The 72,089-nt window shown below is 51.1% G+C and overlaps 1 long non-coding RNA gene across 1 annotated transcript; it reads left to right on the top strand.

Moving 5' to 3' along the window:
• The first annotated feature begins 64,461 nt into the window (after positions 1–64,461).
• Positions 64,462–67,711, top strand: LOC127326330 (uncharacterized). Its single transcript, XR_011750780.1, has 4 exons — positions 64,462–64,527; positions 66,339–66,373; positions 66,461–67,230; positions 67,305–67,711. It is a non-coding gene; the product is annotated as an uncharacterized lncRNA (long non-coding RNA).
• Positions 67,712–72,089: the final 4,378 nt, after the last annotated feature.

Below are 72,089 nucleotides of genomic sequence, written 5' to 3'. Positions count from 1 at the left end.
GTCGCGATGGACGTCGTTTTCTTCGGGTCTGTTGGGTGGATCTGTACTTCCTTGGAATCCTTTGCAGTGTTAAAGGTTGACTCCTTGCTAGGTCTCCCCACGTCTGGTAGCACGTCGTAGTCTGTCGTGAGTTTTGACTCCATATACTCTGCTTGCATCCCGAAGGTTTCTGAGAGTCGATGAAAATCCTTATCACATTTATCGGCAAGCGCAAAGCTTCCTTTGATTGTAATTGGCTCCTTAGGTCCAGGCATCCTCCACAATAGATATGTGTAATGTGGTACCGCCATGAATCTAGCATATGCTGGGCGCCCCAACAAAGCGTGGTACTGTGATGGGAAATCCACGACTTCGAACTCCAGCCTTTCGATTCTGTAATTCTCTCGGGTGCCAAACTGAACGTCGAGATTTATCTTCCCCAGTGGGTAACTTGGCTTATCTGGTGTGATGCCGTGAAAACGCGTATCCGTTGGTTTAAGGTTTGCCAAGGATATGTTCATCTTCCTTAATGTGTCTGCGTACATAAGATTTAAACTGCTTCCTCCGTCGATGAAAACTCGGGACACATCAAATCCTGCGATCACTGCTGGCAGAATAAGTGCTGATTGCCCTGGTCGCGGAACTTGCTGCGGGTGATCCGCAATTGTGAAACCGATATCTTGTCCCGACCAATTGAGATACTCAACTGTTGGTGGAGGCATCTTCTCTGCCATGAACACCTGTCGCGAAATTACTTTCTGAACTCTATTAGACGGTCTGCCCTTCTGGATCATCGAGACTGCTCCATGGGAGTTAGGATCGATATATGGTGGTGGTGCTGGTGCTGCCGCTATTCTAAGCTGATGTCGATTTTCGTCCGTGATTGCGGGGGGAGGTGGTATGTGTATCTCACTTCTGGGTCCCTGAGGATTTCGACTTGTTGCCTGAGCATGGGCTTGCGCAGCAACCCTCATCATTGCTTGAAAATTTCGATAGTCTTTCTGCAGATGTCCCGACTGCCTTACACCATTGTTGTCGACAAAGTAGTGCATCTGACACGGACCGTTCATCATATCCTCAGGGGACACAAAGGGCCTCTGGGACCTAGGTCCATTGTTTGCTTTGTTGTTTCGCGAATCATCTCTATTATCCCCTTGTTGCTCGTTGCTGTGTTGGTACTTATCTCTGTTGTTTCCTCCTGCGCCTGCCCAAAACCCTACCGAAATTTGGCCGGGTGGATCATAACTCGAAAATCGAGAAAATCGTCGCCTTCCCTGAAAATTTCGACTGCGGTCCTCCTCTGGTGACCTGTGTCGTTTATTGTGTACAGCATCTTCGCCATCTGCCCATTTGTTTGCTATCTCCATTAATGCCGATACTGTTTTTGGGTTAGTCCTTCCCAAGTCCTCCACGAAATCTCCTCGCCGGACCCCTGCAACAAACGCATCTATGGCTCTCTCGTCAGATATGTTTTCTGCCGAGTTTTTGATGATGTTCCACCTTTGGATGTACTTCCTCATTGACTCGTCATGTTTTTGTCTGCATGATCTTAATTCCTCGAGTGTCGCCGGCTTTTTGCAAGTCGACCGGAAATTTTTGATGAATATATCCTCAAAGTCAGTCCAGCTGTCGATAGAACCTACAGGAAGTTTCTTTATCCAAGATCTTGCGGCTCCACTCAAGTGCACCTGAATGCTTTGCATCGCCGTTGCCCTTGTTCCGCCAATTAACTTGACTGTCTCGAGGTAATCTACCAGCCAATCCTCAGGATCTTGCAATCCGTCGAATTTTTTGAAATTATCGGGTAGCTTGAACCCTGAAGGAACCCGAGTTTTTCGGACCCTTCTTGTAAAACATGGTAGACCGCACATATCCTCTTCAGCTATGTCTGGAGAGTGTCGACGTTCCCTTCTATGTTGTCGTGCCCTGTCGACTCTTGCTTGAGTTTCTGCGTCTCTTGCTTCTCCTGTCCTTTCGGGAACTGTCGCAGCGATAGTAGGCCGTGGACTGTTTTGCCTTGCTGGTCCTTCGGGAGGTGTTGATGCGAACGCTGTTCCCATGGCTCCAACGCCTGCCATGGCCATGTTGTACAATGCTTCCCTTGGATCTCCAGGAGGTGGCCTGGATGCGAGGATAAAGGCTTGTGTCGCCATATACCCTGCTTCTGGAGTTTTAGGGATGATATTCCCTCTCGTGTCTATCGACATAAAGGACATGTCGAGGTTTTGAACCAGGTGTTCTCTTTCTGCCTCTGGTATGTCTTGCAACCTTGATCTTGCTCTATTTCGAGCTTCTCTGTGACTATCTCCCGAAGTTCCTGAATGTCGACTAAGCTCTACCCTTCGCCTGCTTGATACGGAAGCTGCCTCCCTTCTTCTGTTCAGAGCAGCTGTCTGTTTTTCCAATTCTCTTCCAGCTCGAGCGAGTCTATATTGGTATGCCTGTAATTCTTCGACTGTGGCAGTTGTCGCCATTGGTTCTGAACCGTCCATAGCTTTTGCGGCTCTGTCCCATGCTGCTTGTGGTAGCTGCACCCTTGCGCGTGGTGTAGACCCGATGTACTTGTTGCCTAGGCCTCGCCTTAAGTCAGAGGGATCGATGTATGGATTTCCCAGATCATCGAAAGCCTCCGATGTTTCCTCCTGATCGCGACTTGCTTCTCCGATGGCGTAGATTTGATGATATTTGAAATTTTGCGCCTCGCTGGATTTGGTGACACCATCACAGGGATTGGTGAAGACCTTTCCAATCATGACAGATTTGTCGATGAAATCGAAGCTGTCGACGCTCTCAGAATCGCTGCTTATATAGGAGTCCGCAGACGACTCGAGAGATATGTTGCTGAAGATCTTGGCGAGTTTTTCGCTTGTCTTGGTGCTGATGAAGCGCGGAGAAGAGGTTCCTTCATCGCCTGACTCGACCGGTGATGCCGAGCTTGAAGATTCGATATGTTCGACGGAAAACCTCGAGGAGGTCGGAATTTCGAGACGATAAGTTCCTTCCTTCCCGACGCGAAAGTGGAACCTTCCGAACGTCATCTCCATAGGTTCCTCCAGATACGTATATGCATCCAAACGGGAGGGCGGGTGAGGTATAAAATCGACGAGACCAGTTTCGATCTGTTTACCTTTATCCATGATGTTGCTTGCTGTCGATGAAGTCGACGATCTTGAGAGTGCCATCGAGATCAGCTCCTTGTCGCCTCTAAATCCCACAGACGGCGCCAATTGACAAGGTATTAACTTGTCAATGCCTACAAGTAGTAGGCTAGGGTTTCGTTGGATGTAGAGGGCAAGTAGAACTCGAAGGTTTCAGCCGAAAAGTACTCGACGAAATAGAAACTAGGGTTTGTTTAACAATGATTCGATCCCTTTCTTCGTCCCTCGACTCCCCCTTATATACAAGTTGGAGCCGAGGGATTCATAATACACACGTTTACAGAGTCCGAGAGGGTTTCTAACCCGTCCCGTAAGATTACAATCAACACTTTCTATTACAACTCTATCTTTCCATAATAATCATCTTGGGCTTCCGGATCTTCTTATTCTTCGAGTCCCTGGGCCTTGAATAAATCCCGGTACCATCTTCGGCAGGCCCATTGGGTATGCCTATGTCACTTGGAGAGGGATTCAATTGGTGGAGCTCTAGATCTAGATCTCCTCTCTCCTTTCCCCCAAAAATATGCAAGAAATAGTGGAGGGACCAAGAGGAGGAACAAGCTCTTCAAGGTCAACAATGGAGGAGAGAGAATGGAAGGGAAGAGCTAGTTGGGTCGGAGGTGGAAGAGAGGTATAAATAGGGGGCCCGAAAATATGACTGTTGTGGCTGAAAAACGGTCAGATTCGCGCCCGAGCGGTACTACCGCTTGTCAAAGCGGTACTACCGCTCGCGCGCAAACTGAGCAGAAACAGACAGAAAATGCCCCAAACCGGTAGTACCGCTCTGCAGAGCGGTACTACCGCTTATGCCAAAAAAGCAGATCTGGATCTGAGAGAGCGGTAATGCGGCCCGGTACCGGCCTGGTACCGTAACTATGTTACGGTACTATCGGTCCGGTACCGGTCAGGTACCGGTTTGAGTCCAGGGAGCCTGGAAGCCGAAAGCGGTACTTGGACCGGTACTTCAAGCGGTAGTACCGGTCCGGCCCAAAAAACATTTTCTTTTTCTTTTTCAAATATGACGATACAGAAAATGCGATATCTTGAGCTAGGAAGATCCAAATGAGGTGAAACCAATTTTGTTGGAACGAGGGCGACCAGGAGATACCCAAATGGTATATCGGGAAAATCATCACCCTCGCACATGCAACATGCGATGCATCCGAAATCCGTTTCCAATGAGCTAGAGCTTGTCATGAGAATGAATCACAAGCTCTAACCCATCTCATGGATAAGAACCAAGAACAACCAAGAAATAGGATGCAATGCATGCAAGGTTTGAGCTCTCTCCGATGATGCGACCCCTATCCTATCGAGCACAAACCTTGTCCTTGCGCTGCTCCACTCAAGTCAGCAAGCTCCGTCTTCACCCTCTTCATCATTGTACATGCCACCATCTTCATCCATCTTGTACGCCGTCTTCATCCATCTTGTACGCACGCCACCGTCTTCGTCCATCTTCTACGTCGTCTTCATCCCTCTTCATCTTCAACCCCATCTTCGTCTCTCTTCGACACCGTCTTCATCGTACTCGATCTTCTCCATCTTGCAACCTTGAAACCGACACATGACTATGGACACTACCTAAGATAGATTCTCAACACAACCGTTAGTCCATAGGGATTGTCATCAATTACCAAAACCACACATGGGGGCTCCATGTTCTTTCAATCTCCCCCATTTTGGTAATTGTTGACAATCTCTTTGAGAGGGTTTAAATATGGAATTTAGCGAACAACCCAAGTTGAATATTTGGAACAAACTCCCCCATAATATATGCATGTGTGAATGAACTTGAATTTCATTACATATATCGGCAATTAAAGCCTAGCGGAGTATCCTCTAAATATTCAACCATGCAAAGCAACAAATGCAAGCATGAGAGGCAAATGCTTAAGAACCAAACAAAAGCAATTCCCTCAAACCCTCCAAACTTCTCCCCCATTGGCATCGATTGCCAAAATGGACGAAAGGTTTGGAAGGCCAATATAGTTAGAATTCCTCCATAAGGTGTGCATTTTCTCATAATGTGAGTGAAATCAAATGCACGTATTCAATGACAAATACTGGGAGGGAATCAAACTATATTGAGGAACAAAGATTGCAAGAGGATATGAAGGTGCGAAAGCTCGACAAATGAAGCAAGCAATCCAATGAACCAAAAAGAAACACAAGCTTAATAAGAGGCAAGTAAAAAACAAAGCTTGTGCCAAAAAAAAGTATGAGTTCGCGAAGATACAAATAGGGTAACACAAGCACTCATAACCAAGATCTTTGTGAAGCCATCAAAGAGTCAAATAAGAATAAAGGAATGGACTCCAACAAAGAGGGATATCAAAATACATGTACCATCTCTCATGTATATAAGTCTCTCTAAGTGGAAAACATCACGAAGATATTTATCCACAAAGAAACATGCACACACAAGATTGGTACAAGAGAAATAGAGCAAGATATCAAAAACAAGCATGCTCAAGGACTTATCTCATTTTAGGAAATAAAACCAAATATAAAGTAATGAGATAACCAACTCCCAAAGAAAGCAAGGTTCCAAATAAAACCAAACTCTCAACGCTTTTCATGATGGCACAAAAGTACCAAAAAGAAAAGGTTTGTCTTCCAAAGTCAAATTCTTGAAACAAGAGAGTGTTCTAACAAGCATAGGAGAGCTCCCCCAAGATTAGTGCACTATTTAGAATTTTGCATTTGAATACAAAATGCACAAATGCGGGATCATCACGCAACCATTGTTTATCAAAACACTAAAAAGTTTCAAGTGAAATAAGGAGATCCAAAAGAAGCAAGGAAGACAAAATCAAAGAGAATAGCAATAAGTGCATTTTAGGCAAAAAGGGATTTGTTTGAGCAAACATGTCACATAGGAACAAGATAATCTAAAATATCACCTCTATGTGACATAACCTCAAGTGTTCACATTTTCTAGGCTTGTAAGATGCACAAAGCATAATACTCCCCCATAATGTGATAAAGACATTTTTCGTGCAAGAGGCAAATAAGAACCAAGTGAGATAATTAATGGACATTATGGAATTTTAATTCATCATGTCGCACATTTTAGGATTGTGAACTGCACAAAGCATATCACTCGCCCAAAATGGGATAGTCCGTTAATTCTCTCACATGATCCAACAACTAAGATATCAACAAGATGCAATAGGCTCGACAAAGAACAATTGTACATGATGTGTCACCCAACATATATATGCATGCAAGCAAGATAAGCAAGTAGGAGGCACAACATACACAACCACATGCAAGGTACAAAACCAACACATGTAAAAGGGGGCAAGTAACTTTCAATGTAAAGGAGTTGAGGACTCGTTACCGCAAGGAGGTGCATGGGTAAAGGATGAAAGGGATACTAGTTGACCTGAGGAAATAAGAATGATGAAGATCCCCTAAGTCTTCATGAACTAGTCAAGCCTCCATGCCCTCCATATGTACCTATTGATCAAATTTTGGCTTGATGGTCCCCAACCAAGTTGGGTCCTAAGAACTTAGTCACAATAGGCTTGGCAACCCAAATGGTTCTTTTTGAGAAACAACATTGAGTGCCCAAATATTTGGCAAGCACATTTCCAACCTTATCCTTGCAAAGAGAATAAGCACCACCGATCAAGATAGGGTTGGATGAGTTACCAATAGTGCAAAAGGAGGAGATGTGGCCATTTTCATGGCATATGTAGCATGTTCTTCTCTTCTCCTTCTTCTCACTTGATTTCTCCACAACAGGAGCCTTGGCTTGATCCTTCTTGGGTAGCGGCCTTTCTTCAAGTCGAGGTAGAACTTGAGCTTGGCCTTGAGGTAGACCATGAGCTCCATCTTGAGGCCGCTTCCCTTGTTTCTTCTCGCCAAGTGGCTTCTTCTTCAAGGGGCACGATATAACATGGTGCCCTTCAATCTTGCACTTGAAGCACACAATCTTGGCGGGGTCCTTCACATGCCCTTGGTCCTTCTTCTGCTTGTGCATGGTGGACTTCTTCTTGTCGTTGGAGTTGAATCCAAGTCCACACTTGTCATTGGGGGATCGCTTCCCTTCATGACCCTTTACCAAGTCCTTCTTCAAAGAAGTGACTTGGGCCTCGAGCTCTTCGATTTCCCCTACATGGTTAGTAACAACACAAGTACTAGAGGAAGTGGAAGCTTCATTGTTAGAGCAATAAGGCAAGGTATGTAATTCACCACAAGATATAGCAATAGCATGGGTGGGTGAATTAGTAGCACTAGCACATGGAATTGTAGAGCAACAAGGCATAGAAGGAAGTTCACCACAAGATGAGTCAATAGCATGAGTGGGTGAACTAAAAGCACTAGCACATGGCAAAATAGCATATTGAGAAGTAGTACTAATATTCACATGAGGCTCACACGATTTTACCTTTGACATGATAGCCTCATGAGCTAACTTTATCAAATCATGAGAGACTAGAAGGTCATCAAGGGAGCTAGAAAGCTTTCCATGACTTTCTTCTAATTTCTCATAATTGCTTGTTAGCAAAGCAACTTGAGCCCTTAGCTCAACATTCTCCTTCAAGATGGATGCTTCACAAGAGGTAGAGTTAGTAGCACAAGCATTATCAATTATAGCACAAGGAGAAGGCAACCTAGCAAGCTCTATTAGGTTGAGAGCCTTAAATTGCTCATCATTTTTAATTTGAAAATCATGTGCCACCTCTGAAGCTCTATCACGAGATTCCTTTACTTTAGATAGCTCTAGAGTAAAGGTCTCCTCAAGAGATTCATTGGTGGTTTGTTGTTCTTCAAGAGCTTCACTAAGAGTTGCAATCTCGTCTGCATACTCTCGCTCATGCTCTTCCATTTTCTCAATTAGTTTTGTGCTCTCAATGGCAAAAGCCAAGATTTTCATGAAGTTAGAGCAAGCAAATTTCTTATCATGGAGAGCATGGAAAACTAACTCACCCATCATGTTTAAGGAAGCAACATTAAGTTCTTCCATATCAAAATCCTCATCATCACTAGATAGATAGGGTTCCAAGGAAGGAGATACCTTAGAAGCCTTAGCCATAAGGCAAGTGTAGGAACCATGAGATGATGAAGAGGATGAAGTAATTGAAGCTCCATCCAAGATCTTGTCTTGGCCCATAGTATCCTTGGTTCCCTCTACATTGTTAGTCACACAAATACTAGAGGAAAGCAAAGTACGATCATTATGGCAACAAGACAAGGCAAGCATATCATCATGGTATGAAGATATGCAAGGACTACCAAGACTAGCATGTAAAGAATTTATAGTGCTAAAAGTGTTCAAGTCCAAAGATGAAACATTGCAATGGGATATGAATGAAGAATCATCAAGAGAAGGCTCACTATCAACAATGCAATGTTCATCACCACTCACCATATCAATACCTTGTTTCTTACCACACATTGGTGAAGTGGAATTAGTACGATCATCCTCAATGGTCTTGGACCCACCATATGTATCTCGAAGCTTTGTCCAAAACTCATGAGCACTCCGGAAGGGCGCGATGGAGGAGATCTCTACATGACTCACAACATGGCAAAGAACTTTAGTGGCTTGAGCATCTAGATAAGAGTTTTTCTTCTCCTCAAAAGATGGATTTTGTGGATCCTTAGGAGGAGAAAAACCCATATCAAGAATTTGCTCCACATGTGGGTGCATGCCCCTAAAATAATCAAGCATGTAGGATTTCCAAGCATCATAGTTAGTGCCATCAAATGTAAAAGAGGAAATGTGCACTAATCCTCTAGCCGACGTCATTACTCTCTAGGCGGTGAAGCCCAACAAGATAAGAGAGCCCTAGCTCTGATGCCAATTGAAATAGTGGAGGGACCAAGAGGAGGAACAAGCTCTTCAAGGTCAACAATGGAGGAGAGAGAATGGAAGGGAAGAGCTAGTTGGGTCGGAGGTGGAAGAGAGGTATAAATAGGGGGCCCAAAAATATGACTGTTGGGGCTGAAAAACGGTCAGATTCGCGCCTGAACGGTACTACCGCTTGTCAAAGCTGTACTACCACTCGCGCGCAAACTGAGCAGAAACACACAGAAAATGCCCCAAACCGGTAGTGCCGCTCTGCAGAGCGGTACTACCGCTTATGCCAAAAAAGCAGATCTGGATCTGAGAGAGCAGTAGTACCGGCCCGGTACCGGCCTGGTACCGTAACTATGTTACGTTACTACCGGTCCGGTACCGTTCAGGTACCGGTTTGAGTCCAGGGAGCCTGGAAGCCGAAAGCGGTACTTGGACCGGTACTTCAAGCGGTAGTACCGGTCCGGCCCAAAAAGCATTTTCTTTTTCTTTTTCAAATATGACGATACGGAAAATGCGATATCTTGAGCTAGGAAGATCCAAATGAGGTGAAACCAGTTTTGTTGGAAAGAGGGCGACCAGGAGATACCCAACAAAAAGTGGAAATATGAAAACTAGTGGGGGATGATTTTCTCATGGTCATAGAGGTGTAACCTCTCAATATGGTATATCGGGAAAATCATCACCCTCGCACATGCAACATGCGATGCATCCGAAATCCGTTTCCAATGAGCTAGAGCTTGTCATGAGAATGAATCACAAGTTCTAACCCATCTCATGGATAAGAACCAAGAACAACCAAGAAACACGATGCAATGCATGCAAGGTTTGAGCTCTCTCCGATGATGCAACCCCCTATCCTATCGAGCACAAACCTTGTCCTTGCGCGTTCCACTCGAGTCGGCAAGCTCCGTCTTCACCCTCTTCATCATTGTACATGCCACCATCTTCATCCATCTTCTACGCCGTCTTCATCCATCTTGTACGCACGCCACCGTCTTCGTCCATCTTCTACGCCGTCTTCATCCCTCTTCATCTTCAACCCCGTCTTCGTCTCTCTTCGACACCGTCTTCATCGTACTCGATCTTCTCCATCTTGCAACCTTGAAACCGACACATGGCTATGGAAACTACCTAAGATAGATTCTCAACACAACCATTAGTCCATAGGGATTGTCATCAATTACCAAAACCACACATGGGGGCTCCATGTTCTTTCAATCTCCCCCATTTTGGTAATTGTTGACAATCTCTTTGAGAGGGTTTAAATATGGAATTTAGCGAACAACCCAAGTTGAATATTTGCAACAAACTCCCCCATAATATATGCATGTGTGAATGAACTTGAATTTCATTACATATATCGGCAATTAAAGCCTAGCGGAGTATCCTCTAAATATTCAACCATGCAAAGCAACAAATGCAAGCATGAGAGGCAAATGCTTAAGAACCAAACAAAAGAAATTCCCTCAAACCCTCCAAACTTCTCCCCCATTGGCATCGATTTCCAAAATGGACGAATGGTTTGGAAGGCCAATATAGTTAGAATTCCTCCATAAGGTTTGCATTTCTCATAATGTGAGTGAAATCAAATGCACGTATTCAATGACGAATACCGGGAGGGAATCCAACTATATTGAGGAACAAAGATTGCAAGAGGATATGAAGGTGAGAAAGCTTCGACAAATGAAGCAAGCAATCCAATGAACCAAAAAGAAACACAAGCTTAATAAGAGGCAAGTAAAAAAACGAAGCTTGTGCCAAAAACAAGTATGAGTGCGTGAAGATACAAATAGGGTAACACAAGCACTCATAAACAAGATCTTTGTGAAGCCATCAAAGAGTCAAATAAGAATAAAGGAATGGACTCCAACAAAGAGGGATATCAAAAGACATGTACCATCTCTCATGTATATAAGTCTCTCTAAGTGGACAACATCACGAAGATATTTATCCACAAAGAAACATGCACACACAAGATAGGTACAAGAGAAATAGAGCAAGATATCCAAAACAAGCATGCTCAAGGACTTATCTAATTTTAGGAAATAAAACCAAATATAAAGTAATGAGATAACCAACTCCCAAAGAAAGCAAGGTTCCAAATAAACCAAACTCTCAACGCTTTTCATGATGGCACAAAAGTACCGAAAAGAAAAGGTTTGTCTTCCAAAGTCAAATTCTTGAAACAAGAGAGTGTTCTAACAAGCAAGGAGAGCTCCCCCAAGATTAGTGCACTATTTAGAATTTTGCATTTGAATACAAAATGCACAAATGCGGGATCATCACTCAACCATTGTTTATCAAAACACTAAAAAGTTTCAAGTGAAATAAGGAGATCCAAAAGAAGCAAGGAAGACAAAATCAAAGAGAATAGCAATAAGTGCATTTTAGGCAAAAAGGGATTTGTTTGAGCAAACATGTCACATAGGAACAAGATAATCTAAAATATCAACTCTATGTGACATAACCTCAAGTCTTCACATTTTCTAGGCTTGTAAGATGCAGAAAGCATAATACTCCCCCATAATGTGATAAAGACATTTTTCGTGCAAGAGGCAAATAAGAACCAAGTGAGATAATTAATGGACATTATGGAATTTTAATTCATCATGTCGCACATTTTAGGATTGTGAACTGCACAAAGCATATCACTCCCCCAAAATGGGATAGTCCATTAATTCTCTCACACGATCCAACAACTAAGATATCAACAAGATGCAATAGGCTTGACAAAGAACAATTGTACATGATGTGCCACCCAACATATATATGCATGCAAGCAAGATAAGCAAGTAGGAGGCACAACATACACAACCACATGCAAGGTACAAAACCAACACATGTAAAAGGGGGCGAGTAACTTTCAATGTAAAGGAGTTGAGGACTCGTTACCGCAAGGAGGTGCATGGGTAAAGGATGAAAGGGATACTACTTGACTTGAGGAAATAAGAATGATGAAGATCCCCTAAGTCTTCATGAACTAGTCAAGCCTCCATGCCCTCCATATGTACCTATTGATCAAATTTTGGCTTGATGGTCCCCAACCAAGTTGGGTCCTAAGAAGTTAGTCACAATAGGCTTGGCAACCCAAATGGTTCTTTTTGAGAAACCACATTGAGTGCCCAAATATTTGGCAAGGACATTTCCAACCTTATCCTTGCAAAGAGAATAAGCACCACCGATCAAGATAGGGTTGGATGAGTTACCAATAGTGCAAAGGGAGGAGATGTGGCCCTTCTCATGGCATATGTAGCATGTTCTTCTCTTCTCCTTCTTATCACTTGATTTCTCCACAACGTGAGCCTTGGCTTGATCCTTCTTGGGTAGCGGCCTTTCTTCAAGTCGAGGTAGAACTTGAGCTTGGCCTTGAGGTAGACCATGAGCTCCATCTTGAGGCCGCTTCCCTTGTTTCTTCTCGCCAAGTGGCTTCTTCTTCAAGGGGCACGATCTAACATGATGCCCTTCAATCTTGCACTTGAAGCACACAATCTTGGCGGGGTCCATCACATGCCCTTGGTCCTTCTTCCGCTTGTGCATCGTGGACTTCTTCTTGTCGTTGGAGTTGAATCCAAGTCCACACTTGTCATTGGGGGATCGCTTCCCTTCATGACCCTTTACCAAGTCCTTCTTCAAAGAAGTGACTTGGGCCTCGAGCTCTTCAATTTCCCCTACATGGTTAGTAACAACACAAGTACTAGAGGAAGTGGAAGCTTTATTGTTAGAGCAACAAGGCAAGGTATGTAATTCACCACAAGATATAGCAATAGCATGGGTGGGTGAATTAGTAGCACTAGCACATGGAATTGTAGAGCAACAAGGCATAGAAGGTAGTTCACCACAAGATGAGTCAATAGCATGAGTGGGTGAACTAAAAGCACTAGCACATGGCAAAATAGCATATTGAGAAGTAGTACTAATATTCACATGAGGCTCACACGATTTTACCTTTGACATGATAGCCTCATGAGCTAACTTTAGCAAATCATGAGAGACTAGAAGATCATCATGGGAAATAGAAAGCTTTCCATGACTTTCTTCCAATTTCTCATAATTGCTTGTTAGTAAAGCAAGTTGAGCCCTTAGCTCAACATTCTCCTTCAAGATGGATGCTTCACAAGAGGTAGAGTTAGTAGCACAAGCATTATCAATTATAGCACAAGGAGAAGGCAACTTAGCAAGCTCTATTAGGTTGAGAGCCTTAAATTGCTCATCATTTTTAATTTGAAAATCATGTGCCACCTCTAAAGCTCTATCACGAGATTCCTTTACTTTAGATAGCTCTAGAGTAAAGGTCTCCTCAAGAGATTCATTGGTGGTTTGTTGTTCTTCAAGAGATTCACTAAGAGTTGCAATCTCGTCCGCATACTCTCGCTCATGCTCTTCCATTTTCTTAATTAGTTTTGTTGTCTCAATGGCAAAAGCCAAGATTTTCATGAAGTTAGAGCAAGCAAATTTCTTATCATGGATAGCATGGAAAACTAACTCACCCATCATGTTTAAGGAAGAAACATTAAGTTCTTCCATATCAACATCCTCATCATCACTAGATAGATAGGGTTCCAAGGAAGGAGATACCTTAGAAGCCTTAGCAGTAAGGCAAGTGTAGGAACCATGAGATGATGAAGAGGATGAAGTAATTGAAGCTCCATCCAAGATCTTGTCTTGGCCCATAGTATCCTTGGTTCCCTCTACATTGTTAGTCACACAAATACTAGAGGAAAGCAAAGTATGATCATTATGGCAACAAGACAAGGCAAGCATATCATAATGGTATGAAGATATGCAAGGACTACCAAGACTAGCATGTAAAGAATTTATAGTGCTACAAGTGTTCAAGTCCAAAGATGAAACATTGCAATGGGATATGAATGAAGAATCATCAAGAGAAGGCTCACTATCAACAATGCAATGTTCATCACCACTCACCATATCATTACCTTGTGTCTTACCACACATTGGTGAAGTGGAAGGAGTAAGATCATCCTCAATGGTCTTGGACCCACCATATGTATCGCAAAGCTTTGTCCAAAACTCATGAGCACTCCGGAAGGGCGCGATGGAGGAGATCACTACATGACTCACAAAATGGCAAAGCACTTTAGTGGCTTGAGCATCTAGATAAGAGTTTTTCTTCTCCTCAAAAGATGGATTTTGTGGATCCTTAGGAGGAGAAAAACCCATATCAAGAATTTGTCTCCACATGTGGGTGCATGCCCCTAAAATAATCAAGCATGTAAGATTTCCAAGCATCATAGTTAGTGCCATCAAATGTAAAAGAGGAAATGTGCACTAATCCTCTAGCCGACGTCATTACTCTCTAGGCGGTGAAGCCCAACAAGATAATAGAGCCCTAGCTCTGATGCCAATTGAATGTACTAGGACGTCGCCTAGAAGGGGGGTGAATAGGCGGTGTATAAAAACTTCTACTTGAGAACTAAACTAGGCGGAATAAAACTACTAAGTGTTTACTAGTTTAGCTCAAGGTCTATCAACTAGGGGTTTGCCTAAGAGCACCAACAACCTATGCTAGCATGATGAGCAACAAGGTGATAACAAGCTAGGTATAGCACATCAGGCAAGATAGATATAACAAGGTAAAGCACATAGATAAAGGAGCTCGGGTTGAGAAGTAACCGGTGCACGAGGAGATGACGATGTTTCCCGAAGTTCACACCCAAGGGTGCTACGTCTCCGTTGGAGCGGTGTGGAGGCACGAGGCACTCCAATGAGCCACTAGGGCGACCGTATTCTCCTCGAGCCTTTCCACCAAAGGAAAGCCTCGATCCACTAAGGGACCCTTAAGGGTGGTCACCGAACCCGTACAAGCTTGGGCAAACTCCCAAGTATCAAGCTTGAGGCAACTCCACAACACGGAGGCTCTCAAGTAGAAGGCCACGAGAGGTTACAACACGCCACAATGGCAACAAGGCCACCAAGACACCAACGCGCCACAACCGGCTAAAAAACCACAAAGGCTAACACACTCCACAAAGGCAACCACACCACTAAGGCTCCCACGCCACAAAGGCTACAAGGCGACAAAGGCTACCACGCCACAAAGGCTACAAGGCCACAAAGGCTACAACACCACAAAGGTAACAAGGCCACGAAGGCAACAACACCACTAAGGTCAAACACGCCCTCTACGAGACTGAAACCCCGGAGAGAACCCAAACCGATGCACCTAATGCAATGTCTAAGAACGCCACTAAGATGCCCAAGTTCTTCTCTCCCAAATTCCAACAAAGCTACAAAAGCTATTGGGGGAATAAGGGACGAACAAAAAAATATAAGGAGAAACACCAAATAACTCCAAGATCTAGATCTAGCAAGATCCCCTCACTTGGAGAGGGATTCAATTGGTGGAGCTCTAGATCTAGATCTCCTCTCTCCTTTCCCCCAAAAATATGCAAGAAATAGTGGAGGGACCAAGAGGAGGAACAAGCTCTTCAAGGTCAACAATGGAGGAGAGAGAATGGAAGGGAAGAGCTAGTTGGGTCGGAGGTGGAAGAGAGGTATAAATAGGGGGCCCAAAAATATGACTGTTGGGGCTAAAAAATGGTCAGATTCGCGCCCGAGCGGTACTACCGCTTGTCAAAGCGGTACTACCGCTCGCGCGCAAACTGAGCAGAAACAGACAGAAAATGCCCCGAACAGGTAGTACGGCTCTGCAGAGCGGTACTACCGCTTATGCCAAAAAAGCAGATCTGGATCTAAGAGAGCGGTAGTACCGGCCCGGTACCGGCCTGGTACCGTAACTATGTTACGGTACTACCGGTCCGGTACCGGTCAGGTACCGGTTTGAGTCCAGGGAGGCTAGAAGCCGAAAGCGGTACTTGGACCGGTACTTCAAGCGGTAGTACCGGTCCGGCCCAAAAAACATTTTTTTTTTCTTTTTCAAATATGACGATACGGAAAATGCGATATCTTGAGCAAAGAAAATCCAAATGAGGTGAAACCAATTTTTGTTGGAAATATGAAAACTAGTGGGGGATGATTTTCTCATGGTCATAGAGGTGTAACCTCTCAATATGGTATATCGGGAAAATCATCACCCTCGCACATGCAACATGCGATGCATCCGAAATCCGTTTCCAATGAGCTAGAGCTTGTCATGAGAATGAATCACAAGCTCTAACCCATCTCATGGATAAGAACCAAGAACAACCAAGAAACACGATGCAATGCATGCAAGGTTTGAGCTCTCTCCGATGATGCGACCCCCTATCCTATCGAGCACAAACCTTGTCCTTGCGCATTCCACTCGAGTCGGCAAGCTCCGTCTTCACCCTCTTCATCATTGTACATGCCACCATCTTCATCCATCTTCTACGCCGTCTTCATCCATCTCGTACGCACGCCACCGTCTTCGTCCATCTTCTACGCCGTCTTCATCCCTCTTCATATTCAACCCCGTCTTCGTCTCTCTTCGACACCGTCTTCATCGTACTCGATCTTCTCCATCTTGCAACCTTGAAACTGACACATGGCTATGGACAGTACCTAAGATAGATTCTCAACACAACCGTTAGTCCATAGGGATTGTCATCAATTACCAAAACCACACATGGGGGCTCCATATTCTTTCAATCTACCCAATTTTGGTAATTGATGACAATCTCTTTGAGAGGGTTTAAATATGGAATTTAGCGAACAGCCGAAGTTGAATATTTGGAACAAACTCCCCATAATATATGCATGTGTGAATGAACTTGAATTTCATTACATATATCGGCAATTAAAGCCTAGCGGAGTATCCTCTAAATATTCAACCATGCAAAGCAACAAATGCAAGCATGAGAGGCAAATGCTTAAGAACCAAACAAAAGAAATTCCATCAAACCCTCCAAACTTCTCCCCCATTGGCATCGATTGCCAAAATGGATGAAAGGTTTGGAAGGCCAATATAGTTAGAATTCCTCCATAAGGTGTGCATTTCTCATAATGTGAGTGAAATCAAATGCACGTATTCAATGATGAATACCGGGAGGGAATCCAACTATATTGAGGAACAAAGATTGCAAGAGGATATGAAGGTGAGAAAGCTTCGACAAATGAAGCAAGCAATCCAATGAACCAAAGAGAAACACAAGCTTAATAAGAGGCAAGTAAAAAATGAAGCTTGTGACAAAAACAAGTATGAGTGCGTGACGATACAAATAGGGTAACACAAGCACTCATAACCAAGATCTTTGTGAAGCCATCAAAGAGTCAAATAAGAATAAAGGAATGGACTCCAACAAAGAGGGATATCAAAAGACATGTACCATCTCTCATGTATATAAGTCTCTCTAAGTGGACAACATCACGAAGATATTTATCCACAAAGAAACATGCACACATAAGATAGGTACGAAATAGAGCAAGATATCCAAAACAAGCATGCTCAAGGACTTATCTCATTTTAGGAAATAAAACCAAATATAAAGTAATGAGATAACCAACTCCCATAGAAATCAAGGTTCCAAATAAACCAAACTCTCAACGCTTTTCATGATGGCACAAAAGTACCGAAAAGAAAATTTTTGTCTTCCAAAGTCAAATTCCTGAAACAAGAGAGTGTTCTAACAAGCATAGGAGAGCTCCCCAAGATTAATGCATTTTTTAGAATTTTGTATTTGAATACAAAATGCACAAATGCGGGATCATCACTCAACCATTGTTTATCAAAACACTAAAAAGTTTCAAGTGAAATAAGGAGATCCAAAAGAAGCAAGGAAGACAAAATCAAAGAGAATATCAAAAAGTGCATTTTAGGCAAAAAGGGATTTGTTTGAGCAAACATGTCACATAGGAACAAGATAATCTAAAATATCAACTCTATGTGACATAACCTCAAGTGTTCACATTTTCTAGGCTTGTACGATGCACAAAGCATAATACTCCCCATAATGTGATAAAGACATTTTTCGTGCAAGAGGCAAATAAGAACCAAGTGAGATAATTAATGGACATTATAGAATTTTAATTCATTATGTCGCACATTTTAGGATTGTGAACTGCACAAAGCATATCACTCCCCCAAAATGGGATAGTCCATTAATTCTCTCACACGATCCAACAACTAAGATATCAACAAGATGCAATAGGCTCGACAAAGAACAATTGTACATGATGTGCCACCCAACACATATATGCATGCAAGCAAGATAAGCAAGTAGGAGGCACAACATACACAACCACATGCAAGGTACAAAACCAACACATGTAAAAGGGGCGAGTAACTTTCAATGTAAAGGAGTTGAGGACTCGTTACCGCAAGGAGGTGCATGGGTAAAGGATGAAAGGGATACTACTTGACTTGAGGAAATAAGAATGATGAAGATCCCCTAAGTCTTCATGAACTAGTCAAGCCTCCATGCCCCTCCATATGTACCTATTGATCAAATTTTGTCTTGATGGTCCCCAACCAAGTTGGGTCCTAAGAATTTAGTCACAATAGGCTTGGCAACCCAAATGGTTCTTTTTGAGAAACCACATTGAGTGCCCAAATATTTGGCAAGCACATCTCCAACCTTATCCTTGCAAAGAGAATAAGCACCACCGATCAAGATAGGGTTGGATGAGTTACCAATAGTTCAAAAGGAGGAGATGTCGCCCTTCTCATGGCATATGTAGCATGTTCTTCTCTTCTCCTTCTTCTCACTTGATTTCTCCACAACGGGAGCCTTGGCTTGATCCTTCTTGGGTAGCGGCATTTCTTCAAGTCGAGGTAGAACTTGAGCTTGGCCTTGAGGTAGACCACGAGCTCCATCTTGAGGCTGCTTCCCTTGTTTCTTCTCGCCAAGTGGCTTCTTCTTCAAGGGGCACGATCTAACATGATGCCCTTCAATCTTGCACTTGAAGCTCACAATCTTGGCGGGGTCCTTCACATGCCCTTGGTCCTTCTTCCGCTTGCGCATGTGTCGTGGTATCGTCACGGCATATGCCATAGGATGGCTCAAGTTAGGTGGTCCCTGCTTGGTCTACGGCGGTATCCGGATGCGGGTATGAGCACGAGCGACAAGGCGACGTACCCAGGTTCGGGGCCCTCGGAAGGAGGTAACACCCCTACTCCTGCTCTAGAGTGTATAACTGATATCACAGTACAATGGTGCTCCTGGAGCTGTATCCGGCTGCAAGGGAGGACCAGAGGTAGACAAAGGTCTCTCTCCCGAGCAGCTCTAAGTGTGGAAATGAGTAAGGATCGAGTCTCTGAGTGTCATCCCCTTGCACAGGAGGGGTAGCGCAGCTTATATAGACGCTGGCATTTTACATAGAAGTCCCTGTGACGTAAAGCCCGGGCCCGCCAGCTCCGGCTGTAGCTCGCTCCTTCCCGAGGTAGATGTCATCAGCGTTGAGGGCTGCCTGCCTCCCACGCCGATGTCAACGGTAGGTGAGGCGTGGGCTGCGACGTGCGGAGAGACGCTCCCGCCGGCCGGCGTCAGCCACAGCGCCGCTTGATGTGACCGGCGACGATGGCCTGTCCCGACGTGGGCACTGTTGCTCCACAGTGCCCCGGACTTTACGGAAGCTGAGATCAGCGTAGACTTTCCGAACCCGGATCACCTACCCTGAGTCTTCTCCTGCAAGGCTCACCAGCCGGAAGCCGGCCAGGGGAAAGCGGACCAGCCGGACATGGCTCGTAGAAGCCGGCCCAGCCCTGGTGCATCCGGCCAAGGCCAGACCAGCGTAGACATGGAACCAGCCGGCTCCCAGGGCAGCCGGCCACGGCTCCAGCCGGCTGCTCCTCAGCCAGCCTTTGCCGCGGCCAGCCGGCCCGAACCAAGCTGTTCCGGTCTTTTGCCATACCCGGCGTCTTCCCCCGACATTATCCCCTGAAGCTGGCAAGGTCCTGCCAAGAGAAGGACATGGGCAGGTTTTCCTTGTCCGTTAGTCATCGATTTCTTTTGATTTTGTTGCAGAGCGCTCGAGGGGCCGGCTGGGAATTTTCATCCATCCGGCTGCGCCTTTCCGGCTTGCTCGTCCGACTGCTCTCGAGCCGGACGCCGCGTTGTTTTTTGCGTATCTGATTTTTATAACTGTTGCGGAAGTTTCCGACTTGCTGATGGAACGGCAGCCGACTCCGGATGGGAGCGTCCGGCTGCCTTGGCGCGCAGGAGACTTCGCCGTCTTGGGCCTTGGGCCACGACGTGACTCCTCTGATGGAATCTTTGTCTCTTCGTCTTCGTCTGGTCACGTCACTGTCTCCTCCGGATTCTCTGCGGTAGTGGCCGACGTGGCAGGGGACGTTACCGATAACCGTTGGCTGAGCGGGGATCGTGGGCGTAAAGGATCCGAAACCGCCACCCACGACCCCCACTACGCCCACTTGTCCCACGCCTATAAATGCGCGGGGAGGCATCAAGGGGTTTCTTCCCCACTTCATCTTCTTCCTCAGCGCTTGCCGTTCTCTCTCTCCCATTCTCCGCTCCTACGCACGCAGAGCACTTCCGCCGGCGAAACTTCGAGCAGAGGCTCGCAATCGGACGCGAGGGACTCCGTCAAGCACGCCGCCGCCGCCGCGCAGCCGTTCGGCGCCACGGGGGCCCGGATCTCGACACCGTTGCCTTCCTTGCCTCCATCTCATCTTCGGCCATCGACGCCATGGCGCTGCCCTGCGGATCATGGCAGGGCTCAATCATCAAGGCGGAGGACGTCGAGCGCCTCCGCCGGACGCTCCGCATTCCGGTGGGCGTGGTGACGCGCATCCCGGGAGAGGAGATGGTGCCCGAGCGGGAGCCCGGCGAACGCGTCGTCTTCGTCTCTCACTTTGAGCGCGGGTTTGGACTTCCGGCCTCGGCCTTCTTCCGCGCTTTTCTGGATTTCTTCGGGCTTCAGCCGCACCACCTTTCGGCAAATGCCTTTGTTACCCTTTCTTGTTATGTTGCCTACTGTGAGGCCTACGCCGGCCTCTGGCGGACGTAGAATTCTGGAGCCGGCTTTTTTACATCAAGGCCCAAGTGGCCGACGGCCAGCTGCGCATCTACGGGGCGGCCTCTCTGTACAGCCGGCCGCAAACGCCCTTCCCGAAGATCCCAATGGTGGATTCGGTGAAGAAGTGGCAGAAAACGTTCTTCTACGTGAGGAACGAAAACGCCGGCTTCGACTGGATCAACCTGCCGAAGTTCACTCTGGAGCCGCCGGCGAAGCTCGACTGGGGAATGCTGCTACAAGCCGGCGGACCCCGAGGCGGAGGTGAACCTGCTGTGGGCACACCTCCGGACCTGCGTCACGCAGGACCGGCTGTGCGCCCCGACTTGCTCTGCTGCTTCATCAGCCGGCGAGTGTTGCCGCTGCATGCGCGGTGCCACAAGATGTGCCACATGAGTGGCCGATTCGACCCCACCCGGACCTCCAAGCTGGAGCTCGCCGCGGCCGCCGTGGCCAAGCGGGTCAACTGGATCTCGCAGGCCAAGATGACTGCCGACTGGCAGTGGGGGATGGAGCCCTTCTCCCGCGATGACTTGCCGCCACAGGTAAGTTCTGAAACGCTACCGGCTCCGGCTTCATGGCTGCTTTTGACGACTTGCGCCCTTATTGAGTTTTTTGTTGTCTTTCGTTTTGCAGAAGTTTGCGCGGCAGGCGGTCGAGGACGAGGACCTGTCAGCGCGGATCTGGACGCCTGACCATGCCGACCCGGCTGACCGCGCAGCCGGGGACGATGAGAGCCCCGAGCAGGCTGCCGCGCCGGCAACTGGAGGGCACGGAAACGCGCCGCCTTCTCCCCAGGCGGACGAGGAGGTGGAGTCGGGCCCCGCGCGACCACTTCGGGCGGTGCCCGTCAGCGTGAGGCTGCCAGCCGCCTCCGCCTCAGCGCCCAAGACGTCGCTGAAGTGGTCCACCGCCCAGCTCGAGGCGGCTTTGAAGAAGAAGCGGCGGATGGCGGGCAAGCCGATTCCAGAGGTAGCCGGGTAAGGATTTGTCTTCTCTTTAATCTTGTTTGATTTATTTTCTTTCCCTCTTTTCTTGTCATTTTCCTTTCTTGGTTGACCTAGGGCCCCCATCAAATTCTCCAAGGGAACTGGGGCCGGCCCACTTTCTGGCGTGGCCTCGCCGTCGCCTGCGCCAAGGACGAGGGAGCCGACTCCGCAGCCTCGCGCGCGGACGCTGACGCCAGTCATCCCGCCGCCTTCTGCGGGGGCGGGGACTTCTTCTGCGCCTCCGCCAAGTGCTGCCGGCTCCGGCGCACAAGGCGATCTGGCTCGCCACAGTGGCCAGCCAACCATCGGCGACGCTTTTCAGCGCCGCCGGCCTTCTGCGCCGCCAGCCGGAGCGGGTGGGCATGCGCCCGAGGTGGTGGAGGTTGACTCCTCCTCACCGGCTGCGACTCCGCCGGCTGCGACTCGGCCGCCAGCGCCGGGAGCTGCTGCCCCCTCCGGCCAGGCGGGCCGGGTGACGCTGCCTCCGGCTTCGGAGCCGGCTAGGAAGGAGCCGGCGCCAGCTGCTGATCCGGATGCCCTGGCCCTGATCAAGGCCAAGGGACCAGCGCCGGATCTCCCACGGGCTTCTTCGGTGAGTCTGCATGTTTCGCCGGCCGCCGTGCTGGTGAACGTTATTTCCGCCCCCGACTCCAGCCTGGGCTCTGCGGAGGCCATGGAGAACGAGTGGCGTGACGCCGATGCCCACGAGGTGACCAGCCGCGAGGGGAGGAGCGGGGTGGCTTCGATGGAGCTGTTCTTCTCCAGCTTCAACGCCTTCATCAAGGCCAGCGCCATTGAAGCCGGCAACCGCCTGTCGCGGGTGGAGGCGGTGACCAAGGTAAGCTTTTGTTTTTCGCGACACGTTGTTATCATCCTGATAGCCCTCCGAGGGACGGGCCGGCTTGCTCGGAGCCGGTCCGGGTTTCGCCTGATGTTAATTCTTTTTGTTTTTGCAGTCGACGACCGACAAGTTGGCCGACTTGTACAACCGGCTGGTGGCCAGCTACCACAAGGCCAAGCTTGAGCGGGCCGACATGGCTCGCCTGCTGGAGGTTGCCCAGGGTGAGTCTTCATTCATGCATGCATATGCTCTTGCTGTCTTGCTTTTGCTGATGGCTTGTTTCTTGCCGCCTTGCAGCTGCTGCCGCCCGCGTTCCCCAGCTGGAGGCGGATCTGCGTGTCGCACGTGCGCGATCGCCGAGAGCGAGAAGGCGGGCAACGCTAGAAGGCGAGCTGACGCGCCTGCGCCGGCTGGAGGCCAGCCACCTTGAGGAGGTCGCCGCTGTCAAGCGGGTTGAGCAGGAGAAGGTTGATAACCTCAACCAGCAGCTGGGGGAGGTGGACGACCAGTGCCGCTGGATCCGCGAGGAGGTGGACAAGCAATCCTCCGCGCTAACGGCTACGGTCAAGCGTTGGGTGGAGGAGATCAGCACCCTCGACCGCTGCTTGGCAGGTAAGTTGTCTTCTATCATCTTGCCGGCTTCTGGCTGTTGGCTTCCGGCAAGAATCCTGTTGGTGGCCGGCAGCCGGAAAAAACGTCGATATTCTCCATCTTCGGGCTGGTGGCAGGCGGCGTTCGTGCGCCTGCTTCCGCCGGTCTTTTTTGACTTCGAAAACTTGCCTTTTTCCTATCCTTTCCCCAGCTTGCGGCTGATACCGCTGGCAGGGACCTGCCGGCTGCTATCAGCCGGATTTTCAGGTTTTTTAACATCTCTTGCAACTTTTGCGGCTACTTTTCCGGAAGCGCAGGAGGCCGCCTGGAAGGCAGCCGGCGAGGCGCGGGAAGCGCGCCGGCAGGCAACCGGCAAGTAGAGCTCGGAGTACTCCATGGAGGATCATCTGGCCTCCATGGCCGCCCGCATCGAGCCAATCACCATGCTGGGCTACGAGCTTCGGAAGGCGGCGGAGGAGATCTACCGGGTGCTCTGGCCTATGGAGACGTTGCCGGCTGAGAATCCCAACCTGGTGCGGTGGTTGGAGAGTGCTCCGGACCGGCTGTGCGACTGGAAGGCGTCGGCCGCGCGCGCTGGTGCCAACATGGCTTTGTCCTTCGTCTTGTCCTGATACGAGGAGGTCGACTTGGACCGCCTGGCGAGCCGGCGAGCCGGCGTTGAAAACCAGCTTGACGCGGAGACGAAGACCAAGCGGCTTGCCCGGGCCTGCGCCATTGCCGACTTCGTCAACTACAACGAGTTCATCAAGGACCCCAATCCGTCTGACGACGAGTATCTTGAAGATGATACGGACTTGGAAGAGGTGATCGAGGCGGATCCGGCTCCCGGCTCCAGCGTTCCGCCGGCTGGTCCTCCTCCAGCCGGTCCTTGAATTACCTGTTCTTTTGTTTTTACCTTTGCCAAAAGACAATTTAGTTAAATCCCCGGTATGCCGGGTGCAACTGTAATGACTATTAATATTTTGATATGAAGTCGTGCTTTTAATGCGTTTCTTAATCATTTGTGCTCCGACACTTTTTCCTCTGCCTTCTCGCTTTTTCTCATCCGCCCCACCCTTCGGCTGTGCCCTTGCCTGCCATACAGCTGGGTTGCGGTCTGTAGCCGGATCAAGAGTGGGCCGCTGAGTGGAGCCGATAATAGTTCAGTCGATTAGGCCGAGTTGAATGCGTCGTTGCTTATATGAAAAGTGTTTGAACGAGAGTCGACTCGCTTTTACTCTTTCTCTTAGCTGTTTTTCGCGTGCCGGCTACTTAAGCTTCTACCCCCACCAGCCGGACAGCCGGGTTGCGGTCTGTAGCTGGTTCGGAGGCGGCTATCTTGAAGCCGGATCACGGTAATAAGCCAACCGCGTGAGAGGGTTCAAGCTAGTCGGCGAAAGTAGTAAAGTACACGAAAAAATCGTTGGTACCAGGCGCACTTGGCGCAAGCTTTTTCATTATCATAACTTGACAAAGGGATACAAGGGATACAAGGGATACATACGCTCCATTCCTCAGGTGTAAAATGGGCGGAGTAGGTTGACATTCCAGGGACGTTTAGTCTCCTCATCAGCCCTATCCGGCTTGTTCTTTTTGGCCTCTTGGGCATCTATTAGATAGTAGGAATCGTTTCCCACCGCCTTACTTTTCGGGGGGAAGACCCCGGGTATGGCAAAAGACTGGAACAGTTGGCTTGGGGCCGGCAGGCCCGCGGCAGAAGCCGGCTGAGGAGCAGCCGGCTGGAGTCGTGGCCGGCTGGCCCAGGAGCCGGCTGGCCCAGGAGCCGGCTGGTTCCAAGTCTACGCTGGTGTGGCCTTGGCCGGATCAGCGCCAGGGCTGGGCCGGCTTCTACGAGCCATGTCCGCGTGGAGTTTTTCCCCTTGGCCGGCTTCCGGCTGGTGAGCCTTGCAGGAGTAGGCTCAGGGTAGGTGATCCGGGTTCAAAAGTCCACGCTGATCTCAGCTTACCTAAAGTCCGGGAGCCGTAGAGCGGCAGTGCCCACGTCGGGACAAGCCGTCATGGGCAATCACATCGAGCGGCACTGTGGCTGACGTCGGCCGGCAGCAGCGCCGCTCCTCACGTCGCAGCTACGATCTGCCTCCGTTGACATCGGCGTGGCCGGCAGCCAGTCTCAACGCTGACGCAGTTTACCTCGGGAAGGAGCGAGCTACAGCAAGCCGGCGGGCCCGGCCTCTACATCACAAGGACTTACATGTAAAATGGCAGCGTCTATATAAGCTGCATCAGCCCTCCTGCGCGAGGGGACGATCTTCTGGACTCGATTCCTTAGTCATATTCATACCTAGAGCTGCTCAGGAGAGACTAGAGAGACCTTCGTCTACCTTAGCCTCCCTCGCAGCCAGATACAGCTCCAGGAGCACCATTGTATTTTGTTATCACTTATACACTCTAGAGCAGGAGTAGGGGTGTTACCTCCTTCCGAGGGCCCCGAACCTGGGTACGTCGATGTGTCGCTCGTGCTCATACCCGCATCCGGATACCGCCGTAGACCTAGCAAGGGCCACCTAACTTGAGCCATCCTATGGCATATGCCGTGACGATACAACGACATTTGGCGCCCACCGTGGGGCCTTCAGCGTCTGCGGCCGGTGTCTCCTTCCGGATGGGCCTCATCACCTCCACCGGCGAGCGAGTCGCTTCAGGCTTGATCTGGAGATTCGGCTCCCTCGACTGCGTCAGCGACAACGCTGGCTGCTTCACCGACAGGCCTTTCCCTGCCGGTGGCAGCATCATCACCTTCGGCGCGCACGACGTCTACGTCGCCACCGTTGCGCCTCCGCGCTACCCGCAGCAAGTGCTGTGCTGCACAAGCCCTCCCCCAGGAGCCGGCAGCGGCATCCTCTCCGCCAGCCCCTGCGTCGTGCAGGACGTCATGGCCACCGATGACGACAACGTCACCAAAAGCACCCGCATCCGCGGCCCCGTGCTCGAGCGCAACGCTGGCGGCGGCACCTCCGGCTCCGCCCCAAAGCCGCCGCCACCACCGTCCCTACTGGACGAAGCTAGGGCGAAGCTCAGCACCCCTCTCACCGCCGGTGCGGATCCCTCCACCGTAGAGGCCGACTTGGAGGCCCACCGCCAGCTCCTTCTCAGGCAGGCGGACAAAGTGGCAGCCGCCAGGCGCCAGTTGGACATCACCAGGCGTGAGTACGACCGTGCTCACGGCTTCATGCCAGGCGGCAACGATCCCAGCCGAGCCGGCCAGATACGCCGCAGGGGAGGCGCCTTGGGCGCCGAGATCAACAGGGACGGCGCCGAGTCGCCGACTCCATCCATGGAGCTGCCCGTCTACAACACCCCCGAGAAAAACCTGCGCGCTGCTGAGGCGGCCGCAGAAGAGCTAAACCGCCTGGAGGGCGAAGAGCTGCGCCGCCAAACAAGGCGGGTAACGGAGCTGCTGCATGCCGCCTCCGAGCAGCAGAAAAATCCGAGGTATGCTCCCAGTGCCTCTCGTCCGCATGGTGCAGGCGGCCGCACCGCAGGCGACCCCAGGGACACCGCGGAGTCATCCTCCCCTGCGCCAAGCTGGCGCGGGAAGTCTCAAGCTACAAGCCGACACAGGAGCTCCGACTCCGGGCGCAGCCGGAGCCGGCAACCCCCAAGCCGGGACCAGGAGCACGACTCCGAGCAGCCGGTTCCAAGGCGACCGGCAGGACCAGACGGCAGCACCCGGCACCAGCCGGCCCACTCCCGGCTGGGCCCCCGCGTCGATCTGGCTGATGCCCGAGATCGCATCGACCGACTTACGCTTTTCCGCATTGCGAAAGAGGAGATTCCAGCAGGCCCCAGCTGCTTTGGCCCGCGGATCCTAGCCGAGCCAATCATGGAAGGCTTCGCGCTCCCCAGGGACACGCCCAAGTACGACGGCACTGCCAAGCCGGAGGACTGGCTGCTCGACTACACCACCGCAGTCGGCATCTCCCGCGGCAACAAGCGCTGGGCCGTGCGCTACTCCCCCCTCATGCTAGTCGGCTCCGCCCGCACCTGGCTCAACAACCTCCCAGCTGGCAGCATCAACAGCTGGCTGGACTTCGAAGAGGCCTTCGTCAGCAAATTCACCGGCACCTACCGCCGGCCGGGTCGCCCTCAACAGCTGGAGATGTGCAAGCAGGGCCCGGACGAGACAGATCGCTCATACCTAACGCGCTGGTGCGAGATGCGCAACTCCTGCGAAGGCGTGCACGAGATCCAGGCCATCAGCTTCTTCATGGCCGGCTGTCGGCCCAACACCATGTTGTGGCACAAGCTGCGCCGCAGCGACCCCAAATCCATGGCGGCCCTGATGGCCATCGCCGACAAGTACGCGCTGGCCGAGGAAACCGGCCAAGCCAACAATCCGCCTGCCGCGCCAAGGCGGGACCACCACAAGCCGGCCGAGGACAAGCCGGCTGAAGGCGCCGCACAAGGCAGCCGCCGCGACAACTACCGCAGCAAGAGGCACAGCGACCAGCGGGACCGCCAGTACGGCTCCGCTCATGTGGCGGCGGTCACAGATAGTGCGGCGGCTGGAGGAAGCCGTCGCCAGAAGCAAGACCGGCCCTGGAGGCCGAAGTTCACCTTCGAGCAGATGCTCGACACCCCCTGCAAGTACCACAGCGGGAAGAACCCCGCGAACCACTCCACCCGCGACTGCCACTTCACCAAGCGGCTGCTTAGCGGTGAGCCCCTGCCGGCTCCGCCTCCTCCGCCCCCAGCCGGCGGGCCGGGTGGCCAAGCCGGCGCCGCAAACGAGAACCCCGAGCACCAAGAGGCCAACGCGGTCCAGCACGGGCGTTACCTGGCCGAGGAAGCGGCCTATATCGTCTTCACCACCGAGCCCGAGGACAAAACGAGCCAGCAGCGCCGTTCCCTCGAAGTCAACGCGGTCATGCCGCCGGTTCCCCAGTACCTCAACTGGTCCAGCCAGGCGATCACCTTCGACCAAAGGGATCAGCCGGCTGTCCCGCCAAGGCCCGGGGGCTACGCCTTGGTCCTCGACCCCACCATCGGCACAAGCCAGAGAAGCGTGCGATTTTCGCGCGTACTCATCGATGGTGGCAGCAGCATCAACATCCTCTACCGGGACACGGCAAACAAGCTGGGCATCCAAGAGAGCCGGCTGAGCCCCTCCTCCACCGTTTTCCACGGCATCGTGCCTGGGCACTCCTGCCAGCCGATCAGCCGGATCCGGCTAGACGTCATGTTCAGCAAGCCGGACCACTTCCGCACGGAGGTCATCGAGTTCGAGTTAGTGGACTTAGTCAGTCCCTATCACGCGCTCCTGGGCAGGCCTGCCCTTGCCAAGTTCATGGCGGTGCCCCACTACGGGTAACTAAAGATGAAGCTGCCTGGCCCCAAGGGGGTCATCACCATCGCTAGAGACTATCGCCGCTCCATGGAGTGCGCCACCCAGAGCTCTAGGATGGCCCAAACCCTGGTCATCGCGGCCGAGAAGCAGCAGATCAACGATGCTGTGGCCATGGCCAAAGCCGCGCAAGCCGGCATGCCGGCTGTGGGCAACCCGGCTGGGACGACTCACTTCCAGCCGGCCGACGACACCAAGAAGATCCTGCTGGACCCGGCGCAGCCGGACTGGTTCGTCACCATCGGTGCCGGCTTGGACAGCAAATAGGAAAGCGAGCTCACCAGCATCCTCCGTGAGAATCGGGACATCTTCGCATGGTCTCCAAGGGACATGCCGGGTGTGCCGAGGGAGTTGGCTGAGCACCACCTCCACGTCAGGCCAGAGGCCAAGCCGGTGAAGCAACCCCTGGGCCGCTTCGCCGAAGAGAGAAGGAAAGCCATCGTTGAAGAAATCGCCCGGCTCCTCGCAGCCGGCTTCATCATGGAAGTGCTGCACCCGGACTGGCTGGCCAACCCGGTCCTGGTTCTGAAGAAGAACGGCTCCTGGCGCATGTGTATCGACTACACCAGCCTGAACAAGGCATGCCCGAAGGACCCCTTCCCCCTGCCGCGCATAGATCAAGTCATAGATTCGACTGCCGGCTGTGAACTGTTGTCTTTTTTAGACACCTATTCAGGCTACCACCAGATTCCTTTGAATCCGGCTGATCAAATAAAGACTTCGTTCATTACCCCGTACGGGGCTTACTGCTACACGACTATGCCATTCGGCTTGAAAAATGCAGGCGCCACCTACCAAAGGTGCATGCAAAAAATGCTTACGGGAGCAAATCGGCAGAAATGTTCACGCTTACGTGGATGATGTCGTTGTGAAGACCAAGGAGAAGCATACCCTCCTTGACGATCTAAAAGAGACCTTCACCAATCTGCGAAGATTCCGGATGAAGCTCAACCCGGCCAAGTGCACCTTCGGTGTGCCATCCGGCCAACTCCTTGGCTACCTCGTCTCCCAGCGTGGGATTGAAGCCAACCCGGAGAAGATCAGCGCCCTTGAAAAGATGGAGCTGCCGCAGTGCCTCAAGGATGTCCAGAAGTTCACTGGTTGCCTGGCCTCCTTGAGACGCTTCGTCAGCCGGCTGGGAGAGAAGGCACTGCCCCTGTACCAGTTGCTCAAGAAGTCGGACACGTTCGTCTGGACACCGCAGGCGGACGAAGCCTTCAAAAAGCTGAAGGTCATGTTGTCAACCGCGCCCATCCTGGCATCGCCGGCTTCAAAGGAGCCGATGCTTATATACATCGCAGCCTCCAACCGGGTGGTCAGCGTTGTCATGGTGGTCGAGCGCAAGGAAGAAGGCAGGGAGCAGCTGGTCCAACGCCCGGTCTACTACCTCAGCGAAGTGCTCTCCCAGTCGAAGCAGAACTACCCCCACTACCAGAAGGTCACCTACGGTGTATACCTGGCGGCAAAGAAGCTGAGGCATTACTTCCAGGAGCATCCCATCCGGGTAGTGGCAACCGCCCCCCTCGCGGAGATCATCGGCTGCAAATACGCCAACGGCCGGGTTGCCAAATGGGCCCTGGAGCTGGCGGCCCACTCCATCATCTACGAGGCAAGAACAGCCATCAAGTCACAGATCCTAGCCGACTTCTTCGTCGACTGGGCGGAGATGCAGTACCTACCGCCTGTGCCTGACTCCACACATTGGAGGATGCACTTCGACGGCTCCAAGATGCGCTCCGGCTTGGGAGCCGGCATCGTCATCACCTCTCCTAAAGGGGACCGGCTGGACTACGTGCTGCAGATCCACTTCGCCGCATCCAACAACGTGGCGGAGTACGAGGTGCTTATTCACGGGCTCAAGCTGGCCAAGGAGATTGGCATCCGTCGCATCCTCTGCTTCGGCGACTCCGACTTGGTCATCCAGCAAGCTTCAGGCGAATGGGACGCGAAGGGTGCCAACATGGCGTCATACCGCTTCCATGTCCAGCAGCTGTCAGGCTTCTTCGACGGCTGCGAATTCCACCATGTGCCAAGGGCAAACAATGAGGCGGCTGATGCGCTATCCAAGATAGGCTCAACCAGGCAGGCAATTCCGCCGGGGGTCGCCCTAGAACATCTACGGAAGCCGTCCATCACACCGTCACCGGAATCGGATTCTATATTCGTACCGGCTGACCCGGGGGCTCCACAGCCGAACCCGCCGGCTACACTGCCGAAGCCGGGGACTTTTCAGTCGAACCCGGGGGCTTCTCAGCCCAAGTCGGGGGCTTCTCAGCCGAACCCGCCGGCTCCACAGCCGAACCCAGCGACCATGCAGTCGAACCCGGGGGCTTCTCAGGCAAGTTCGGGGACTTTTCAGTCGAACCCGCCGGCTCCACAGCCGAAGCCGGGGGCTTTTCAGCTAAACCCGGGGGCTTCTCAGCCCAAGTCGGGGGCTTTCCAGCCGAACCCACCGGCTACGCAGCCGAACCCGGCGACCACGCAGTCGAACCCGAAAGCTCCTACGTCGGAGGCAATGGTGGTCAGCGTATTCCAAATACAAAGAATACCATCATGGGCACAAGAGTTCCTCTCCTACCTAAGAGACGGCATATTGCCCCCCGACAGGGTTCAAGCCAGGAAGATTGAGAGAAGGGTAAAGGCCTATACCATCATCAACCACCAGCTGTACAAACGCAGCGTAAGTGGGGTGCTCCAGCGGTGCGTAGAGCCAGCTGAAGGGATTGAGCTCCTACGGTAAATCCACCAAGGAGAATGCGGACATCACGCCTCCTCGAGAGCCATAGTGGGCAAAGCATTCCGGCACGGCTTCTACTGGCCGACTGCGCTGAAGGATGCGGAAAAAATGGTGAAGACCTGCAACGGCTGCCAGCGCTTCGGCAAGAAAAGGCATTCGCCGGTGTCCGCCTTGAAGACCATCCCCATCACTTGGCCATTCGCCGTGTGGGGCCTCGACATGGTTGGCCCATTCAGAACAGCCCGAGGCGGCATGACACATCTCTTGGTGATGATCGACAAATTCACTAAGTGGATCAAAGCCAAGCCGATCAAGAAGCTGGACGGCTCCACAGCCGTCACATTCCTCAAGGACATCATCGTCAGATACGGCTACCCCCATAGCATCATCACCGACAACGGCTCTAACTTCGCTCAAGGCGTCTTCGCTCGCTTCTGTGAGGAAAAAGGGATCCAGATGGATCTGGCCGCCGTGGCGCACCCGGAGTCAAATGGGCAAGTAGAGAGGGCCAACGGCTTGATCCTAGCCGGCATCCGGCCCCGGCTGGTGGAGCCGCTCGTGCGAGCAGCCGGCTGCTGGATTGATGAGCTACCCTCTGTGCTCTGGAGCCTGCGCACCACGCCAAACCGCTCAGTCGGCTTCACGCCCTTCTTCCTCGTCTACGGGGCTGAAGCCGTCCTGCCGACTGATGTCGAGCACGACGCACCAAGAATCAAGCTGTACACCGAAGAGGAAGCCAAAGAAGCCCGCGAAGACTGAGTCGACTTGGTCGAAGAAGCCCGGCTCCTGGCCGTATCCAGATCAACCATCTATCAGCAAAGTCTCCGCCGCTATCACACCCGGAAGGTGCAGCCCTTGGCATTCCGAGAAGGAGACCTGGTGCTCCGACTGGTCCAACGGACAGCCGGACAGCATAAACTTTCATCCCCTTGGGAAGGTCCCTTCATTGTGAGCAAAGCTGTAGGAAACGACTCCTACTATCTAATAGATGCCCAAGAGGCCAAAAAGAACAAGCCGGATAGGTCTGACGAGGAGACTAAACGTCCCTGGAATGTCAACCTACTCCGCCCATTTTACACCTAAGGAATGGAGCGTATGTATCTCTGTATCCCTTTATCAAGTTATATAATAAAAAAGCTTGCGCCGAGTGCGCCTGGTACCAAAAAAAATTTCGCGTACTTTATTGCTTTCGCCGATTGGCTTGAACCCTCTCACGAAGTCGGCCCAGTACTGTGATCCGGCTTCAAGACAGCCGCCTCAGAACCAGCTACAGACCGCAACCCGGCTGTCCGGCTGGCGGGGGTAGAAGCTTAAGTAGCCGGCACGCGAAAGGCGGCTAAGAGAAAGAGTAAAAGCGAGTCGTCTCTCGTTCAAACAAATTTTCATACAAGCAACAACGCGTTCAACTCGGCCTGATCGACTGAAGTACTATCGGCTTCACTCAGCGGCCCGCTCTTGATCCGGCTACAGACCGCAACCCGGCTGTATGGCAGGCAAGGGCACAGCGGAAGGGTGGAGCGGATGGGAAAAAACGAGAAGGAAGAGAGAAAACGCGTTGGAGCAAAAATGATTAACAAACATGCTAAAGCCATGACTTCATATTAAAATAATAATATTCATTACAAGTCGCACCCGGCATACCGGGGATTTAACGGAGTTGTCTTTTGGCAAAAGAAAGATACAAAAAGCAGGAAATTCAAGGGCCGGCTGGAGGAGGACCAGTCGGCGGGACGCTAGAGCCAGGAGCCGGATCCGCCTCGATCTCCTCCTCCGAGTCGGAGTCATCAACGTACTCGTCATCAGACGGGTTGGGGTCGACGGCATACTCCTCGTAGTTGACGAAGTCGGCGATCGCGCAGGCTCGGGCGAGCCGCTTGGTCTTCGTCTCGCGGCCAGCTTGTCCTCCGCGCCGGCTCGCCGAGTCGCCAGGCGGTCCAAGTCCACCTCCTCGTACCAAGAGAGGACGAAGGACAGAGCCAGGTCGGCCCCAGCATGCGCAGCCGACGCCTTCCAGTCGCAGAGCCGGTCCGGCGCATTTTCCAGCCAACGCACTAGGTTGGCGATCTCAGTCGGCAGCGTCTCCGTCGGCCAAAGTAGCCGGTAGAGTTCTTCCGCCGCCTTCCTGAGCTCGTAGCCCAACATGGTGATCGGCTCGATGCGAGCGGCCATGGCGGCCAGATGGTCATCCATGGAAAAGTACACCGAGCTCTCCTCGCCGGTCGCCTGCCGGCACGCTTCCCGCGCCTCGCCGGCTGCCTTCAAGGCGGCCTCTTGTGCCTCCGGGAAAGTAGCTGCAAAAGTTGTAAAAATAATCAAAATCCTGAAAATCCGGCTAACAGCAGCCGGCAGGTCCCTGCCAACGGTGTCAGCCGCAAGCCGGGGGAGAAACGGAGAAAGGAAAAAATTTCGAAGTAAAAAAGCTGGCGGCAGCCGGCGCATGAACGCCGCCTGACCAAAGAAGAATGCACCAAAGTTTTCCAGCCACCGGCCACCGACAGGATTCCTGCCGGAAGCCGACAGCCGGAAGCCGGCAAGATGATAAGAGAAAGATCCTTACCCGCCAAGCCGCGGTCCAAGGCACTGATCTCCTCCACCCAACGCTTGGCCGTAGCCGTCAGCGCGGAGGACTGCGTGTCCACCTCCTCACGAAGCCGGCGGCATTGGTCGTCCACCTCCCACAGGCACTGGTTGAGGTTGTCGACTTTCTCCTGCTCGACCCGCTTGACGGCGGCAAGCTCTTCCTGGTGGCTGGTCTCCAGCCGGCGCAGGCGCGCCAACTCGTCCTCCAGCTTCTGCGCCCGAAGGATGGCGGCCCTGCCCACCCTCTCGCTTTCGGCGCACTGCGCGCGTGCGACGCGCAGGTCCGCGTCCAGCTCAGGAATGCGGGCGGCGGCAGCTGCAAGGCGGCAAGAAACAAGCCGTTAGCGGAAGAGCAAGGCGGCAAAACACGAACGCGGATGAAGAACTTACCCTGGGTGGCCTCCAGCTGGCTGGCCATGTCGGCTCGCTCAAGCTTGGCCTTGTGGTAGCTGGCCACCAGCTTGTGGTACAAGTCGGCCCGCTTGTCGGACGTCGACTGCGAAAGGAAAAAGGAGTTAACATCAAGCAAGACCCGAGCCGGTTCCGAGCAAGCCGGCCCGTCCCTCGGGGGGCTATCAGGATAACAATGATAACAATGATAAATTGCAAAAAGTAAAAGGCTTACCTTGGCCACTGCCTCCACTCGCGACAGGCGGTTGCCGGCTTCAATGGCGTTCGTCTTGATGAAGGCGTTGAAGCTGGAGAAAAACATCTCCATTGAAGCCACCCCGCGGTTCCCATCGCGGCCGGTGACCTCGTGGGTATCGGCGTCCCGCCACTCGTTCTCCATGGCCTCCACGGAGCCTAGGCTGGAGTCGGGGGCGGAAACAACATTCGCCAGCACAGCGGCTGGCGAGACGTGCAAGCTTACCAACAAAGCCCGCGGGGGATCCAGCGCTGGCCCCTTGGCCTTGATCAGCGCCAGGGCACCGGCGCCCGGCCGGCGCCGGCTCCTTCCTGGCTGGCTCCGTGGCCGGAGGCGACGTCACCCGCGCAGCCCGGCTGGGGGGGGCAGCAGTCCTCGGCGCTGCTGGCGTAGTCGTAGCCGGCACAGTTGTAGCCGGCGGCGGAGTCACCACCGTCGAAGAAGAGTCAACCTCCACCACCTCGGGCGGAGGCCCGCCCGCTCCAGCAGGCGGCGTGGAAGGCCGGCGGCGCTGGAAAGCGTCGCCAATGGTGGGATGGTTGCCGCGGCGGCCGGATCGCCTTGCGCGCCGGTGCCAGCAGCGCTTGGCGGCGGCGTCGACGAAGTCCCCGCCCTCGCAGAAGGCGGCGGAACGACTGGCGTCGGCGTCCGCGCGCGGGGCTGCGGAGTCCCGCTCCTCCTTGGTCTTGGCGCAGGCGGCGGCGAAGCCACGCTGGTGTGCGAGCCGGCCCTGGCCCCCTTGGTGAACTTGATGGGGGCCCTGGGTCGAAAGAAAAAGGAAGAAAGAAATAAAAAAGATAAGAAAAGAGGGAAAGAAAAGGAATCAAACAAGATACAACAAAAGCAAGTCCTTACCCGGCTGCCTCTGGGACCGGCTTGCCCCCCACCCGGCGCTTCTTCTTCAGTAGCGCCTCAAGGCGGGCGGTTGACCGCTTCAGCGTCGGGGGCGCCGAGGTCTTGGGTGCCGAGGCGGAGGCGGCAGGCGGCCGCACGCTAACCGGCACCGCCCGAAGTGGCGGCGGAGGCGCCGACTCGGCCTCCTCGTCCGCCGGCGAAGGCGGCTCGTCACCATGTCCCCGGCAGCCGGCGCGGCGGCTTGCTCGGGGCTCTCGTCGTCCCCGGCTGCGCAGTCGGCCGGGTCGGCGCGGTCGGGCGTCCAGGCCCTCGTGGTCAGGTCCCCGTCCTCCACCGCCTGCCGGGCAAACTTCTACAAAACGAAAGGCAACAAAAAACCGATAAGTACGCAAGTCGTCAAAAAGGAATCGCGAAGCCGGAAGTCGGCAGCAGTTCAAGGCTTACCTGCGGCGGCATGTCGTTGCGGTGGTAGGGCTCCATGCCCCACTGCCAGTCGCCCGTCATCTTGGCTTGCGAGATCTAATTGACTCGCTTGGCCACGGCGGCTGGGGTGAGCTCCAGCTTGGAGGTCCGCGTGGGGTCGAGGCGGCCACTCATGTGGCACATCTTGTGGCTGCGCGCTTGCAGCGGCAGCACTCGCCGGCTGATGAAGCAGCACAGCAAGTCGGCGGCGCACAGCCGGTCCTCCGTGACGCAGGTCTGGAGGTGCGCCCAAAGCAGGTTGACCTCCTCCTCGCGGTCCGCCGGCTTGTAGCAGTAGCCCCAGTTGAGCTTGGCCAGCGGCTCGAGATTGAAGGCGGGCAGGTTGAGCCGGTCGGAGTTGGCGTCCTCGTTCCTCACGTAGAAGAACGTGTTCTGCCATTTCTTGATGGAGTCGACCGTCGGGATCTTGGGGAAGGGCGTCTGCGGCCGGCTATACAAGGAAGCCGCCCCGCAGGCGCGAAGCTGGCCGTCCGCCACCTGGGCCTTGATGTAGAAGAGCCGGCTCCAAAACTCCACATCCGGCCACAAGCCGGCGTAGGCTTCGCAGAAGGTGACGTAGCAGGAGAGGGTGACGAAGGCGTTCGCCGGGAGATGGTGCAGCTGAAGGCCGAAGAAATCAAGAAAAGCTTGGAAAAAGGCCGAAGCCGGAAGACCAAACCCGCGTTCGAAGTGGGCGACGAAGACGACGCGCTCGCCGGGTCCCGGCTCGGGCACCATCTCCTCGTCGGGGATGCGTGCGACCACGCCCGCCGGGATGTGAAGGGACCGGCGGAGGCACGTGACGTCGTCCACGGTGATGATCGATCCTTCCCACGAGCCGCTGGGGAGGGCCATGGCGTCAATGGCGGAGGAAGCAAACGATGGAGAAGAAGGTCGCAGCGCTGAGATCTGCGTCCCCATAGCGCCTGACGGCTGCTTGGTGGCGGCGACGAGTTCGCTGGAGATCTGCGCGTCCCGCTACGACCTCGGGCTCGAAGTTCGCCGGCGGGAACACTGGGCGCGCGGTGGAGCTGAGAGCGGGAGAGAGAGCGATGGCGCAAGGAAGAAGATGAAGTGTGGGGAAGGAGCGCCTCGAGGCCTCCGCTCGCATTTATAGGCGCAGGCAAGTGGGCATGGTGGGGATCGTGGGCGGCGGTTCCGGATCCTCTGCGCCCCACGATCTCCACCCAGCCAACCGTTACCAGTAACGCCCCATGCCACGTCGCCCACTACCGCAAAGAATCCGGAGGAGACAAAGAAGTGACCAGACGAAGCGGCAGGCCATGATTTTGTCAGGGGAGTCATGTCGCGGCCCAAGGCCCGAGGCGGCGGAGCCTCCTGCGCGCCAAAGCAGCCGGCCGCTCCCATCCGAAGTCGGTCGCCATTTCACCTACAAGCCGGAAAACTCCCCGCAACACTTATGAAAATCTTGCACGCAAAAAAACAACGCGACGTCCGGCTCGAGAGCAGTCGGACGGGCAAGCAGTAAAGGGCGCAGCCGGCTGGATGAAAATTCCCAGCCGGCCCCTCGAGAGCTTTGCGGAAAAATCAAAAGAGATCAATGACTAATGGACAGGGGAAACCTGCCCAGGTCCTTCTCTTGGCAGGACCTCGCCAGCTTCAGGGGATAATGTCGGGGGGAAGACCCCGGGTATGGCAAAAGACTGGAACAGTTGGCTTGGGGCCGGCAGGCCCGCGGAAGAAGCCGACTGAGGAGCAGCCGGCTAGAGCCATGGCCGGCTGACCCAGGAGCCGGCTGGTTCCAAGTCTACGCTGGTCTGGCCTTGGCCGGATCAGCGCCAGGGCTGGGCCGGCTTCTACGAGCCATGTCCGGGTGGAGTTTTTCCCCTTGGCCGGCTTCCGGCTGGTGAGCCTTGCAGGAGAAGGCTCAGGGTATGTGATCCGGGTTCAAAAGTCCACGCTGATCTCAGCTTCCCTAAAGTCTGGGGCACTGTAGAGCGGCAGTGCCCACGTCGGGACAGGCCGTCATGGGCGATCACATCGAGCGGCACTGTGGCTGACGTCGGCCGGCAGCAGCGCTACTCCTCACGTCGCAGCCACGATCTGCCTCCGTTGACATCGGCGTGGCCGGCAGCCAGCCTCAACGCTGACGCAGTTTACCTCGGGAAGGAGCGAGCTACAGCAAGCCGGTGGGGCCAGCCTCTACGTCACAAGGACTTACATGTAAAATGGCAGCGTCTATATAAGCTGCATCAGCCCTCCTGCGCGAGGGGACGATCTTCTGGACTCGATTCCTTAGTCATATTCATACCTAGAGCTGCTCAGGAGAGAGACCTTCGTCTACCTTAGCCTCCCTCGCAGCCGGATACAGCTCCAGGAGCACCATTGTACGGTGTTATCACTTATACACTCTAGAGCAGGAGTAGGGGTGTTACCTCCTTCCGAGGGCCCCGAACCTGGGTACGTCACTGTGTCGCTCGTGCTCATACCTGCATCCGGATACCGCCGTAATCCTAGCAAGGGCCACCTAACTTGAGCCATCCTATGGAATATGCCATGACGATACCACGACATTGCTCACAATGAAGGGACCTACCCAAGGGGATGAAAGTTTATGCTGTCCGGCTGCCCGTTGGATCAGCCGGAGCACTAGGTCTCCTTCCTGGAATGCCAAGGGCTGCACCTTCCGACTGTGATAGCGACGGAGGCTTTGTTGGTAGATGGCGGATCTGGACACGGCCAGCAGCCGGGCCTCTTCGACCAGATCGACTCCGTCTTCGCGAGCTTCATTGGCTTCATCTTCAGTATACAGCTTGATTCTTGGCGCGTCGTGCTCGATATCAGTCGGCGGGACGGCTTCGGCCCCGTAAACTAGGAAGAAAGGTGTGAAGCCGACTGAGCGGTTTGGCGTTGTGCGTAGGCTCCAGAGCACGGAAGGTAGCTCATCGATCCAATAGTCGGCTGCTCGCTCGAGTGGCTCCACCAGCCGGGGCCGGATGCCAGCTAGGATCAAGACGTTGGCCTTCTCCACCTGCCCGTTGGACTCGGGGTGTGCCACGGAGGCCAGATCCATCTGAATCCCCTTTTCCTCGCAGAAGCGAGAGAAGATGCCTTGGGCGAAGTTGGAGCCGTTGTTGGTGATGATGCTGCGGGGGTAGCCGTATCTTACGATGATGTCCTTGAGGAATGTGACGACTGTGGAGCCGTCCAGCTTCTTTATTGGCTTGGCCTCGATCCACTTAGTGAATTTGTCAATCATCACCAAGAGGTGTGTCATGCCGCCTCGGGCTGTCCTGAATGGACCAACCATGTCGAGGCCCCATACGGCGAATGGCCAAGTGATGGGGCTGGTCTTCAAGGCGGAAGCCGGCGCGTGCCTTTTCTTGGCAAAACGCTGGCAACTGTTGCATGTTTTCACCATTTCTTCTGCATCCTTCAGCGCAGTCGGCCAGTAGAAGTCGTGCCGGAATGCTTTGCCCACTATGGCTCTTGAGGAGGCGTGATGTTCGCACTCTCCTTGGTGGATTTCCCGCAGGAGTTCAATCCCTTCAGCCGGCTCGACGCACCGCTGGAACATCCCACTTACGCTGCGCTTGTACAGCTGGTGGTTGATGATTGTGTAGGCCTTGGCCCTTCTCTCAATCTGCCTGGCTTGGACCCTGTCTTGGGGCAACACGCCGTCTCTTAGGTAGGAGAGGAACTCTTGTGCCCATGATGGTACGCTTTGTATTTGAAATACGCTCACCACCAAGGCCTCCGACATGGGAGCTTCCGGGTTCGACTGCGTGGTCGCCGGGTTCGGCTGCGTAGCCGGCGGGTTCGGCTGGAAAGCCCACGACTTGGGCTGAGAAGCCCCCGGGTTTAGCTGAAAAGCCCCCGGCTTCGGCTGTGAAGCCGGAGGGTTCGACTGAAAAGTCCCCGATCTTGGCTGAGAAGCCCCCGGGTTCGACTGCATGGTCGCCGGGTTCGGCTGTGGAGCCGGCGGGTTTGGCTGAAAAGCCCCCGACTTGGGCTGAGAAGCCCCCGGGTTCGACTGAAGAGTCCCCGGCTTCGGCAGCGCAGCCGGCGGGTTCGGCTGTGGAGCCCCCGAGTCAGCCGGCACGAATATGGAATCCGATTCCGGTGACGGTATGATGGACGGCTTCCGCAGATGTTCTAGGGCAACCCCCAGCGGAATTGCCTGCCGGATTGAGCCTATCTTGGATAGCGCATCAGCCGCCTCGTTGTTTGCCCTTGGCACATGATGGAATTCGCAGCCGTCGAAGAAGCCTGACAGCTGCTGGACATGGAAGCGGTATGATGCCATGTTGGCATCCTTCGCGTCCCACTCGCCCGAGGCTTGCTGGATGACCAAGTCGGAGTCGCCGAAGCAGAGAATGCGACGGATGCCAATCTCCTTGGCCAGCTTGAGCCCGTGTATGAGCGCGTCGTACTCCGCCACATTGTTGGATGTGGCGATGTGGATTTGCAGGACGTAGTCCAGCCGGTCCCCCTTAGGAGAGGTGATGACGATGCCGGCTCCCAAGCCGGAGCGCATTTTGGAGCCGTCGAAGTGCATCCTCCAATGTGTAGAGTCAGGCACAGGCGGCAGGTCCTGCATCTCCACCTAGTCGACGAAGAAGTCTGCCAGGATCTGAGACTTGATGGATGTTCTGGCCTCATAGATGATGGAATGGGCTGCCAGCTCCAGGGCCCATTTGGCAACCTGGCCATTGGCGTATTTGCAGCCGATGATCTCCGCGAGGGGGCGGTTGCCACCACCCTGATGGGATGCTCCTGGATGTAGTGCCTGAGCTTCTTTGCCGCCAGGTACACACCGTAGGTGACCTTCTGGTAGTGGGGGTAGTTTTGCTTCGACTGGGAGAGCACCTCGCTGAGATAGTACACCGGGCGTTGAACCAGCTGCTCCCTACCTTCTTCCTTGCGTTCCACCACCATGACAACGCTGACCACCCGGTTGGAGGCTGCAATGTATATCAGCATCGGCTCTTTTGAAGCTGGCGATGCCAGGATGGGCGTGGTCGACAGCATGACCTTCAGCTTGCGGAAGGCTTCGTCCGCCTGCGGTGACCAGACGAACGTGTCCGACTTCTTGAGCACTAGTACAGGGGCAGTGCCTTCTCCCCCAGCCGGCTGACGAAGCGGCTCAAGGAGGCCAGGCAACCGGTGAACTTCTGGACATCCTTGAGGAACTGCGGCAGCTCCATCTTCTCTAGGGCACTGATCTTCTCCGGGTTGGCTTCAATCCCTCGCTGAGAGACGAGGTAGCCCAGGAGCTGGCCAGATGGTACACCGAAGGTGCACTTGGCCGGGTTGAGCTTCATCCGGAATCTTCGCAGATTGGTGAAGGTCTCTCTCAGATCATCAAGGAGGGTATGCTTCTCCTTGGTTTTTACAACGACATCGTCCACATAAGCGTGAACATTTCTGCCGATTTGTTCCTGCAAACATTTTTGCATGCACCTTTGGTAGGTGGCGCTTGCATTTTCAAGCCGAATGGCATAGTCGTGTAGCAGTAAGCCCCATACGGGGTAATGAACGAAGTCTTTATTTGATCAGCCGGATTCAAAGGAATCTGGTGGTATCCTGAATAGGCATCTAGAAAAGACAACAGTTCACCGCCGGCAGTCGAGTCTATGACTTGATCTATGCGTGCCAGGGGGAAGGGATCCATCGGGCACGCCTTGTTCAGGCTGGTGTAGTCGATACACATGCGCCAGGAGCCATTCTTCTTCAGGACCAGGACTGGGTTAGCCAACCATTCCGGGTGCAGCACTTCCATGATGAAGCCGGCTGCGAGGAGCCGGGTGATTTCTTCACCGATGGCCTTCCTTCTTTCTTCGGCAAAGCGGTGCAGGGGTTGCTTCACCGGCTTGGCCTCTGGCCTGACGTGGAGGTGGTGCTCCGCCAGCTCCGTCGGCACACCCGGCATGTCCCTTGGAGACCATGCGAAGATGTCCCGATTCTCACGGAGGAAGCTGGTGAGCTCGCTTTCCTATTTGCTGTCCAAGCCGGCGCCGATGGTGACGAACTTGTCCGGCTGTGCCGGGTCCAGCAGGATCTTCTTGGTGTCGTGGGCCGGCTGGAAGTGAGTCGTCCCAGCCGGGTTGCCTACAGCCGGCATGCCGGCTTGCGCGGCCTTGGCCATGGCCACAGCGTCATGGATCTGCTGCTTCTCGGCCGCGATGACCAGGGTTTGAGCCATCTTGGAGCTCTGGGTGGTGCACTCCATGGAGCTGCGATAGTCCCCGGCGATGGTGATGACCCCCTTGGGGCCAGGCAGCTTCATCTTCAGGTACCCGTAGTGGGGCACCGCCATGAACTTTGCGAGGGCAGGCCTGCCCAGGAGCGCGTGGTAGGGACTGACTAAGTCCACCACCTCGAACTCGATGACCTCTATGCGGAAGTAGTCCGGCTTGCCGAACATGACGTCCAGCCGGATCCGGCCAATCGGCTGGCAGGAATGCCTCGGCACGATGCCGTGGAAGACGGTGGAGGAGGGGCTCAGCCGGCTCTCCTGGATGCCCAGCTTGCGAGCCGTGTCACGGTAGAGGATGTTGATGCTGCTACCGCCGTCGATGAGTACGCGCGAAAATCGCACGCTTCTCTGGCTTGTGCCGATGGTGGGGTCAAGGACCAGGGCATAGCCCCCGGGCCTGGGCAGGACAGCCGGCTGATCCCATTGGTCGAAGGTGATCGCCTGGCTGGACCAGTTGAGGTACTCGGGAACCGGCGGCATGACCACGTTTACCTCGAGGGAACGGTGCTGCTGGCTCGTTTTGTCCTCGGGCTCGGTGGTGAAGACGATGTAGGCCGCATCCTCAGCCAGGTAACGCCCGTGCTGGACCGCATTGGCCACTTGTTGCTCGGGGTTGTCGTTTGCGGCGCCGGCTTGGCCACCCGGCCCGCCGGCTGGGGCGGAGGAGGCGGAGCCGGCAGAGGCTCACCGCTGAGCAGCCGCTTCGTGGAGTGGCAGTCGCGGGTGGAGTGATTGGCGGGGTTCTTCCCGCTGTGGTACTTGCAGGGGGTGTCGAGCATCTGCTCGAAGGTGAACTTCGGCCTCCAAGGCCGGTCTTGCTTTTGGCGGCGGCTTCCTCCAGCCGCCGCGTTGTCTGAGACAGCCGCCACATGAGCGGAGCCGTACTGGCGGTCCCGCTGGTCGCTGTGCCTCTTGTCGCGGTAGTTGTCGTGGCGGCTGCCTTGCGAGGCACCCTCGGCCGGCTTGTGCTCGGCCGGCTTGTTGTGGTCGCGCCTTGGCACGGAAGGCGGATTGTTGGCCTGGCTGGCTTCCTCAGCCAGCGCGTACTTGTCAGCAATGGCCATCAGGGCCGCCATGGACTTGGGGTCGCTGCGGCGCAGCTTGTGCCACAGCATGGTGTTGGGCCGGCAGCCTGCCATGAAGAAGCTGATGGCCTGGATCTCGTGCACGCCCTCGCAGGAGTTGCGCATCTCGCACCAGCGCGTTAGGTACGCGCAATCCGTCTTGTCTGGGCCCTGCTTGCACATCTCCAGCTGCTGGGGGCGACCCGGCCGGCGGTAGGTGCCGGTAAAGTTGCTGACGAAGGCTTCTTCAAAATCCAGCCAGCTGTTGATGCTGCCGGCTGGAAGGTTGTTGAGCCAGGTGCAGGCGGAGCCGATTAGCATGAGGGGGGAATAGCGCACGGCCCAGCGCTTGTTGCCGCGGGAGATACCGACTGTGGTGGTGTAGTCGAGCAGCCAGTCCTTCGGCTTGGTGGTACCGTCGTACTTAGGAGTGTCCCTGGGTAGCACGAAGCCTTCAATGATTGGCTCGGCCAGGATCCGCGGGCCGAAGCAGTTGGGGCCGGCTGGGATCTCCTCTTCCACGATGCGGGACAGTGCGAGCCGGTCGATGCGTTCTCGGGCATCAGCCGGCTCGACGCGCGGGCCCAGCCGGGAGTGGGCCGGCTGGCGCCGGATGTCGGTTTCTGGTCCAGTCGGACGCCTCTGTGTCGGCTGCTCGGAGTCGTGCTCCTGGTCCCGGCTTGGGGGCGGCCGGCTGCGGCTACGGCCGCTGCCGACGCTCCTGTGCCGGCTTAGGCTGTCGCGTGTGGCTTGGGACTTCCCGCGCCGGCTTGGCACAGGGGAGGATGACTTCGCCGTGTCCCTTGGGTCGCCTGCGGTGCGGCTGCCTGCATCGTGGGGACGAGAGGCACTGGGAGCATACCTCTGGTTTTTCTGCTGCTCGGAGGCGGCGTGGAGCAGCTCCGTTACCCGCCTTGTTTGGCGGCGCAGCTATTCGCCCTCCAGGCGGTTCAGCTCTTCTGCGGCTGCCTCCGCAGCGCGCAAGTTCTTCTCGGGGGTGTTGTAGACGGGCAGCTCCATGGAAGGAGTCGACGATTCGGCGCCGTCCCGGTTGATCTCGGCGCCCAAGGCGCCTCCTCTGCGGCGGATCTGGCTCAAGTGTCGTGGTATCATCACGGCATATGCCATAGGATGGCTCAAGTTAGGTGGTCCCTGCTTGGTCTACGGCGGTATCCGGATGCGGGTATGAGCACGAGAGACAAGGCGACGTACCCAGGTTCGGGGCCCTCGGAAGGAGGTAACACCCCTACTCCTGCTCTAGAGTGTATAACTGATATCACAGTACAATGGTGCTCCTGGAGCTGTATCCGACTGCAAGGGAGGACTAGAGGTAGACGAAGGTCTCTTTCCCGAGCATCTCTAAGTGTGGAAATGAGTAAGGATCGAGTCTCTGAGTGTCGTCCCCTCGCACAGGAGGGGTAGCGCAGCTTATATAGACGCTGGCATTTTACATAGAAGTCCCTGTGACATAGAGGCCGGGCCTGCCGGCTCCGGCTGTAGCTCGCTCCTTCCCGAGGTAGATGTCGTCAGCGTTGAGGGCTGCCTACCTCCCACGCTGATGTCAATGGTAGGTGAGGCGTGGGCTGCGACGTGCGGAGAGACGCTCCCGCCGGCCGGCGTCAGTCACAGCGCCGCTTGATGTGACCGGCCACGATGGCCTGTCCCGACGTGGGCACTGTTGCTCCACAGTGCCCCGGACTTTACGGAAGCTGAGATCAGCGTAGACTTTCTGAACCCGGATCACCTACCCTGAGCCTTCTCTGCCAAGGCTCACCAGCCGGAAGCCGGCCAGGGGAAAGCGGACTAGCCGGACATGGCTCGTAGAAGCCAGCCCAGCCCTAGCGCATCCGGCCAAGGCCAGACCAGCGTAGACATGGAACCAGCCGGCTCCCAGGGCAGCCGGCCACGGCAACAGCCGGCTGCTCCTCAGCCGGCCTTTTCCGCGGGCCAGCCGGTCCCGAACCAACTGTTCCTGTCTTTTGCCATACCCGGGGTCTTCCCCCCGACAGCATGGTGGACTTCTTCCTGTCGCTGGAGTTGAATCCAAGTCCACACTTGTCATTGGGGGATCGCTTCCCTTCATGACCCTTTACCAAGTCCTTCTTCAAAGAAGTGACTTGGGCCTCGAGCTCTTCGATTTCCCCTACATGGTCAGTAACAACACAAGTACTAGAGGAAGTGGAAGCTTCATTGTTAGAGCAACAAGACAAGGGATGTAATTCACCACAAGATATAGCAATAGCATGGGTGGGTGAATTAGTAGCACTAGCACATGGAATTGTAGAGCAACAAGGCATAGAAGGTAGTTCACCACAAGATGAGTCAATAGCATGAGTGGGTGAACTAAAAGCACTAGCACATGGCAAAATAGCATATTGAGAAGTAGTACTAGTATTCACATGAGGCTCACACGATTTTACCTTTGACATGATAGCCTCATGAGCTAACTTTAGCAAATCATGAGAGACTAGAAGATCATCATGGGAACTAGAAAGCTTTCCATGACTTTCTTCCAATTTCTCATAATTGCTTGTTAGTAAAGCAAGTTGAGCCCTTAGCTCAACATTCTCCTTCAAGATGGACGCTTCACAACAGGTAGAGTTAGTAGCACAAGCATTATCAATTATAGCACAAGGAGAAGGCAACTTAGCAAGCTCTATTAGGTTGAGAGCCTTAAATTGCTCATCATTTTTAATTTGAAAATCATGTGCCACCTCTAAAGCTCTATCACGAGATTCCTTTACTTTAGATAGCTCTAGAGTAAAGGTCTCCTCAAGAGATTCATTGGTGGTTTGTTGTTCTTCAAGAGATTCACTAAGATTTGCAATCTCGTCCGCATACTCTCGCTCATGCTCTTCCATTTTCTCAATTAGTTTTGTGCTCTCAATGGCAAAAGCCAAGATTTTCATGAAGTTAGAGCAAGCAAATTTCTTATCATGGATAGCATGGAAAACTAACTCACCCATCATGTTTAAGGAAGAAACATTAAGTTCTTCCATATCAACATCCTCATCATCACTAGATAGATAGGGTTCCAAGGAAGGAGATACCTTAGAAGCCTTAGCAGTAAGGCAAGTGTAGGAACCATGAGATGATGAAGAGGATGAAGTAATTGAAGCTCCATCCAAGATCTTGTCTTGGCCCATAGTATCCTTGGTTCCCTCTACATTGTTAGTCACACAAATACTAGAGGAAAGCAAAGTATGATCATTATGGCAACAAGACAAGGCAAGCATATCATCATGGTATGAAGATATGCAAGGACTACCAAGACTAGCATGTAAAGAATTTATAGTGCTACAAGTGTTCAAGTCCAAAGATGAAACATTGCAATGGGATATGAATGAAGAATCATCAAGAGAAGGCTCACTATCAATAATGCAATGTTCATCACCACTCACCATATAATTACCTTGTGTCTTACCACACATTGGTGAAGTGGAAGGAGTAAGATCATCCTCAATGGTCTTGGACCCACCATATGTATCGCGAAGCTTTGTCCAAAACTCATGAGCACTCCTAAGGGCGCGATGGAGGAGATCACTACATGACTCACAAAATGGCAAAGCACTTTAGTGGCTTGAGCATCTAGATAAGAGTTTTCTTCTCCTCAAAAGATGGATTTTGTGGATCCTTAGGAGGAGAAAAACCCATATCAAGAATTTGTCTCCACATGTGGGTGCATGCCCCTAAAATAATCAAGCATGTAAGATTTCCAAGCATCATAGTTAGTGCCATCAAATGTAAAAGAGGAAATGTGCACTAATCCTCTAGCCGACGTCATTACTCTCTAGGCGGTGAAGCCCAACAAGATAACAGAGCCATAGCTCTGATGCCAATTGAATGTACTAGGACGTCGCCTAGAAGGGGGGTGAATAGGCGGTGTATAAAAACTTCTACTTGAGAACTAAACTAGGCGGAATAAAACTACTAAGTGTTTACTAGTTTAGCTCAAGGTCTATCAACTAGGGGTTTGCCTAAGAGCACCAACAACCTATGCTAGCATGATGAGCAACAAGGTGATAACAAGCTAGGTATAGCACATCAGGCAAGATAGATATAACAAGGTAAAGCGCATAGATAAAGGAGCTCGGGTTGAGAAGTAACCGGTGCACGAGGAGACGACGATGTTTCCGAAGTTCACACCCAAGGGTGCTACGTCTCCGTTGGAGCGGTGTGGAGGCACGAGGCACTCCAATGAGCCACTAGGGCGACCGTATTCTCCTCGAGCCTTTCCACCAAAGGAAAGCCTCGATCCACTAAGGGACCCTTAAGGGTGGTCACCGAACCCGTACAAGCTTGGGCAAACTCCCAAGTATCAAGCTTGAGGCAACTCCACAACACGGAGGCTCTCAAGTACAAGGCCACAAGAGGTTACAACACGCCACAATGGCAACAAGGCCACCAAGACACCAACGCGCCACAACCGGCTAAAAAACCACAAAGGCTAACACACTCCACAAAGGCAACCACGCCACTAAGGCTACCACGCCACAAAGGCTACAAGGCCACAAAGGCTACCACGCCACAAAGGCTACCACGCCACAAAGGCTACAAGGCCACAAAGGCTACAACACCACAAAGGTAACAAGGCCACGAAGGCAACAACACCACTAAGGTCAAACACGCCCTCTACGAGACTGAAACCCCGGAGAGAACCCAAACCGATGCACCTAATGCAATGTCTAAGAACACCACTAAGATGCCCAAGTTCTTCTCTCCCAAATTCCAACAAAGCTACAAAAGCTATTGGGGGAATAAGGGATGAACAAAAAAATATAAGGAGAAACACCAAATAACTCCAAGATCTAGATCTAGCAAGATCCCCTCACTTGGAGAGGGATTCAATTGGTGGAGCTCTAGATCTAGATCTCCTATCTCCTTTCCCCCAAAAATATGCAAGAAATAGTGGAGGGACCAAGAGGAGGAACAAGCTCTTCAAGGTCAACAATGGAGGAGAGAGAATGGAAGGGAAGAGCTAGTTGGGTCGGAGGTGGAAGAGAGGTATAAATAGGGGGCCCAAAAATATGACTGTTGGGGCTGAAAAATGGTCAGATTCGCGCCCGAGCGGTACTACCGCTTGTCAAAGCGGTACTACCGCTCGCGCGCAAACTGAGCAGAAACAGACAGAAAATGCCCCAAACAGGTAGTACGGCTCTGCAGAGCGGTACTACCGCTTATGCCAAAAAAGCAGATCTGGATCTAAGAGAGCGGTAGTACCGGCCTGGTACCGTAACTATGTTACGGTACTACCGGTCCGGTACCGGTCAGGTACCGGTTTGAGTCCAGGGAGGCTGGAAGCCGAAAGCGGTACTTGGACCGGTACTTCAAGCGGTAGTACCGGTCCGGCCCAAAAAACATTTTCTTTTTCTTTTTCAAATATGACGATACGGAAAATGCGATATCTTGAGCTAAGAAAATCCAAATGAGGTGAAACCAATTTTTGTTGGAAATATGAAAACTAGTGGGGGATGATTTTCTCATGGTCATAGAGGTGTAACCTCTCAATATGGTATATCGGGAAAATCATCACCCTCGCACATGCAACATGCGATGCATCCGAAATCCGTTTCCAATGAGCTAGAGCTTGTCATGAGAATGAATCACAAGCTATAACCCATCTCATGGATAAGAACCAAGAACAACCAAGAAACACGATGCAATGCATGCAAGGTTTGAGCTCTCTCCGATGATGCGACCCGCTATCCTATCGAGCACAAACCTTGTCCTTGCGCGTTCCACTCGAGTCGGCAAGCTCCGTCTTCACCCTCTTCATCATTGTACATGCCACCGTCTTCATCCATCTTCTACGCCGTCTTCATCCATCTTGTACGCACGCCACCGTCTTCGTCCATCTTCTACGCCGTCTTCATCCCTCTTCATCTTCAACTCCTTCTTCGTCTCTCTTCGACACCGTCTTCATCGTACTCGATCTTCTCCATCTTGCAACCTTGAAACCGACACATGGCTATGGACACTACCTAAGATAGACTCTCAACACAACCGTTAGTCCATAGGGATTCTCATCAATTACCAAAACCACACATGGGGGCTCCATGTTCTTTCACCGAGTAAATCCAAAAAACAATGAGACGCCTCATTTTGGCCCCTTTGTGGGTTTGTAATATAACTTAAGCATTTGAAGTAGCTAGGACGAAACATGTGCATTTGCGCGGAAAATACTTATCCTGCGATCCGTTTTAATTTATCGATGCACATTTCGTTTATTGAAAGCAAGTGCTAGTTTCTAAGTTTTTTGGCTTGCTTGTTTGACCTTCCAAGAGCCGGAAAACCTTTAGCCGGAAAATGCTCGCCGACGGCGACGAAGTCCAATGGCAATCCGTCAATAGCCGTGGAAACAAGCCCCCAGCTTAGGTGCCGGAAATCGCTACCAGGAATCCACAATTTTGCAACAAAAAATTTATCCACTAGAAACTTAAGCTTATGTCTTAAAGGACGATTTTGAAAAAATCACAACTTTTATACACGCCTAGGCGGAAAGATCCAGCTCTGCGGTTTTAGTCAGAAAACTTACATGGTCATAAAATGAAAAACTAAAGGAGGTAAAAGACTCAAAGAGTGAACCACATGTTTTATTTCATTGATCATGTATCATAATTATAACAATGTATGTAATGAGAAAATTGGTAAGTGTGGAAAGGACGTAGCTGTGCTATATTCCAAGGGCGATCTGTTTCGTCATATATGTCACCCGGATCCTCTCGTTTGCGTTTCCGGTGCCAATTGGTAGGTCTATCCTTTAACTCACGGAAATCGACGAGGTAATAAGATCCGTTGTGCAGTGCTTTGCTGATGACGAAGGGTCCTTCCCATGGAGATTGCAACTTATGCTCTTTCACCTGCCGAAGGCGGGGGACCAGGTCACCTTCCTTAAACGAGTGATTCCGAACTCGACGACTATGATAGCTTCGGAGTTTCTGCTGGTAAATGGTGGAACGCTGGTCACCTAAATTCCGAGCTTCTTCAATCAGGTCCACAGATAGCTATCGAGCCTTGTTAGCAGTTTCTTCATTATAGGCGGAAACTCGCGGGGAGTCGTGGGTGATGTCGGAGGGGAGCACTGACATAGGCATCCCCAATGGGCCTGCCAAAGATAGTACCCGGGGTTTGCTGAAGGCCCACGACCCGAGGATCACGAAGCCCAGAAGCCCAATAAAACGTCGACTATGGAAATTGGAGATGAATTAGGAAGAAACTTGTAATAATACGGGATGAACTCGAAGAGCCTCCCGTTGTTTTGTAAATTGTACATCACGAAGCCCTCGGCTCCGCCTCCTATATAAGGGGGAGTCGAGGGAGAAAGAAGGGATCGATCAATTGTCAACAGAACCACAGTTTTTAATAGTCGAATACTTTTTCGGCTGAAACCATCGAGATCTACTTGCCCTTTACTTTCCAAGAAACCCTAGTCTACAGCTTGTAGGCATTGACAAGTCAATACCTTGTCAATTGGCGTCGTCTGTGGGAATTAGAGGCGACAAGGAGCTGATCTCGATGGCACGTTCAACATCATCGACATCTTCGGTGGCAAGCAACGCGATGGATGGAGGTAAACAGATCGAAACTGGTCTCGTTGATTTTATTCCCCACCCTCCCGCCCGTGTGGATGCATAAACCCATCTGGAGGAGCCAATGGAGATGACGTTCGGGAGTTTCCACTTCTGCATCGGGAGAGAAGGATACATCGCCTAGCGGTGCCGATTCGCTCGGGACCGTCAGCGGTTGTTTTCGATTCCTCGGGATCATCATCAACAAGCGATGACGAAACTTCTTCAGCAAACTACGTCAAGCCCGCCGCCGGCGGAGACCTCGCCAATCTGCTCGGCGGGTTGTCTTTCGGATCATTCACGGATGCCGATTTGGACAGCGACTCGAAAAGCGTCGATAGCTTCAACCTCATCGACAGATCTACTTCTATAAGGGAGGTCTTCGCCGATCATTACGACGGTGTCACCGACCCCGAAGAAAAACATATAATGCCAATATACCATCAAGTTTGTGTCATTGGCGAGCCCAGTCGACAGGACGAAGAAACATCAGAGGCTTTCGATGATTTGGGAAATCCATACATCGATCCCACTGATCTCACACTAGGATTAGGCAGCAAGTACATCGGGCCTACACCTCGCCAAAAATTGCAACTTTCGAAAGCAGCATGGGATAGAGCATCAAGAGCCATCAACGGTCAAGAACCGATGACTACCACAGCTACGGTGGAAGATCTGCAAGAATATCAATATAGACTCGGGCGTGCTGGCCGGGAGTTGGAGAAATAGAGGTTGATAACCAAGCAAAGAAAAGCTGCAGCTTCCGCTTCGAGCAGGCGAAGGGCTGAGCAAAGTCGACAATCAGGAACTTCGGGAGATAATCATAGAGCAGCTCGTGATAGAGGAAGATCTCGGTTACAGCATATACCTGAGGGCGAGCGGGAGCACCTGATCCAAAACCTCAACATGTCTTTTATGTCGATAGATACAAGAGGAAACATCATCCCCAAAACACTGGAGGCTGGATACATGGCGACTCCGGCTTACATACTGGCATCTAAGCCACCTCCGGGGGACCCAAGAGAGGCGTTGTATAACATGGCTATGGCGGGAGTTGGTGCCATAGGAACAACATTCGCAAGTACAAGCGCACCACCCGAAGGTGCTCCAAGGCGAAACAGTCCTCAACCCACTTTGGTAGCGCAAGATCCTCCAAGGACAGGTGATGCGAGAGACACATCGATGCAAGCACGAGTCGATAGAGCACGGCAAGAAAGGAGGGAACGTCAGCATTCACCAGAAGTAGACGAGGAAGATATGTGTGGGCTTCCTTGCTTTACTCGACGAGTTCGTAAAACTCGGGTCCCGACTGGGTTTAAATTACCCGACAATTACAAAAAATTTGATGGTTTTCAAGATCCCGAGGACTGGTTAGTCGACTACCTGGAGACAGTGAAGTTGACAGGTGGAACCGAAGAAACTGCCATGCAGAGCATTCAAGTCCACCTAAGTGGAGCCGCAAGATCATGGATAAAAAAGCTACCAGCAGGATCCATCGACAACTGGGAAACTTTCGAGGACATGTTTGTGAAAAACTTCCTATCCACGTGCAAGAAACCCGCATCAATCAAGCAACTGAGAGCCTGCAGGCAGAAGTATGATGAGCCAATGAGAACATACATCCAGAGGTGGAACATCATGAAAAATTCGGCAGAAAACATATTTGATAAAAGAGCAATAGATGCGTTTGTTGCTGGGATCCGAAGAAAGGACTTGATCGAGGACCTGGGAAGGACTAACCCGAAAACAATAGCAGCGCTCATGGAAATAGCAAATCGCTGGGAAGATGGAAAAGATTCTATTCAAAATAAACGGCACAGGTCACCTGACGATGATCGCAATAGAAATAATCAAAATAGCGACGCTTTCCTCGACAATTCTCAGACTATGATGGTCCTGGCGAAATAGCGGCTGGCTTCCGAGGAAATACTGGAGGAAATAATCGAGATGATTATCAGAGGAGTAATGAGCAGCGCAGTGACTACAGGGACGCTCCCCGTTCTAACAGGCAAAATAGTGGACCAAGGTTCCAGAGGCCATATGTTTCACCCGAGGATCTTTTGAACGGACCATGCCAGATGCACTTCTTTCTCGATAATAATGGGAAAAGGCAGTCCGGTCATCTTTAGAATGATTGCCGAACTTTCCAAGCGTTGCATAGATACGCAGGACATACCAATACACAGCAAGATCCGAACCCCCAAGGGCCAAGGAGCGAGATTCACCTTCCACCTCCACCCGCAATTACCGATGAAAATCGACATCAATTGCAATTGTCGGCAAACCCAACCAACGGTCCCAATATTGACACATCAGGAGCAGTGTCAATGATTTAGAAGGGCAGACCTTCGAATAGGACGCAAAAACTGATTTTGCGACAAGTCTACATGGCAGAGAAGATGCCTCCACCAACGATCGAATACTTGAATTGGTCGGCATATGACGTCGGTTTCCCTCAAGAGGACCACCCGTAGCAAGTTCCACGACCAGGGCAATCAGCTTTGATTCTGCCAGTGGTGATTGCAGGATTCGACGTTTCACGTGTGTTCATAGATGGAGGGAGCAGCTTAAACCTTATATACGCAGATACATTAAGGAAGATGAACATATCTCTGGCGAATTTAAAACCAACTGACACGCGCTTCCACGGCATCACGCCCGAGAAACCAAGCTATCCATTGGGGAAGATCGATCTCGACGTTCAAGTTTGGAACCCGAGAGAATTACAGAAGAGAGAAGCTGGAGTGAGTAGTCGTTGATTTTCCATCACAATATCATGCTCTACTAGGATGACCCGCTTATGCCAGATTTATGGCGGTACCACATTATACATACTTATTGTGGAGGCTACCTGGACCCAAGGGCCCAATTACGGTGAAGGGAAGTTTTGTCTTGGCAGATAAGTGCGACAAAGATTTCCATAAGTTATCAGAAACCTTCGGGATGCAGGCAGAGTACATGGCATCAAGGCTAACAACTCATTATGATGTGCTACCTGACGGAGGAAGGCCGCTAAAAGAGCAAACTTTTGACACCTCCAAGAATTCAAAGGAAGCGCAGATTCACCCGACCGATCCTAAGAAGACGATAGCTATTGCAACAAACATGGGTAGCGCATAGGAAAGCGCGCTCGTCGGGTTCCTCCATGAGCGCTGGGAAATCTTTGCATGGTGTCCATCTGACATGCCAGGAGTACCCAGGGAACTTGCCGAGCACCCTCTTAATTTAGATCCAAGGGCTAGGCTATTTCAACAACCTTTGCGGCGTTTTTCGGAACCTAATCGCAAAGCTATGCTTTCAGAAATAAATCGACTTCGAGAAGCAAACTTCATCAAGGAGCTGCACACAAAGTCCACATGGGTCGCTAATCCAGTTCTGGTCCCGAAGAAAAACACTGATGTCCTTCGCATGTGCGTCGACTTCACGTGTCTCAATAAACATTGTCCAAAGGATCAGTTTCCCCTCCCGAGGATCGATCAAATTATCGACTCCACAGCGGGATGCAAACGTATTTCCTTCCTGGACGCGTATTCTAGTTACAACCAAATCCTCCTAAAAGAAGAAGATGAGGTCAAAACAGCTTTTATAACCCCTTACGGCGTGTTTTGCTACAGAACTATCCCTTCGGGTTAAAAAACGCGGAAGCCACTTACCAGAGGATGATGCAGAAGTGTCTCGCCACACAGATTGGAAAGAATGTTCAAGTATACATCGATGACATCGTCATAACAACAAAGCATGGAGTATCTTTGATTGATGATCTTCGAGAAACCTTCGACAACTTTGACAAGTTTCGCCTCAAACTAAACGCGACGAAATGTTCTTTCGGTGTTCCTGCAGGAGAACTCCTTGGATACTTAGTATCAGCAAGAGGAATTGAGGCAAACCCTAAAAAAATACAAGCTATCGTGACAATGAGGAAGCCCACGAAGCTCAAGGAAATACAGCAGCTAACAGGACGTGTCGCAGCTCTGAGCAGGTTTGTCGCTAGTCTAGGAGAAAAAGCGCTGCCCTTCTACGCGCTCATCAAGGAAGGAGGAAAATTCGATTGGAACGAAGAAGGAGATAGAGCTTTTGAGCACCTCAAACGCACAATCTCGACACCACCAATATTGGTGGCTCCGAAGGAAAAAATAACCCCTCCTGTTGTATATCGCAGCCACATCTCAAGTGGTCAGCACAGTTCTTGTGGTAGAAAAGGAAGAAGAAGGGAAAATCCATGGAGTTCAAAGACCGGTATACTTCATCAGTGAAATTTTATCGCCTTCAAAATAGCGTTACCCGCATTATCAGAAGTTACCATATGGAGTGTTTGTCCTCTGAGACCACCCACCAGAACTTCTCAAGTCCCTCTCTCTCCCACCTCCACGACCACTGCACCGGAACATCCCCGCCGGACTTCGGCTTACCCGAGGCCTCGCGATCCTCGTCATCTGGCTGCCTGCCTGAGCCACTTCATCGATGTCGTCTTCAACCGGACCGGATCCTCCCCGCCGAACCTCGAAACCATATACTCATCCAGCAGTCTACCGCAGTCGCTTCAGCTGCGGTATCGTCCTCCCCACCGGAGCCGCTTCGCCGGATCCATCATCCACCGCATCGGATCTTGCTCACCGACACCGCTGTGCATGAACCGGATCTGCTTCAACGGCGCCGTGCATGATCCACACCTATCTAAACTCTTCTACTGTCGCTTTTCTATTGTTGCCTGCAAGTTCTTATTTAATCATGGGGGAACCTGTTTTTGCTAACGACGCGCCGTTACGTTTTTGCAGATGAGATGAGTAACCATGAAGTGTAATGGCCGTCTCTCCAAGCCCAAGTAGCACATGTAGTGTACTTCATCACCGGATCTATCAACCTCAGGAAGATTTACTCCCACAAAGTGCTTCTCCTAATGTAAGTCCCTTGTTTTAGCGCCATGTTCTGTGTTCAGATGCTTATTTGTCTGACCTCTTTAAGTACATTCCTAGCTATGATAGTAACACCTATTTTCTAGTTCATTGCTAAGTTTAAGAGATTGAACATTTTGGTTTGCATTCCCTGGTCTGTAGATGTAGCCATCATAACTTCTATCTTGCTGCAGTCGTTGTTACAAAAATTATAGGCTGCTACTATTTTGTTCATGCCAATCTTGTTCTCCCTGAACATGTTGGTTTGCATTCCCTGTACTACAGGTGATGCCATTGTTATTTCTATCTACTTCGTCGTAAGCTAACAAAGTAACTGCCTGCTATTAGTTCCTGCATGCTATTGCTCTGCCATCTTGCAGTACAAATTTATTTGAACTCGTCACAGCAGCTACTTCCATCATAATTTTGTCTGCCATCTGATTCTTCAAAAGATGCAATATTAACTTGTTTCTCTTACTTGGCATGGCGCTCACATGCAGAATGGTGAACATATCGGTGTGCATTCCCTCTTCTACAAGTTCACAGGTGATCCCACTATATTCCGTTTCTGGTCCATCCTAAGCCGTAGCATTAACTATCCTCTATGTGTTGCTCATTACAACTTTATATCCCGAAACAAATTGATTTGCATTCCTTTATCTACAAGTTTATGAGTAATGCCATTATAACTCCTATCTGTTTTTTTTCCTAGCTATTATAGTAACATCATGCTATTATTTAGTTCATGGCCAATTTTAAGTAATTGCACATGTTGGTTCGCATTCCCTGCTCTATAGTTTTTGGCATCGTAACTTCTATTTTTGGTTTACATTCCCTGCTCTGTAGATCTAGCCATCATAACTTTATCTTGCTCAGTCCTTGTTACAAAAAATATGGCCTGCTACTATGTTCCAATTTTTTACTCCAGGAACATGTTGGCTTGCATTCCCTGTACTACAGGTGATGCCATTGTTTTGTATCTAGTTCATCGTAAGCTAACAAAGTAAGGACTTAGTTTGGCATGCTATCACTCTGCTATCTAGCATGTAGTACTAATAAACTTGTCATACTACTAGATAATAATTTTGTGTGCCATCTTGTTCTTCAAAAGCTGCATTATTGACTTGTTTCTCTTACTTGGCATGACGCTCACATATGAAATACTGAACATATTGGTTTGCATTCCCTCTTATACAAGTTCACAGGTGATCCCACTATATTCTGTATCTGGTCCATCCTAAGCTCCAACATTAACTATCCTCTACGTGTTGCTCATTACAAGTTTATATCCCGAAACATCTTGATTTGCATTCCCATCACTATAAGTTCGGGAGTATTGTTTAGTTCACGGCCAATTTGAAGTAACTGCACTTGGCACATGTTGGTTCACATTCCCTCCTCTTTAGCTTTTGCCATCGTAACTTCTATTTTTGGTTTACATTCCCTACTCTGTAGATGTAGCCATCATAACTTCATCTTGCTCAGTCGTTATTACAAAATTTATAGCCTGCTACTATGTTGTTCATGCCAATTTTGTACTCCCTGAACATGTTGGTTTGCATGGGACTCGACAGTAGTAAGTCTGATGTTTCATTCTAACATGCTCTGTTATATTGGCTGTTGGTGTGCGGCATGCACTCTTTGTTTGCTTATTGGTAGTCTATATTAGCCCCATACAGGTAAACTATTTGTGTGCATTACAATGATCTTGTTATAACGACGAAATGATGAGTTCCAAATTCTTTGGCAAACAACATTGTAGTATCTTAGCCTTTCCATTGTTGCTGTCTTAACTTGTAATGTCTTTGTTTCAGATATAGGTGGTGCACGGATAACTTAAAAGATTGCTGAATTGCTTCATTGTATTGCTAGGTTTAATTACCATTCAATTTCTCTGGGTTCTGTAATATTTTTTCAAAGCCTTGCAGCTGATGTAATATTTAGTTAGTTTCTATAGTTCTTTCGCGCATTCTTTCTATGGTGCTTGTGGTAAGTGAGGCTATCCGACAGAAATCATGTGCTGCATAAATATTATCAGTATCTTTCTATGTTCTGCGCAATCTAAGTCACAAATTCCCATCCCTTCAACGGCCCAATTAAGCGAAATCACATATGTACAGGCCCGCAAAATCCTAAAGCGCCTATCAGGCCGGCATATAAACAGCAACTAAACGGGCTGGCCCACTTATTTATTGGGCTAGCCCACTTGCTTTAAGGTGGACCCCACTCACTAACTCGGATGGCCCTGTAACAGGAAAGTGGGCCCCACGTGCTTATTGGGCCAGCCCGTTAGCAGGAAAGTGGGCCCCACAAGCTTATTGGGCCGGCCCACTGCCTTGTTGGACCAGCCCACCTGCTTTATGGTGGATCCCACTTACTAACTGGGCCGACCCGTTAGCAGGAAAATGGGCCCCACCTGCTTATTGGGCCGGCCCACTAACCTGTTGGGCTAGCACACTTGCTTCATGGTGGACCCCACTTACTAATTGTGCCGGCCCGTTAACATGAAGTGGGTCCCACCTACTTATTGGGCCGGCCCACAAACTTATTGGCCAGTCCACCTGCTTTATGGTGGACCCACATACTAACTGGGTCGATTTGTTAACAGGAAAGTGGGCCCCACCTATTTTTTTGGGCCGGCCCACTAACTTGATGGGCCAGCCCACTTGCTCTATGGTGGACCTCACTTACTAAATGGGCCGGCCCGATAACAGGAAAGAGGGACCCACACGCTTAGTGGGCCAGCCCACTAACTTCTTGGGCCAGTCCACTTGCTTTATTGTGGACCCCACTTATTAAATGGGCCGGCCCGATAACAGGAAAGTGGGATTCACATGCTTAGTGGGCCGGCCCTTTTGACTGTTGACCGATCAAACGAAGGCATTCGACCCGGCCCACGTGCTTAGTGGGCCGGCCCGTTTAAGTTTTGACCAGTCAACCTTAGAGGTTAGGCCCGGCCCACGTACCTAATGGACCAGCCCAGCTATATAGTTGACCGGTCAAACTAAGTCAGCTAGCCCGACCCGCAAACTAAATGGGCCGGCCCGCTTAAGGCGTGGCAGGCCTTGTGTGGGCCTACCATCTACCATGGGGTTTCAGCCGGTTAACGGTGTTAACTGACAGTTAACGGCGTCTCCCACGTGTCATTTTGCATGACGTCAGCAATCAACGGGCTCCCGAAAACACTTCTGCAATGGTCCGATTTTCCGTGGCGGAAGGGCGCCCGAACACGACGAACCGAAAAAAACGTGGTAGGACTTTGCATGACGCAGTTTGGACCACAGAACCCATATCATCGGGTTAGGCCCATAGGCGACGAAAAAGGGGCCATACCTGACGAAAATTGGACGTTGAGTATCAGAACTTTTCTTGTAGTGTTAGCAACATCAATACATATACCACCAAGACACCACCTAAAATTTCAGACTCTGCAAAAGCGACGCCTTCAAGAAGGGAACAGAGCACCAGCACCGTCGTAGCCCGATCAAAGATCTTAGATTTTCACCTTGAAAATATTCCCTGCTCTCAAAACAATACTTTCAACAACAACATTGCCAGACACAACCAGTTAAGGCCAGACCTTGAGTTTTCACCCAAAAGGTAAGACTCGGAACTTCACATGTGCTGCCGCCCCCACTTTCATACCACTGTTGCGAAGCCCGGAACACCAAGCAAGTTCCTCAACATCGCAATGACTTGAACCTCCCTTAGCTAGTCCTTCAAGACGACCTTCATGATATTCTCTTCTTTTGACTTCACCATGATGTCAACACAGAACAGAGCTTCGTGCAGGTCCCTCCAGAACCAAACGGTCGGAATAAAAGCATGGTGTGCACGACCGAATACCACCGATCCAGCAAACTCCATGCAAGAGAAGCACTGTTAAATTCGCCGGGGGCGCCTTCCGGAACTCAACTCTCCGGCCAGATTGACAAGGGCAGGCCTCAGGAAGGTCTTCTTCTTTGCCCAAGAGCGACCCAAGGACCGCCGCCTTTATTCAGGTCGGGCCCCCACATCGGTGACCATCCCAGGCTGGCCAAGGTTGCCGCCGGAGACACCAAGCACAGATCGCGTAGTCCAGAGACACCGCACACGCTTGGGCACTGCCGCAGCCGAAATGTCAGCCCTCCACCGCCGGCCGCCGAGAGGCGAGGAGAAGAGGACCTAGGGTTTCCCCTGCAGTCCTCCCCCACCCATCCATCCGCCGTCAGCAGGGCTCACCACCACCTCATCGTCCATCGTGCCGCTGCCGAGCCGAGCCCACGCACCGCCACTGAGGCCACCGACGAGAGGACGAGGAGTCCCTGCCGCCACCGGCACCGACTAGGATTTGCCTGGCCGCTCCCCCTAGCGGCGGGGAAGAAGGGGAGGGGGGAGAGGGGGTCGCGGCGGCGTGGTAGGGTTTCTCCCGGCCGCCACGCGGGGGCGACACGGGAAAGGAGGAAATCTGCAAATCGTTGTCTCTAAAATGCATAAACTCATTTAAATAAACCATAGTTTTGATAAATAATTCATGAGAAACTTGTCATTCGAAATTTTATTTCAGAAACATACATATACCATGTGTACGTACTGGTGGTACTACGTTTGAGAAACGGAAGAATACTTGTACTCTGTAGAACTAGAGAAATTGAAAATTTCTCGTGGCAAAGTGCAGAAGAGAGACTCTAGAGTGCCAGCAAGACATTTAATTTTGCAGATGAGTGCACATAAAGCTTGGGGGCCCCATCGTCCCCCCGAGCCGCGCGTAGGCCGGATCCATCTGCCGCCATCTCTTCTTGGATTACCCCTCTCCCGTTTCCTCCGTAGATCTAGTCAGCATCGGCATCGTGGCAGGTGGCATCGTGGCAGGTGGCCGCGGTTCTTCGTGCCGGGAGAACCACCAGGCTCCGGGACGAGCGTCAGAGCATGACTACGTCAGGGCTTGCACGAAGTGCGTTTCTTTCCAGGCCAATCAATCGTTTCAACTTTCAACACGGTCGGACGCTGTTTTTATTTGACGAACTCGAAGAGGATGTCTATGGCTTTCGTGGGTAGCGGTATCTCCGTGGAGTAGATGCGTCAATGGCGTCCGTTCATCGGTCAGTGCACCTGGGGCCACCGGAGCCTCCACGCGGTTCAGGTGATGGGGAGCTCGCCGGGGAGGGAGTGTGGCTTCCACGCGGTCTAGTTTCCAACGATGGCAAGCTTGCTGATGTCGCATCTCCGTGATGCATGCCATATCGTCGAAGCCCGATGTAGCGGTAGATTTACTTCTGTGTTTCGCGAGGCCTGTGGCTTTTATTGGTCCAGCCGGCCGGTACCATACTCGATTTTGTATTGTTATCCTACTCGTATATTTGACGTATGAGCGGAGAGCAATCGGGGGTGCCAAGAATTCACACGCCACGGACGAAGCACAGCAGCGAGGGACTAAACGGATGAAACCACGAAAATACTTTTGCTTTTATTAGTACTAGGAAAAATACCCGTATGTTTCACCGGGATTAATAAAAACATCAATATTTATTTTTAGAAAATTAACATGAAATTGAAATTTATTCCCAAAGGTTATCTGACCAGTGTAAGCCTATCCTTAGTTCGCCCTTTCATCATAATTTCATATAGTGCATTATTAACAATACATATGTTTTTAATGTAAACTGTAATTTTCATAGTAAGAAGTTATGCGTAAAATATTATTGTACTTGGTGCAAGCTCTACTTACTGCATCTTAAAATAACTGAACCTCGAGATGTTGCGGTTGGAGATATGCTCTCAAGTTGCACATCTGATGGCATATGTAGAAGGCAACTTCAGACAACGAAACGACAAAATATGATATGCCCATCCAAAATCATCGATTCCATGTAATACCGTCGAGTCTGATGCTCGAGTCTTTGCACCACACCCCCTCTGCAGACACACGACAGAGCTTTCCAGGTATCGACGCTCGCTGCGATGTACTAGCGAACGACTTGATGGCCATGCCCATGCTTATGTTCAAAACTTCAAACTCTTTTTTGCAAGAGAACACATACTTCGGCGGCGATGGCTGAGTTAATTGCGGTGAAGAACGAGTAAAAAATAGCAAAAAAACATTACGATCAATTAAAACTAATACAACATCTAACTATCGCTGGCGGCTAATAAGATCAGTAGCTAGCACACGAGCTAGCACATTCGACCATCATGGTGAGCTTCATCAATCACGGAGCATGCCCAAAAAATTAAGACCAACCTGGCAACCTATGGGGCTGATCTGCAAGATGAAAGCACACAAACTAAGCCTCCTATATCCATACTCGTGGGCATCTGCACTGCAATCTTGGCTAGCTCCATATCAGAGTAGATCAGCAGCATTGAGCTCTGCTCCAGCTAATTTTGAAGTCCTGACCATGACCATGACTAGCATGTACCGCCTCTTCTATGATCAGCGACGACATGTGGTTGGTCTACTCCAGCGCAGAAGGGCAGCAGACACACGCACATACACCATCCATGGCGACCAGCAACGACTCGATGGTCGCCGGCCAGGTCGAGCACATCGTACCTCAACTCCCACCAACAGCTTGTGGCAGAAGCCTCGAGGTCAGGCATTTGGTGGCAAAGCTCCGGCGAGGTCTCCACCATTGCATGATCGCGTTGCGTCTGCTGGAGGCGTGGCGAGGCGAGAGGGCTTCTATCTTCTTTATATACTAGCAAAAGTGCCCGTGCGTTGCACCGGGAAAAACACCAGCTAGGTGGACCTCCTTGCCACCGTCAGGCCGATGATTTCACTCTGAGTGGCCTGCTAGCGGCGGCGCGAGGATTTCCCTCTTGGTAAACTGGATGGCCCGTCGCTGCCCGTCGGCGTGAGGATTCCGCCCTAGATTGTTGGCCTGGCACCACCGTTGGCCTTCACCTTGGCGGGGCTTTCCACCACGCGCGCATGCACGCGCTCCGTCTCCCTGGAGGCTCTTTGCGCCTCTCTCCTCTTCGCCTACACCATCTCCTCTCAGCGTCCTGGCGTGCTCGGAGCCAGGTCAAACCGTCAGCAGCCGCCTGTCTATTCCAGGCAAACTGCGCGCCACTTCTGGCTCTTGCGTTCCACGATGGCATTGTGTTTCGCCTCCTCATAGTGCGCCCTACTGGTTGGGCAAATGCATCTGGAGCAGACGTCAGGCATGCGCGACGGCAAAGATCTCCGTCCTCCGCGTGAGCAGGTCGCTAATGGCCCGGCGCTCGGCATGCCGCTCAGTCTTAGCCTCCGTGGTAACGCGGGATACCACGGCCACACACTCCTCGACGGCGTCGTACCACCCGTCGTCGTCCTCCTTATCGACGTCCAGGCCATCTCCACCTGCTCCGCCACCTCTGGCCCTCTGCCGCCGCACACCTCGGCCTCGCGCACCTTCTGCACAGACTGCTTGGTGGTCAGCAGGAACTGCCTGCGCGCGGCCAGCATGAGCTTCCCTCACATCGTTTGCAGCTTGTTAGGCATCGTGATGAGGAGAGAGTGTCGAAGAAGGAAGAGGAGGCAATGGTGTCGGTGTCTGGTATGAGACAATGAGTCCGCAAGCGTCGGCTATTTCAGCCAGCCGCCGTGGTGGGAAGTTGGCAGGAGGGTGTGCACCAAGCACCGTTTCCAACTTATTAAGGTTGTGCAGCTTCTAATTTGTGGCCTTCATCATGTGCAATACCATCTGTACAACATAGTGTAGCTCAGACTCTAGAGGCGGAGAGAGACGGCCCAGCCCCAGGATTCTAACCAAAAGAAACCAGCAGGATCCATTTAGCCCACCTCGAGGAACTCAATAAGTCGAAAGCTACCTTCTCCAGCATGTTCCAATCGGAGAAGCAGGCGATGTACTGTGCTCGCGGTAGAACGGCAGCAGCTCCACATGAACGACACACGTACTTTCCTGGCACCGGCAGAAACAAAGTGAGTCCGCCTACCTTGGCGGCATGGATGTGCTCGGCGACCACCCGGGTGCCCGCGCCGAGGAGAACCTGCGTGGCCTGGATGTCAAGCTGGAAGTCCGCCAAGTGTTTGGCACCCGCGCCGACTCTGCACCCGTCGGCGTGCACCAATTGGTGATGGCGTGATGTTGTTCCCATCGTCGGTTAGTCTAGGATCGATCATTAGCTCTTGTCCGCCAAATCCAATCGATGCATTCGGTTAAGAATAAATCCGTACAACTGTGCCACGCAAGTTCCATGTCGTCTGTGACTCTGTGGCCTCCATACCTTTAGGCACCCTTCCGTCGACGCGGTCGCCATGGACGCCGACGAGTGGGCATCCTCCTGGTCCTCCTCGACATTGGCGCCCAGGAATTCAAGGATCTCGCTGACGTCTTGGCTACGCTCCGGGTTCCTGCCGGCCAGGTTGGCTAGAAACGCCGCCGGAAATTCATCTCAATCTGATCCTCCTCCTCGATGTAGAAACCCTAAAAACAAATCGATCTGGTCTCGTTGTATATATATATGGAGCAACCTAGGCACGCTTTGGGCTGCACGTTCGCGTGTTGGAACCAAAACCAACCGGTATGAACAGGTACTGTGGCAATTTAATGTATTATGTGATTTAGTGGGAGGGCAAAACGGTCCAAAAAAAAGCGTTGACGAAACTTTTTGGCAGAAACCTTAGCTCCTTTATTATTAGGTATAGATTTTCCTTTACGTAGTGTTTGGATGTAGTGAATTGGACCCAGAAAGCCCATGGAATTGTTGCGCGGAAACGGAAGCCAATTCCAGCCCACCCCGCCCCGCCCAGATTTTGTGCAGGGAACGTTTCAGAGGGTTCAGCCTCCGTATTCATCTGGACAATCGATCCCTCGCGCTCGACTCCGCCCGGCCTCTTCCTGGATCGCGGCGATGGGACTCTGGCGACGGTACGCATCTTCCCCAACCTTGTTTCCTTCTTCCTCTCCCCGCCCGGCCATCCTCAACCTATTCTTGCCGTCCTCTTCCTCTCGCTAGTCCGACCTTCCATGACTCCAGCTCGAAACCCTAGTGTATACATAGAGTTGGAGACGGCTGCTGTGGATGAAACCATGGCGGTCGGGCGTAGTGGCGGCGGTATGGGATAGGAGGCGGTGTTTTCCGGCCAATTTGACGCAAGTATCTGCTTTAGATCAGCATTTAGCCATGGAGTAGTTTCTACATACATGGTGTGGTTTCTGTCTGCATCTCAAGTTTTCAGTTCACCTGCGCAGCTGGTCAGGTCAATCATGGAGTAGTACAGGGAACACTAGTAGAAAAAGAGGCTTCCGTCCACCCCTATTAGTCCCGGAAATATTCGAACCGCGAATAAAGGGGTCTTTAGTCGCGGTTCGGGAGCCCTTTAGTCGCGGTTGGTAACAACAACCGCGACTAAAGGGCCACCAACCGGGACTAAAGGTTTTTCCGAGTTTTTTTAATCCCCACGCACCTCCACCCCACCCCCCCCCCCCTGGATCGCCTTTTTTAACACTGTAAAATAGAAAAGAAAAATGATAGAAAATTCAAAAAATAAAATCTTTTGAGATTCCTGTATGTCATGCAACCTACTATTAGGGAAAATTAACAAATTCGAATTTTCACCTTTTTTGCAAAAAAAGTAAAAAAAATGGTAAAACCGCAATAACTTTTGCATACGACGTCGAAAAAAAGCGTATAATATATCAAAAAAATCCTGGGAAAAAGTTACATCCGAATTCACCCGGGTTTACCCGGTTAGCCAAATTTTAGATTCTCAAAATTCCAAATGAAAATATGAAAGCAGGAAGATTTTAGTTTTTGCTACAAATTATGGATTTTATATTTTTTAAATTTTTCAAAAAATTAAAAGTATTAATTGCATCCAGCATAAAGATTACTATTACTTTTACCCAATTTTTAGATTTTCAAATTTTTAGGTTTAGGTTTGGCAAAAAAAAAAGTATTTAAAAAATAAAATTAAAAATTAAAAATAATAAAAATTTAAAAGTTAATATTTATTTATTTATTCACGATTATTATTACATCATTATTTTTGTTTATGAAAAAAATTATTTGAAATTCAAACAATAAAAAAATGTGACATCGACCAACATGTTAATAGGATTGATATGATACTACTATCAACAACATGTGCGCGAAGCACTTGGAAGTGGGATGGGAAAGGAACTCGGAAGTTAAGCGTGCTAGAGGTGGAGTAGTGGGAGGATGGGTGACCGAGCGGGAAGTTTGACCACGAGTAAGTAATTTGACTAGAGAGCATAGTGTAGTTAGAGATAGAGACTAAGCTATGCAAATAACCGAAATAATAGAAATTCTGAAAAAAAAATAGAAAAAAAACGGAGTGAAAAAAAATTAGAAACCCAAATGAATTAAAAAAAATTAACGAAATAGCCTTTAGTCCCGGTTGGGGACACCAACCGCGACTAAAGGTCCTTCGCATAGGCGCACGCTAGCCGCCCATGTGGACGGGCCTTTAGTCGCGGTTCGTAAGCAACCGCGACTAAAGGGAGGGGGCCTTTAGTCGCGCTTAATTGGTCGCGGTTGCGCAACCGCGACTAATGGCAGTTGCGAACCGCGACTAAAGGCGTTTTTTCTACCAGTGGAAAATGCATCTGGCCGAGTATTTCATGGCATCTAGCTGACTATTTAATGGCTTCTGGCTGTCTAATTCACTAATTTACGGGTTGGTTTAAATATATTTTCTTTTCTTTCGCAATTGCAGATTTGCTTCCGTATCAAGTAGCAGCTGAGGACAAGGTATAAACATCAACTCATGTCTCAGCTTTTTGTTACCGTACTATGCATTTTTTTGTCATGCATGTAAGAATGGTGTTTGTATTGTAGTTTTATCATGTCACAACAAGAATTGGTTGCTTACATTACCGACGAGAATAAAAGAAGAAAAAGAAAAAGGATATTGTTGACAAAGAAGTACTTTGAGTTGTCATGTCTTGCTCTGGCTTATCTCAGTATGCAAAGGACTCCTAGAAACCTTGGTTGCTTCAATGATGATGAGGAAAAGGTTGCATATAGGAAGTACATATTGAAAACAACATACGATGGGTCCGAGAGTAATTGCTATGATAAGCTACGCTTAACTAAAAGAAACTTTCATGATCTTTGTGCTATGTTACGTGAGAAGTGTGGACTCAAAGATAGCACGCTTGTCACCGTAGAAGAAAATGTTGCTATGTTCCTACAAGTTGTTGGACATGGAATTAAAATGAGAATGTTGGGTGGCACTTACCAGCAGTCTTTAGAGACTATCAGTAGGAACTTCTCTACTGTGTTATCATCCATCTTATCTCTAAGTGGTGACTTCATAAAGCTTCCTGATCCTACTGTGAACCCTCCAAATGATTACAAATGGCAGTGGTTTGGCAATGCACTTGGAGCACTAGAAGGGTGTCATATTCCTTTGTTTGTCCATACCGCTGATAAAGGGAGATATAGGAATAGACATCAAGAGATCACCACTAACATGTTAGGTGTTGTTGACTGGAACATGAAATTTCTCTATGTTCTACCTGGTTGGGAGGGCTCGGCATCAGACTCGAGAGTGTTAAAAGATGCTATGAGGACTGATCGTGAAGATGCATTTGTTGTACCACATGGTATGACTCGTAGTCTTGGCTTTTTTCTCTTTTTTTGCCTTGTCGTTCAATAACATTTTTTACTTCACAAATAGGAAAGTACTACCTAGTGGATGCTGGCTATACCAATGGACATAGATTTCTATCACCATTCAGATCCACTCGGTACCATTTGAAAGAATGGGTTGCAAGTCAACAACAGCCCCAGAACTACAAAGAGTTATATAACTTGCGACATGCTCGTGCGAGAAATGTTGTGGAGAGAACCTTTGGATTGTTGAAAAAAAAATGGGCTATCCTCCGGTCGTGTAGTTTCTTTTCCATAGAGGACCAGGTAACACATGTTAACATGTTGTACTAATAATCCATACTAAACAACAAATGCTGACTATGAAAATATTTGCAAATTCGTATTATTAATGCGTGTTGTGTGTTACACAACTTTGCAAGGGATAGACAACACGTGAGGGATAATTTGTTGCTACAGGAAGTCGACGCTGAACTAGCAAACATGGCTCCTGAACCTGCAGATGATGCTACTTTAATTAGAAGTGTCCAACTAACTGCTGCATGGACCGCTTTTAGGGAGCTATTTGCCGAGAATATGTATGCTGAGTACCTCGTGGCGCATGCACAAGCAGAGATAGAGTAGAAAAGTAGTGATTCATGCTCGTTGTGTGATACATGATTTTGTGGACATTTTTTTAATACATGCATCATGGTGAGCTTTATCAATCACGGAGCATGCCCAAAAAATCAAGACCAACCTGGCAACCTATGGGGCTGATCTGCAAGATGAAAGCACACAAACTAAGCCTCCTATATCCATACTCGTGGGCATCTGCACTGCAATCTTGGCTAGCTCCATATCAGAGCAGATCAGCAGCATCGAGCTCTGCACTAGTAGAAAATCTCTCATTAGTACCGGTTCCAGAGGGGCATTCGTACCGGTTGAGAAACCGGTACAAATTATCCGGCACTAAAGGCCCCCCCTCTTTCGTACCGGTTGCTTACGAACCGGTATAAAAGGGGCCTCCACGTGGGCCACCAGGAGAGCTCAGGGCCAAGGAGCTTTGGTACCGGTTGGTAATACGAACCGGTACCAAAGGTTCCCACCCGCGGCAGGGAATTTGCCCAAATCTCTGCCGCGGCAGAGAATTGGATTTTTAGGGTTTTTGGAGGGGTTTAGGGATATCGGTTTGTTTCATATCGCGTCGATGCACCAGAAACGCGTTTGGGTTTAGGTAGTAAATGAAGATCAAGATGATGCATAGCAAGTTGGTGCATATAATATAACACACATGTAATTGCATAAGATCGCAAATTAAGTAGCACTATGCATGAAGATCGATCTTCATGCATAGTGGTACTCTCCGAGGCGTACTCTATATATGTCTATTACATGTAGCATAGTGGTACTCTTCGAGTCAACTATATATGTAACATGTACATCTTCATTCATAGTGGTACTCTATGAATGGTGGTATGACGTCCCGAAGGAAAAATCCCGCCAATTCCTCGCCTATTGCTATGAAGCGGTCATCGATTGAGAGCTTGTTCCGCTTTCTTGCCAACTATAAAAGAATAAGATACAAATGAATACATGAAACAACTATTACCGAAACTCGGCACAACTTATGATAAGAAAACAAATTTGTGAAGATTGTTTTTGTACCTCTTTATTTCTTTCATTATTCGTTCTCTCGCTGACAATTCTGCGGATGTACTCGCAAACGAAGAATCCACAGAGATCGGTCCCTTCTGGTTGTTGCGGGCATTTCTTTACAAGAATATAATTCAATCAAACAATAGTCAAGTATGATAATTAAAGGTGTGTGGACCTAGGTAGTACTACTTACTTTCGCCTTCCATCGCAGCTTCGGTGTCCATTCACGGGACTTATCTTCCTTGATGAAAGTTTGCCATACACTGCTCGACAAAAGAAAATGCATAAAAGAGTCATCAATTAGTTCATAGCAGGAAATTAACGAAACAAACCGATAAGAATTAAAATTACCTTTTGAGCATTAAATAACAAGACACGTATAGTTCCGATTTTTTGCTTAGTGAGTCAAAGACTTCAACTTCTCCAATTTCCATATTGATGACGAGAAGAATAAAGTGAAACCTACGCACGTTTCAATATGTAGTGTCATATATATAAGTCATTAGTTAAAATTTTGACATACGTTGAGCAAAAATATAATGTGTTATAAGACAGTAAGACTCACTCGAAGTTGTAAGGCCAAATTATTAGTTTTTTGTCACGTTGTCGCTTCAAAAACCTTAGCAAATTCTCCGGTGTATCCTTGTTATAGAGGGGATCTTCTATGGTTTTAACATGCATTGTGTGCGGGTCAATGAACCCAATGTATGTGATTTTGTCCCTTTTGCATTCGAGCATCTTCGATCTGCATAATATAGCGCACAAAAGATTATAATCTGCAGACAATAAACGAGCTGAGCTAAAGACTTCTCAAATTAAATAAATAAATCACTTACAGACAATAGCAACTGATGATTGATTTGTCGAGGGCCCGGAGATTGTATAACTGAAAGAGTTCGCTGAAGTCAACGTTCACACAGTACTCCTGGAAGTAGTGCTCTTCCCTAACTCGCACCATGATAGTCTCGATCCCTTCCTTTGAGGCATTAAGGTACCACGAATGCAAGTTACGCATACATGTTGGTACCTTCCTGAGATTCTCGACCAAATCTTTCCCTTGAACAAACTGATATGCTCGTTCAGCGAAGGCGTAAGCAGTTGCGTCTTGTCGAGAACTTTGAACGGTCTTCCCGTCAAACACCTTGAGAGGGGCGACCGATTGAACGGGTTGTTCTCCGAGCTGGTAGACACTGTGTATCCCTTTTATCTCCCTGATACCCGATTGAACGGGTTTTGTCGCCTCGATCATCTTGTCATACGACCTTTCAATAGAACGCGCATAGTCAGATGGCGGCGATGGTACAGGGTCATATAGATTGTCAACGGTACGCACAACTTTCACCGGATCTAGTGTCTTCTCGAAAGGTATCTCTGGCACTTTCGGTGCAAACCATTTCTTCAACTCGGCCTGAACGGCCTCCGCGTTTTCCTCTGGAGTTTTTTCCCAAGGTAACTTCTCGATGGCGGCGATTGTTTCTCCTTTCTAGCTTTCTTCCTAGGCGGCGTACCGTTCCGCTTAACGGACGTTGTCTTACGTCGCGGAGGATCTCGAGATGGTGGACTCACGCTGGGGTCCCTCTCAGGTAGGTGTGGACTTGGCTGCTCACCAGGACTGCCACCAGGAGGAGTCGATGGCATTTGCTGCTCATGTGTAGGAGTCGGTGGCCTTTGCAAAAGGACGACGTACTTCTTCGGCCATAGGGCGAAACCGTGCTTGACATCGGCCAGTGTCCTCTCATCTTCACCTCTAGGAATATCAAGCTCCACTGTTTCAAAACCCGGAACAACTTCATCCACCCCGACACGAACACAGCCAGGTGGAATGGGCATATGATGGTGCATTGCTCCATCTTCACTTGGGTACACATAGCCGACCGCCACCTTAACGGACGCGGTCCTGAATAAAATATGTAGCTCGCAATCTGTCTTCTCCGTGACATAATCCACGGGGTAGCTTCCTCCACATCCGTCAAGATGCGAGGAACCGACACTGCTTCTTCGCTGAGATGGGGCAGCATCGGCTTGTGGATCCTGTAGAAACAGCGGCTGATCATGTGCCCTCTGATTTCTCTCAAGAGCCTCCACCCTAGTTAACAATTCCGTTACAATGTCGGCGTCCTTCTTCTTCTTTCGCGAACGGCTTCTATAAGTGTCAGCGCTATCCGGCCACACTTCCTTCATGGTGAGACCTGGGCGAGCTCGTACCCATCCAACATGTTCAGGGTTCCCCAGAGCGAGTGTCAGCTCGTCATTCTCTCGATCAGGAATGTACTCTCCCTTTCTGACCTTTTCAATTGCATCTACAAGCTTCGGTACAATTGCCCCAATTTTTTCCTTCCATTTTCCCTTCGCAACGATCAGCCCTGTCTTTGGGTCCAACCCTGCCCCATGAGCGAACAACCAGAACTTGGACCGTTCGGGCTAGTCCCATGTCTGTGGAGTGATTCCATGATCCATCAGTTTATTCTCAAACGCTGTCCACTTCGGAATGGCACTCTTGTAGCCACCTGACCCCAAATGATGCGGAAGTTTCTTCTTTGAAGCATTTTCGGTATTTTTCTTCGATCAGGACACAAAAGTAGATGATTTCTTATACTCCTTAAATGCGGCCCAGTGATCTTTTATCTTCACTAGATTATCATCGAATACTGGATCTTCATTCTTATATTTGTCCCATAAATTTTTCTTGAAGCTCTGGAATTGTATGGCCATCTTCTTCAATGTCCATTCCTTGACTTTATTCTTCTGGCCTTCCGTCATGTCTTCCGGTAGGCTGAACTTTGTCAGTAGCGTGTCCCAAAGAAATTTTTTCATCGTGTCGTTGACATAACTAGCACCACTCTCCGGGTTCTTCGGCTTATGCCACTCTTGAATGCTGATCGGTACATGGTCCCTAACAATAACTCCGGATTGACTTGTAAATTTGCGGCAAAACTCCTTGGGATGAACTGGTTCACCATTATCCTTGAATGCCGTGAGGGCTAACCTGCCCTCGCCCTTTAGCACCCGCGTCGGGCCTCATTTTGTTCTAACAGACTTGCTCGATGATCCAGAAGGCTAAAAGAAAACATTATTCGTTAATAAGTGCAATACAAATAAATGAATGCATCTAGGGATGAACACAGACTAATTGATACATAGATATACACCTCGACGGAGTTTGTGATGGACACTTCATTGTCTTTTCTAACTTGTTCAGACTCAAGTCCCTCGC

Source organism: Lolium perenne, chromosome 1 (assembly GCF_019359855.2).
Source record: "Lolium perenne isolate Kyuss_39 chromosome 1, Kyuss_2.0, whole genome shotgun sequence".
NCBI lineage: Eukaryota > Viridiplantae > Streptophyta > Magnoliopsida > Poales > Poaceae > Lolium > Lolium perenne.
Note: the sequence above shows the minus strand (reverse complement) of the source record. Positions and strands in the feature narration are given on the sequence as shown.